Below are 71,558 nucleotides of genomic sequence, written 5' to 3' on the forward strand. Positions count from 1 at the left end.
CCATCACTAAAGCACCCAGTTTATTATTATTATTATTATTATTATTATTATTATTATTATTATTATTATGTTATTTTTTTCTCTGTCGTCCCCCAAGGAGCTATGTGGATTTCTCATGTGTGGAGAAAAGAAGGTGCAAACAGGGACTAGCGTAGACCCTTGAACTCATATCCTATCTGTCATCAACATTCAATGCACTCACACACATATCCTGACCAGCAGCGGCGCTGGAGGAACAGATCTGGAACAACAGTGCCCCCTACTGGTCAGAGAGCTTCACCTCCCTGTTTCCAGCACCCTCCTCCAACCTGGTGCCCTCCAGTAGTTTGGGACTACCGTTCCCATCAACGCCCATCACATACACAACTCACTCAGGCCAGGGATGGTGGAAGTTGCAGTCCAAAATACCTGGGGGGGGCACCAGGTTGGGGGGGGAATTGTGGCAGGTGCCAATCACCCACACAAAACTGAGAAGAGGCTAAAAAGCATCCGAGCTGGTCAGAGCCGGCTCTGCCATTAGGCAAAGCGAGGCGAATGCCTCAGGTGGCCTATGTTGGTTGGGAGGCTGGGGCTGCCAGCAAGGTATTGGGGGACAGCGCAGTGCGCATAATAATAATAATAATAATAATAATAATAATAAAAAATTTTATTTATATCCCGCCCTCCGCAGCCGAAGCTGGGCTCAGGGCGGCTAACAACAATCAAAATAGTCCAACATTCTAAAAATATTCATTATAAAATTAATTAAAATCAAATTAATGGCAACCATCAAGCAAAATTCTGTGCAGATTGCCAGAGGAGGGGGTCAGGCTGCACCCTGACCAAAGGCCTGGTGGAACAGCTCTGTCTTGCAGGCCCTGCGGAAAGATGTCAGGTCCCGCAGGGCCCTAGTCTCTTGTGACAGAGCGTTCCACCAGATTGGAGCCGCGGCCGAGAAAGCCCTGGCTCTAGTTGAGGCCAGCCTAACCTCTCTGTGGCCTGGGATCTTTAGGATGTTTTTATTTGCAGACCGTAAATTTCTCTGTGGGACATACCAGGAGAGGCGGTCCCGTAGGTATGAGGGTCCTAGGCCGTATAGGGCATTAAAGGTTAAAACCAGCACCTTAAACCTGATCCTGTACTCCACCGGGAGCCAGTGCAGCTGGTATAGTACCGGATGAATATGATCTCGCAGCGAAGACCCCATAAGGAGTCTCGCCGCGGCATTCTGCACCCGCTGGAGTTTCTGGGTCAGTCTCAAGGGCAGCCCCACGTAGAGCGAGTTACAATAATCCAGTCTGGGGGTGACCGTCGCGTGGATCACAGTGGCTAGGTCAGGGCGAGAGAGATAAGGGGCCAACTGCTTAGCTTGGCGGAGATGAAAAAATGCCGCCTTTGTTATAGCTGTAATCTGCACCTCCATAGAGAGGAAGGTATCGAAGATTACACCCAAACTCTTAACGGACGGTGCTGGCACTAATTGCACCCCCGCAAGAGATGGGAGTTGCCCCCTCAATCCCATATCGTCCCGTCCCAGCCAGAGGACCTCTGTCTTCGAAGGATTTAACTTCAACCGGCTCCCACGTAACCATCCAGCCACAGCTTCCAGACATCTGGTCAGTGTGTCTGGGGCCAAGTCAGGGGCTGCAACCTCCCTTGTGACCCCAAAGGTAACCTGCTGCCCAATTGCCAGCGTTGGAGTAAGATTCAGCTGCCAGTCTTGGTCGGCTTTTGCCAATGAAAGGAATCTTTCTCCTTCGCCGCATGCAGGAAAATGTCCTGGGCCAGTCTGGGGTTTGCACAGGGTTCCATGTCTCCCATCAGATCACTGGCAGGTGGCTTGGCAGACGGTGTCGCAAGCATCAGGTTCTTCCGCAATGTGGCCAGACTAGTTTGGCCGCTGGAGCTGAGGGGGTCTTCACTGGGGGTCCAGTTGTAGCCTGCGGTGTTCATAGCTATAAATTCCATTGCTAGGAGAGTAATCGTTTCAGCCTTCGGCACAAATAAGTCAGAGGCTAAACTGAGCATGCATGGCCACACTGAAAGCCCAATGGTGGTAAGGTAAAGGACCCCCAGACCCTGGGGGGGGTGTAACATGGGGATTAGCTGCTAATAAAAGTTTGGGGGCTCTTTTGTTTGGGGCTTCCATCTTGTTTCACCTGATGGCAGGTGGGAGTCCTGTCACGACAGTCTTCAGTAAAGACCAAGCCTACTGGCTGCTGTTTTGCTCTGGTATTCCTGGCTGGTGTCCTTGTTTTTTTGTCCAAGGGAGCCCTCAGATTTCTCCGTTAACAAAGGTGACTATGGGGTTGCGCTGCTAATCTCGCTTTCAGGCTGGGAGAGCCAGCGTTTGTCCACAGTTTTTGGTAGTGTGGCCAGCATGACTAAGCCGCTTCTGGCAAACCAGAGCAGTGTACGGAAAGACCGTTTACCTTCCTTCCTGACAACATGTGCAAATGGCTTTAGATACCTATTAAAGGATCCCTCGGCCAATGAAGCGAGATGAGCGCCGCAACCCCAGAGTCGGCCACGACTGGACCTAATGGTCAAGGGTCCCTTTACCTTTACACATAGAATTGTAGAAATGTACAGCTGCAGGGTACCCCAGTGGTCATCTAGTCCAACCCTCTGCAATGCAGGAATCGTAGCTGATACAAGCTATGTTAAGTACCCATTACATACAAGCCCAATGTTTTGCTTTGAAAGAGGAGTTTCAGGGAAGGAGAGTGAGCCAAGAGACAGTTAATGAGGAGGGATGCTTAACCCTTTCCTGCCTGCCTTCTTTGGAACTCCCTTCCTAGCCTGGCTCCCTCCTTGTTGTCCTTCCCCCCCCCCCCCGCAGGTAAAGACCGCCCCCCCAAGTGCTGTGCTGTTTCTAATATCTGTATTTTAATAGATTTTTTTTATCCTCTATTGTTTCAATTCCATTAACGTTCAATTACTTTATAGCAGTTATCCTTATAGGATTTTAGCTCTCTTTTTTTGCATTTTATCCATGTCGTTTTAATTTGTGCAAGGCGCCTGGAGTCCTGATCTGGGGAAAAGGCAGGATATAAATAGTAACAACACAGTAGCTTTCCCTCCCCACGCATAAAGTCCCGTTCTGAACCCCACAAAGGGAGCCTCCACGTGCAATTAACAATGCAGAGGGTGGCGATCTGGAGATCCTGTGATTAAGGGAAAGAGGGAACCGTCTTCGACCCTTCACGTCCCCACCTCCAAGCACACACAAAACCCACGCACCCTTTCCCCCAGAGCGTCCAAATAAATACATTAATTAAAATTCGGGATCCGAGGGTCTGAAGACAAGCACTCGTAGGTTTTCAGAGGCCAACAACGGGCCAAATTATGCAAGAGAATCGAGAGGCCCGTCTCCTTTCGATTCCTAATGTCTCCGCCACACTTCAGCCGAGGCAATATTTTAAAAGATTTGCATCGACTCCATCCCCGGATTGGCGATTTGCGGAGATAACGCACAGCCTCGGGGGATCCGTATGGATTTGTGCGCGCCTTTGCGCCTGGCAGCATGGGCTGAGTGATCACCGCACATCCCACAGGGGCTGCTATAGCAACTGCCTAACCACCCTCCCCCAGGCTCCCCCATTTTTTCCTGTGTACATGAGCAGCCCCCTGCGTGGGGAGGGGAGGGAGACAAAGGAGGGGGCGGCTGCCAGCTGTCACGCGGCAGTGATGCTCCTCCAAACCCCATAGATCATAATTGCACGCGCATTAGCGCAGAGCCCACACCTCCTGCTGCTTCTTGGGGGCGCACGACACCCGCCGCCCCCCTGACTTTCCACCCGCTGCTCAGAACACGCAGCTGACTTGAGATTGCAAAGCGATGAAAAGGGAAAACTGACGGGCTCCGGATGCCAAGATAAAAGAGATGGAGGGAGGCCAATGTTGGGTCTGTAGGTCTGCCTGTCTGCAACTAGTTTCTTTCCGCTGAGAATTTCTGAGAGGAAGTGTGGCGCAGTGGTTAGAGTGCCGGTCTAGAACCTGGGAGATCAGGGTTCGTATCCTCCACTCGGGCATCTAGGGTGGTAACCTTGGCCCGTTGCAGAATTATAGGCTTGCAGAGTTGGAAGGGACCTTTGGTGGTCATTTAGTCCAACCCGCTATGATGCAGGAATCGCTACTACAGGATAAAGTCGCTGTTGAAAGACCTTCGCTGAAATGGAGTCCACCAGAATACGGCAACTAGACTGGTAACTGGGAGCAGCCGCCGAGACCATATAACACCGGTCCTGAAAGACCTACATTGGCTCCCAGTACGTTTCTGAGCACAATTCAAAGTGTTGGTGATGACCTTGAAAACCCTAAATGGCCGAAGGTCCTGTATACCTGAAGGAGCGTCTCCACCCCCATTGTTCAGCCTGGACACTGAGGTCCAGCTCCAAGGGTCTTCTGGTGGTTCCCTCCCTGCGAGAAGTGAGGTTACAGAGAACCAGGCAGAAGGCCTTCTTGGTAGTGGCACCCACCCTGTGGAACGCCCTCCCACCAGATGTCAAGGAAATAAACAACTATCTGACTTTTAGAAGACATCTGAAGGCAGCCCTGCTCAGGGACATTTTGAATATTTGATGAATTATTGCATTTTTATATTTTGCTGGAAGCCACCCAGAGTGGCTGGGGAAACCCAGCCAGATGGGGGGGGGTATAAATTATAAATAATAATAATAATAATAATAATAATAATAATAATAATAATAATTATTATTATTATTATTATTATTATTATTATTATTATTATTACTATTATTACCACCTCCCAAGGGAAACTGTTCCATTGTCAAAGAAGCTCTTTCTGCCATAAAGTTCTTCCTGATGTTTCAGGCAGAATCTCATTTCTTGTAACTTGAATCCGTTGGTTCAAGCCCTAACCTCCAGACCAGGGGCGGGGGAGAGTTGTCTCCATCTTCTATGTGACAGCCCTTGAGATATGTGAAGATGACTCCTCCTTATCATGAGCAGGAAACCCCAGCCTGCTGTTTCAACCCACAAACCAGGGTGGGGAGAGATTCATTCAGAAGCGGATCTCCTGGCAGATGATCTAACCACCTTGCAGGATGGATTAGTGAGCTGGGGGGGGGAAGGCTTACTCACATGTAGACAGAGACACATCCCTCCAGCTTGCTGGGTCAGGTATGCAGAGGAGCTTTCACCTGGGAACATTTGTGTGGGCAAATGTTCCAGCTTGCCCTTTTAAATAGAGAGGTGGAGCAAGTTTCCAAGAGTGGTCCAATGTGATGGCCTGGGACTCGGGCTTGGACTCGGAACCAGAGGAGTCTCAGTCTGCACCGGATCCTTTGCCTCAGGCGGCATCTGGACCAAATCTGGGGCCTGATCCTGAAGAGTCCTAGCCTGCACAGGTTCCCCTGAAACAAACACCCACTGGGCTGAGTCAGGGGCCTGAGCCTGCCCTGGCTCTAGATGCGGGGATGACCTCGTTGCCTCCAGCTGGGCCATCACTTACAGCTGCTCCACTACCAGTTGGGTCAGGAGAGCTGGGCGGCCTCTGGGTCTAGTAACTCACCAACGTCTCCTGAGCTGCAGAGACTTAGGTCTGAGAGAAGAAGAGACCTGAGTACTCGCAGGAGGAGTGCTCGCCTTCGGGTGAGACAGGGAGGTGAGTTGCCGGAGGGTCAGGACTGGCCGTTACCCCGACAGAGATAAAAGGCTGATGGACCCTGCCCCAGGTTGCGGGAGCAACATTGCTGCTTGCTAGAACCTGCCTGAGACCCTGTGCCTGACCTAGCCTGGTTTCCTGCCTCGTGTCCTGCCTTGACCCTGTCAGACTGACTCCTTGTGGAAACCTTGGATTCGGAACCGGACCTGGACCGCGTTGCCCTGGTTAACCCCCGGGCCCAGCACATCCTACTTGAGAGATAGTGGTCAAGCCTGCTCTTTCAAGCAACAAATGCTTTATTTTTTTCCCTCCCCTCTCTTGTTTACTTCCTTCCAAAGCAGCTAGTAGGAGCAGGAGGAACTGGAACCAAGAGGAATTTGCATCTCTCCCCTCCTCCTTTCCTTCCAAAGCTGTTTCTGTTGGAAGTGCAGCAACACAGATCATTCCATTAGTAACCTAAGGGTTAATTCTAACCAACCCAGGGGGCGGTGAAGGTCACCCCTAGCAACCAATCAGAATGGCATGATCCTTGCTGAGGTAACTCATGATAGGCTCTGACTGGCTGTGTAGTTCTGAGGGAATTTACCTCCTGTAAGTGTTGTTGAGTGTCTTCCTGCTTTCTACCAGACCAAGAAAGACATAGCCCCTTTCTCCCCCCCCCCTCACATTACACACTCTTCTTGACCCGTTTACTCATAAAGTTCCCTCAGGGTCTTCTTTGCTCTCTGGCAGGCATAGCCAAACTCAGCCCTCCAGCTGTTTTGAGACTACAACTCCCATCATACCAGTGGTCAGGGATGATGGGAGCTGTAGTCCCAAAACAGCTGGAGGGCCACGTTTGGCCATGCCTGCAGCTCTGGATTTGGTCTGCGTTATTTACTCTGCTAAAACCCATATTTCCAGGATTTACTCATGGGGCGTTAAAGGATGGGAGTGGGAGACTGAGGGGGGGGGGAAGGAAGGAGGGAGAAACAGGAGAGAAAATATTGTGTGTGCGTGTGATTTAGTTTATTTCCAAATAAATAATAAAGAATAATAATAATATTGTTGAAATAGTGGCCAATGGGCCGGGGGAATCAGCGGGGCTTGTTGTTTTCATGCTTTTCCCTTCCGTGCTTTAAGCATAGATTGTGTGAACCTGTTTAGCATTGTTTTATGACTATAGTGGACGCTCGGGTTGCGAACGTAGCGTAGAATCATAGAATCATAGAGTTGGAAGAGACCACAAGGGCCATCGAGTCCAACCCCCTGCCAAGCAGGAAACACCATCAGAGCACTCCTGACATATGGTTGTCAAGCCTCTGCTTAAAGACCTCCAAAGAAGGAGACTCCACCACACTCCTTGGCAGCAAATTCCACTGTCGAACAGCTCTTACTGTCAGGAAGTTCTTCCTAATGTTTAGGTGGAAACTTCTTTCTTGTAGTTTGGATCCATTGCTCTGTGTCCGCTTCTCTGGAGCAGCAGAAAACAACCTTTCTCCCTCATCTATGTGACATCCTTTTATATATTTGAACATGGCTATCATATCACCCCTTAACCTCCTCTTCTCCGTGATCTGTGTGGGAGGGACGTTCGCAACCCGCAGTGTCCACAACCCACAGTGCCACGTCTGCACACGCGCAGGTTGCGACTCGGTGCCTCTGTGCATGCGCAAAGCGTGATTTAGTGCTTCTGCGCATGTGCGGCCGCCGAAACCCGGATGTAACCCATTCCGGTACTTCCGGGTTTCGGCGCATCCGTAACCCGAAAAACGCAACCTGAATCATCTGTAACCTGAGGTACGATTGTACTATTAAATGTACCTTTTAATTACATAATATGGAAGATGGAAAGTTGCCCCTCAAGAGATCTTATGGATATGGGGGGGGTGTAGGGTGGAATTCTGACTCAGGGTTGCCTTGTGGGTGGCACCTCTCTCTCTCTCCTGCCTCTCCCAAAATAAGGCAGGGTGGTAGGATGATCCGTGAGTCAGAAGCTCAGAGGACGGCTGCAAAGCTGAGTGACTCACAGCTTGGCTGCCAGAATCCTACCCTTGTCCCAGGGACCACCTCCTCCTTCAGCGCTTGTCCTTCTGTGTGGCACAGTTCTGGTCTTCCTTCCTTCCCACGCCTCAGCGACGTCAGGACAACTGCTGCATCAGACAGGCATTCTGCGTTTTATTTTCACCATTCGCCACCAATTAAGGAGAACAGAAACGGCATTTTTAAAAGCATCAGAAGAGAGAGAAAATTTAATCAGAATTCTTGTGGGTGTGGTGAAAGCCTTTCCTTTCCCTTTTCGATGCACTTGTCTTCGGTTTTGAGGTAGAATCTTTTTTTAAAAAAATATTTTTTATTAATTTTCAATACATCACACTCATACACATTTTATCTGATTTTAACAAAATTCAAATTTTGGTCTTCCTTCGGCTTCTCTGGTAATCATCCATTTTTACCATTCAATACACATTTCTTTCATTATATTGCCATTTATCTTCTCTCATTTTTTCTATTTCCTTTAAACAATACCTCTTAGAGTTTTACAGTGCTTCTTGAAACCCCACTAGCGTTGTTTGCACCTCACATATATTTTTCAGATATTCTACAAATTTCCCCCAATCTTCGATGAACTTTTGGTTTCGAGTATATCTTATTTTCCCGGTCAGTTTATCAAGTTCCGAGTAGTCCGTTAGTTTCATTCTCCATTCTTGAATTGTCGGTATTTCCTCTTGTTTCCATTTTAGGGCCATTAAAATTCTTGCTGCTGTAATTGCGTCCTGGAAAAGTTTACAGTCTTTTCTTCTTATTTCTTTTCCTGTGATCCCTAAAAGAAAAGCTTCTGGTTTCTTAACAAAGGTGTATCTTAACATCTTTTTCAATTCATTATATATTGCCTCCCAGAAGCTCAGTTTTGAGGTAGAATCTTAGACTTGGAAGGGCCCCATAGTTTAGAGGTCCCGGGCCCTAAGGAAGTCAGACTACCCTCCACCAGGGCCAGGGCCTTCTCAGTGATGGCTCCGACCTGGTGGAATGCTCTGTCCCAGGAGACCAGGGCCCTGCAGGATTTAACCTCCTTCCGTCAGGCCTGTAAGACAGAGCTATTCCGCCTGGACTTTAATTTGAATTCAGCCTGATCTTTTATTTCCCTTCTCTGAGACCCCGCAGCTAATTCTCCCCTGGCCGCCTCACTGGCCCAAGTAGGACCAATTCAGCCAGCTAGCCCTGGGGATTTTCTAATGCTTATTTCCCCTAAATTGATTTCTGAATTTTGAATTTTATTGTTATTCATGTTTTTATACTGTATTTTATGCTGCTTTTACAATTAAGTGTTTTAAATTTGTTGTTAGCCACCCTGAGCCTGGTTTTCGAACTAGGAAGGGCGGGGTATAAATATTATTATTATTATTATTATTATTATTATTATTATTATTATTATTATTATTTTATAGTCCAACTCCTTCCAATGCAGGAATCACGGCTGATTTCAATCCCATGAGACTGAAGGGTGTCCATCAGTGTCCTTTTTTTTTTTGCTTTGTAAATCATCTCCCTACTGGCCTGGGACATATCACGAGATATCCACCCCCATCGTTCAGCCCAGACACTGAGGTCCAGCTCCGAGGTACTCTTCTGGCGGTTCTGGCGGTTCCCTCCCTGCGAGAAGTGTGGCTACAGGGATCCAGGCAGAGGGTCTTCTTGGTGGTGGCACCTGCCCCGTGGAATGCCCTCCCATCATATGTCAAGGAAATAAACAAGAATTGGACTTTTAGAAGACATCTGAAGGCAGCCCTGTTGAGGGAAGTTTTTAATGTTTGGTGTTTTATCATGTTTTTAATATTCCGTTGGGAGGCGCCTAGGGTGGTGGGGTATAAGTAATATATTATTATTATTATTATTATTATTATTATTATTATTATTATTACTCACATGGAGGCTTCTTCAGATCAGAAAGGACAAGAGGTTTGGTTTATATGTAATAGATCAAACGAAGAACCAAAAGGACACAGTGTAAAATACCAACAAGGCAAGACAGAGGCCGAGGTCAGCAGAAGGACAACGCAGAGCAATTATAGTGGGTTAACACGCCCATTTTACAGATGAGGAAAACTGCCTGACTTGTCTCAGGGTCCTCCAAAGAGTTGGTGGCTGAGTTATGAGCTTCCAGGTCAACCTGCAAAACTGGACTTTAAATAATAATTACGCAAAACTGCATTCCTCTAGAGGGGTTTTCCCCAGGCCCGTAGCACACAAATAAACTCTGAAAAATTCCCTGTGAAAGAAATCGCCTGCAACCATCTAGGCCCCAGGAAATGAAGGATTCCTGATGGCAGGGGAGAGAAGGGCCTCTGCCCTCATTCCTTACTCCGAAACCCAATCTCTGAGATGCCAACAGGTGCGAGTGAAAGTGATCTAGGGTGCAAGCTGCCGTCCCACAGCCGGGGAGTTCTGTGCAGTCGGCCTGGCGGGGTGCGGTGAGGAATTTTGTTTTTGCTGTCCAGCGTTCAGTCTCCTCCAGAGGCGATGAGATTGGCTATTGATCAGAAGATCTGGTCCAGCCTGCTCCTGAGCCTTAAACTGAAACTGAGTGCCCAACATTTCAGAGGTGTCATCGCATTCATTGGCTATTGCAGAATGCCAACTTCAAATCAAAAAACATGAACTTCAATGAATTTGTTTAGTCCTTCAAAAAAAAAACACTCCACATATTCCAAGTTAGCAGCTGTCCTCAACAAATCTTGTGGCAGTGAGTTCCATAAGTTAACTACTTTTTATTTGCTCCTGCCGGGGCCAAGCTTTCCGCTTCCATAGTTTATCTATGAGTTTTGTGCAGAAGAGCATTCTGATTGTTCCCAATCAATGCAGACAAGCCTCTGCCGACTTAGTAAATTTTAAATCAGCACACCAAACGCCCAGATTCCTTTGTCTGTCTTGCAGACAAGGAGATGCATCGGATGCTTTTGAGTCGATGGGCCTTGGAGAGTGGGTGTGTTTTTAAATGAAGAAAGTAGATATTTGTATCCAGCAGAGATCGTGGCTTCTTGCTAAAATTAGACCCATTGATCCTTAGGCTCCAACCCAGCCGTAAGCTGATCTCTGAGGAAGTCTGGGAAGAATTTTCCATCCCTCAACAGCATCTGGAGAGTCACAGGGGGTCAAACAGGAATGTCTGCACTCTCTGGTCAGTGGGGTGGGAGTCAGGACAGGATTTGATCATATGAGGCAGGGTTCGTACCCATAGCTCCTTACAATGCCAACCGTGGAGTGGAGGGCAAGTTAACAAACTGTTGTGGTTTTGGTGGGGTAAGTCTAGATGATTCCCTGAGTCAAATGTTATTTTGGTTTTAAACGCATTGTAAGGAGTCTGTATGGGAATATATTGTATTTAAAAATGGGGCATCAGAGTTTTTAGGGGGCTAACCAGGCTGGGATAGCAGCCTTGTTGGGTTTTGAATGCCTTATGTAGATTTTTCAATTTTGTTGTTCTGTATGAGAGTCCCGTGGACTGCAAGAAGATCAAACCTCTCCATTCTGAAGGAAATCAGCCCTGTGTGCTCACTGGAAGGACAGATCCTGAAGCTGAGGCTCCAAGACTTTGGCCACCTCATGAGAAGAGAAGACTCCCTGGAAAAGACCCTGATGTTGGGAAAGATGGAAGGTGCAAGGAGAAGGGGACGACAAAGGTCGAGATGGTGGGACAGTGTTCTCGAAGCTACCAGCATGAGTTTGACCAAACTGCGGGAGGCAGTGGAAGACATGAGGGCTTTAATGTGCAGAAAATGTGTACAAAAATGTGTATACTGGGTGGGCGCAATGAGTATACATATGCATATAGTAGTAGTGGTAGTAGTAATAATAATAATAATGATAATAATTTATTTATACCCCGTCCATCTGGCTGGGTTTCCCCAGCCACTCTGGGCGGCTTCCAACCGAATATTAAAAACAATACAGCATCAGACATTAAAAACTTCCCTAAAGAGGGCCGCCTTCAGTTGTCTTTTAAAAGTAAAATAGCTGTTTATTGTTTATTGACATCTGCTGGGAGGGCGTTCCACAGGGCGGGTGCTACTACCGAGAAGGCCCTCTGTGTGGTTCCCTGTAACCTCACTTCTCGCAGTGAGGGACCCGCCAGAAGGCCCTCAGAGCTGGACCTCAGTGTCCGGGCAGAACGATGGGGGTAGAGATGCTCTTTCAGGCGTACTGGTCAGCACCAATGCTTTGAATATTAGTGAATAATAATATGCAAAACTGTGTTATAGTATGGGAAATTGCTTCTAAAATTTATTGGGCAAAACAACACACAAATAGGTAGGTTTCCCACAGGCTTTTGGTTGGCCACTGTGAGAACAGGATTCTGGACGAGGTGCGCCACTGGCCCGATCTAGAAGAGCTATTTTCTGCACTATTTTTTCCAGAAAAAGAGATTATGGAGTACACTATGAATGCCTCCCTTGTTCTCTTAGACTAGCAATGGCGCCCACCTGAGAGGTGCCAGAACTGAGCTCCGTTGAGTTCCGGCTGAATAAAAAAGCCCTGGTTGTACTTATGTTATGATACATTTGTGAAGAGAATAAAATGCAGGTTACAGTACTTTTTCTGAGTACTTAAAAAAACAACACAACACCTTATGCAGAAAATAGTTCAAGGCTGAATTTAAGATTGAAGAAAATAGTGTAAAGATTGGAAATTAAGAGAGAGAGAAACTAAAATTAACAGATTTATATGTAACTTTCTATTACTCTTGTCCTCCCTGAATCCCTGAATTTGGAGGATATAAAAAGTGGAAGATCCATGATTGCTTTGACCGTGTTTTTTGTTTGTTTGTTAGTTTTTTTAAAAAAACTCCTCTCTGTGTATTGTGGGGATTGTGACACTGGTGTGTGTGTTTAACCCTTTCCTTCCATCCCATTTGCTCAACCAAATTCACACAGAGACACACATCAAACCGCTATCAGCTCTACGGGTGGGTGGGGGTTACATGATACGATCCTGCAATCCCCTGCTGTAGAAGGACTTTGCACCCAGACCGGCTGGGTTTTGCAATGGGTATCTCTGATCTCAGTTTCGCAGAACTCACAGGCTCCCCTTCCCGCCTCCTCAGGAGCTCTTAAGTGATCAGAGGAAGGAAGGAGAACCTGTTTTTAAAGTCCCCAAGTTACGGTAAGAGGAGACTTCAAAGGGAAAGGGAGAGTGATGGGCATCCTTCAACACCCTTTCCTCCCATGGCCAGAGGCAAGAGCTCATTCTTCCCAACGCAACATGTTTTGAACTGATTGCATGACGTGGTTTCTGGACGTCTTCTTGCCGCGTGCCAGAAAGGCTAATTACGTTGTTTGGGTTTATGATGTGGCCTCGTGCAATCAGCGCTTTGAAAGAACAAAGTCATCTGCAAACATTGTCCTAGAAGGAGCGTGGATGAAGGATAAACATTCTTAGGCTATCTGACAGTCTTCGCCAGTGACACCATGTTTCCACCCCATAGCTGGGAAGATGAGTCTGAGTTCCTGGACAGTCTTGACGACAGAGAAGGGATCAAACAAGACAAAATTAATGGACTACGTAGAATTGGACAAAATGACAGGAAGGATTCGAAACCTGCGGGACCAGAGATTTACAGAAGATTGGAAGAAATATACAAATTATTTGAAGAGCAACTGTAGTCAATAAATTACGCTAGCAAGACTGCAAGAAGTTTTGTAAGGACAAATATATGAAATATTGCAAAGAAGAGAGATATTAGTTATGAGATTGAAATGTAATAGTGAAGATAAGAAATGTTAATTAAGTAATTAGATAGGAAAATTTTCAGATGTGATTGATGGAAGTAAAAACAATTGTATAAGATGTAAAACTATGTTTAATTATTGTTGAAAATGATATGTTGAAAAACTAATTTAAAAAATATACAAAAAAGAGAGAAGGGATCAAACAGAAAAATCAAGTGACTAGTCCCCATTGTTGCATCCTTGAACTCTGAGAATGCCTCTGGCTTGCCTGGACAGAGGACAGAGGTGTGTGACGTCACGGCACAAAACACATTTTTTGCTTTGCCTGCTCTTTCCTTTAGCCTTTTCCTGATGCGGCCCCTGGAAATTCCCTTAAAAATGAATGTGGCCCTTCGGTCTGAGAGAGATTCCGCATGGCGTAAGAGATACTTCGGCCTGCCTTGGCCACATCAGTTCACTACCAGAGCTTGGGGACCTTGGGGACCGGTCACTCACTCTCAGTCTAACCTACCTCACTGGGTTGTCGTTCTGACAATAAAACGGGAAGGTGGAGAATGATGTCTGCCATGTTGAGCTCTTTGGTAGGAAAAGGTGGGATGTAAAAGCCATGGAAAGGGATGCGGGTGAGGCTGTGGTCTAAACCACAGAGCCTAGGACTTGCCGATTGAAAGGTTGGCGGTTCGAATCCCCGCGACGGGGTGAGCTCCTGTTGCTCGGTCCCAGCCCTTGCCAACCTAGCAGTTCGAAAGCACACCAAAAAGTGCAAGCAGATAAATACCGTATTTTTCGCTCTATAAGATGCACCAGACCACAAGACGCAACTAGTTTTTGGAGGAGGAAAACAAGGAAAAAAATATTCTGAATCTCAGAAGCCAGAACAGCAAAAGGGATCGCTGTGCAGTGAAAGCAGCAATCCCTCTTGCTGTTCTGGCTTCTGTGATAGCTGCGCAGCCTGCATTCACTCCATAAGAGGCACACACATTTCCCTTATTTTTAAGGAGGGAAAAAGTGAGTCTTATAGAGCAAAAAATATGGTAGGTACTGCTCCGGCGGGAAGGTAATGGATGTTTCTGTGCGCTGCTCTGGTTTGCCAGAAGTGGCTTACTCATGCTGGCCACATGACCCGGAAAAAACTGTGGACAAATGTTGGCTCCCTCAGCCAGTAAAGCGAGATGAGCGCCGCATCCCCAGAGTTGTCCGCGACTGGACTTAACTGTCAGGGGTCCTTTACCTTTTTAAAAGCCATGAATGAATGAATGGATGAATGAATGAATGAAAGAAACGCTTGGGCTGCCCTTTTCCTGAACCTTACATGTTGTACAGAGGTACCACTGTACAACATATTATAGCATGAAGGAAAGATGCTTAAGAGAGCAGTGCAATACTTACCTTGCTCCTAGACCAGGGATACACTGCCACCATACCGGTAGACCAGCCACTCTATTCTAGGTGTTCTCAGCCCAGGAGAGAAGGTAAAAACATATTGTTGTGTGGCACCCCAATCTCTGAGTATTGCAGGATTCCAGGGGTTCCAGGTGCTTACCTGTCGTGACCTGGCAGGACAATGGGGATGAGGATGTAGCCACAACTAGTACACAGCGGGACAAGATGAGGATGGGGACAACGACCCCCAATTTCAAACTTTAAAAATTTGGGGGGAAATATAGTCTTATACACAGAAAAATACAGTACTTTCATCTAGCAGTGCCGCGACACAACAGGAAAGAGGAGGGGTGATGTGAAGGGCCAAGGTACGTCTTCCTTCCGGTTTTTGGTCCTGCGCTCTGGTGTGAGCCAACACCTGTCTTTTGGAACCAAACTCTGGCACGGCCAGAGCATGCTAGCCAAAGCAGGGCATCTGGGATTGGGACCAGTGCCAACCCTGGTTAAACTGGGACACTTGAAGGGTACGTGATAGGGGATAGGGGGACAAACAATGAAGGTTTTAGCAGATTCCGAAACTGCAGCTGCACAGAAACAGCTCTGCTTGCAGCGAATGCTGCCTCCTTACAGTCCGAGCAGCAAGTGATGGAGAGAAGGGAGGGGGAACTGGCCCTTACGATGAGGCCTGGCCCTTGCTTTCCAAAGCTCCCTGCTGGCACCGATCTGCTTGGCAACTGGAGGGGGCAGAGCTCATTCTGCTAAGGATGCGTAGGACGGAGGCAGCTGCTCACCTGATGTGGATCAGTTGCAGGGCAATGACTCCGTTGCAGCTCGCTTTGCTATCTTGAAGCTCACGGCCCGGACTTGCCTCCTGTTCCAGCCTGCCCCTTCTGGCTCGCTGCCAACAGGAGCAAAGAGCAGCAAGCCTCATTCAAACCTCCCCTCCCAGCCCAACGCATTCTCTGAGCCAACTTTGGCTGCAAATATTGAGGATCAATCCTAAGTACAATTCAAAGAGCACAATTCAAAGTGTTGGTGCTGGCATTTAAAGCCCTAGACGGCCTCGGTCCAGTATACCTGAAGGAGCATCTCCACTCCCATCGTTCTACCCGGACACTGAGGTCCAGCGCGAGGGCCTTCTGGCGGTTTCCTCACTGCGAGAAGCCAAGTTACATGGAACCAGGCAGAGGGCCTTCTCGGTAGTGGCACCTGCCCTGTGGAACACCCTCCCACCAGATGTCAAAGAGAAAAACAACTACCAGAAGACATCTGAAGGCAGCCCTGTTTAGGGAAGCTTTTAATGTTTAATAGACAATACAATAATTTTAATATTCAGTTGGAAGCCACCCAGAGTGGCTGGGGAAACCCAGCCAGATGGGTGGGGTATAAATAATAAATTATTATTATTATTATTATTATTAGTAGTAGTAGTAGTAGTAGTAGTAGTAGTAGCAGCAGCAGCAGCAGTAGAGTTGCCTCTTTGGGGTGCACAGACTTCACTCTTCCATCCATCTCTTGATTCCTGAGTTTCTAAAAGCAAAGAAAGGATTGGGAGAACTCTGGGATTTGCCCCCCAGAAAGGATGGAGCAAAACCTTGCTTTGTGTTCATTATAATTTCTAGCAAGCTTGAAGGCGAGTCCCATCAGGGCAAGTGGAGCGCTGGCCTGTTAATCTCAGCCTGCTCTCAACCAGCCTCACCTGCCTGTCAGTCCAGGGGCTGGTGCTGTCAATTGCCAGCTTCCCTCTGCAAAGTTTTGGAGGAGAGGGGAAGTGTGGTGTAGTGGTCAGCGTGTTCGGCTAGGACCTGGGAGACTGGGGTCCGAATCTCCACTCGGCCATGATGCTCACCAACTGACCTGGGGCAAGTCACTGTCTCTCCACCTAGTCTACCTCGCAGGATTGTTGTTTTGATTAAATGAATGGAGTGAACCATGTACATCACATTGAGGTCCTTGGAGACAAGGGTGGGAGGGAAATCCAATCAATCAATCAATCAGTCAGTCAGTCAGTCAGTCAATCAAATGTACAGGCACTGTTCCTCTGATTTTGGGGAGGAGGGGGAAATGGTTTCAAAAACGGGACAAGAAACAGGTGGGGATAGGCTTAAGAACAGGGACCCAAAAGCTGGAAAAGCTTGTTGAAACAAAAGTGTCTTCAGTTATTTCCACAGTGCGGATAAATAGGTGCCTGTCCTGTCATATCTCACAGGGATGGTATTCCACAGAACCAGGACAACCTCCCTAAAAGCCCGGCTCCAAGTTAACACGCAGTGGGCTTCTGAAAAGTTTGAGACTTTAGGAGGCAATCTCCTGCAGAACACAGTTAGTCCTGGGTTTATACAAATTGCCTGGGCTCTGAGATCATCAGGGGAGACCCTTCTCTCGGTCCCACCACTGGCACACTTGGTGGGGATGCAGAATAGGGCCTTCTTGGTGGCTGCTCCCAGACTCTGGGACTCCCTTCCTGGAGAAGCCAGACTGGCTCCCTCCTTTTCCTTCCACCAATGGGCCTTTGGGAACTCTCTTTTTTCAGGGAAGGGCTTCAAATAGTGCTGTTTTACTCTCTGTAGTTTAATAGATTTGTTTTTTTACATTGTTCTGATCCATTATTATTATTATTATTATATTATTATTATAATAATAATAATTTTTACCTTTCCCATCTGACTGGGTTGCCCCAGCCACTCTGGGGTTTTTACACTCTGGGGTAAACCCTTCCCTTTTATACGTCAGCTTTTTTTGTATTTTTATCAGGGTGCTTTTAATTTGTTCAAGCTGCCTCGAGCCCCCATCTGGGACGTAATTGATGCACTGATTAATTACATTTAAGGAACGAGGTGGTCTCTCAAGTAACCCAGCCACCCGGGCTGTATGTTCGTACCAACACCTCAGATTTGGCTTGGTAAGAGATTGGCAGACAATGTACTCAATGAAATCACATTGTGTGTGTGTGTGTGTGTGTATCGCTTCCTGGCCAGATGTTGCATAGATGGGACTTGTGCAGCACTTCTCTGAGGATGGAGGGGGGAGAGGGAAAGCGAGGCTGCAGGAAGCGCTAATGTGTTTCTAGCTCCAAATATCCCCTGAGTGCATTAATACAGGATTTCCCTCGGCTGCCTTTGCAACCACGGCCAAGTCATTCTTGGCAAGTGGTCAGCGAGCACAGCCAACCTTTACGGAGGAGCTCAGGGGACGCAGATTGCTGGCCCAGGCAGGGGCAGAGGAGAAGAGCAAAATTTCAGGGCTGGGTTAAAATGCAGGGCGAGGTCTCGGGAGGGTGCTAAGCTGTGTTGCGGAGCTCCCACGCAGCTCTGACTCACAAGCCAAGTCCCTGCAAGCGCTCCTCCAAAAGTTAGTGTGGTGTAGTGGTTAGAAGATTGGGCTGGGGGGTTCAAATTCCGACTGAGCCATGGTGGAAAGATACCCACTATGGAGGAATGTCTGGTGAAAAGCTGTTGGGCTCAGTTGAGATGGCAAAGTGAACATGCTTAAATAGAGAAAAAAATCATTATTGACATTGAATCAGGATGGGAAAATTCCCATGGGCTTTTTTCATGAACGAGAAAACCTGCAATTTTGGTATTTGAAGATTGAAAAAATACTGGCTTCACAAGAGATAGAATGGTTGGGTTTTAATGAGTTGAATACTATATTTAGCTGCAGGAAAGAGAACCGGAAATCCTTTTATCTTTCTTTAATCTCTTCTTTCTCCTCCTCTTCTTTTGTTTTCTCTGTCTTTCGGTCTCTCCTTTTTTTTCATTTTTCCTTTGTTCTTAAGTAGATTAAATAGTGTAATATAAAAATATGCTTTGCAATGAGCATCATATTTGTACATTTTTGAATAAGAATCAATATTTTTTTAAAAAATAAATAAATCCCAATTTAGCCATGAAGCTCACTGGTCGGCCACTGGCCAGCTGCTCACTCTAAGCCTCACCTCCCTCATTGTAAGTATAAAATGGGTAGGAGGAGAACCACGCCTGCCACCTTGAGCGCCTTGGAGATGTTTTGGACTACAACTCCCATCAGCTTCATGGCCGTGTGGGGAAGGGAACTCTAGTCTCCCAGGTCCTAAACTGACACTCTAATCCAGTGTTTTTCCCCCCAACCTGAGTCTCCAGCTGTTGCCGGACTACAACTCCCATCATCCCTAGCTAGCATGGCCCATGGTTGTGGATGATGGGAGCTGTAGTCCAACAGTCGCTGGAGACCCAAGTTTGAGAAACGCTGCAAAAACACTACACAACCCTGGCTCTGTTTTATTCTTTGTTTTGTGGAGGTGCAGATCCATTTCTGCAGGCCCTCTGGCCACCACTCCTGATCACAGATTGTCCGTTGGTGGAGTTTTTGCCCTCACCTCTCTCTTTCCCTCCCTCTCTGTGCTCCCTCCGGGTCCATTCTCAGAAATGAGATAATAAGGGCCGCTTCTCACAGCCTGACCTTTCCCGCTAATGCCTCTCGAGCAACAGCGAGCCAGGGAAAACCTTTCTCTTTCCCCAAAAGTGGGTTTCTGCCAGAGGCCCGCGGCACGGCGGCAGGCTGGCACAGAAGGGATTAGGTAGAGGGCAAAACAGGCTTTGCTGTTTTTAATGCGCACTTAGCAGATTTCTTGGAGGCGTATTTTGGTCTCCCCTATAAGCTCAGCTCTTGGGACACAAGCGTTTCCCAACCGAACCAAAGAACTGTATTCAAAAGGGACTCCAATGGGCCATCTATTCCAACCCCCTGTATGGAAGAATCACAGCTAAAGGACTGTATGAACAAAGGAGACATCTCTTTTTCCTAGCCTCACTATGTCCTGTCCTGGATTTGGGGGAGTTTATCATTTCACAGGGACGTGGTCCACAGGGACGCGGGTGGCGCTGTGGGTTAAACCACAGAGCCTAGGGCTTGCCGATCAGAAGGTCAGTGGTTTGAATCCCTGCGACGGGGTGAGCTCACGTTGCTTGGTCCCAGCTCCTGCCATCCTAGCAGTTCGAAAGCACACCAGTGCAAGTAGATAAATAGGTACCGCTCTGGTGGAAAGGTAAACGGCATTTCCGTGCGCTGCTCTGATTTGCCAGAAGCGGCTTAGTCCTGCTGGCCACATGACCCGGAAGCTGTACGCTGGCTCTCTTGGCCAAGAAAGCGAGATGAGCACTGCAACCCCAGATTCGTCCGCAACTGGACCTAATTGTCAGGGGTCCCTTTACCCTTTACCTATCATTTCATTCTTTAACTTTCACTGGATCATGCAGAGAGATAGCAAGGAACAACAAGGCCCTTAATTCAGCCAGCCAACAAGTCATGAAATAGTATGCCAGCTTTGGAGTTCTGCAGAAGTCTTTTTCAAAAGGCTAGATGTTAAAAAAAAATGCAAGCGGGCAGCAGAAAGGTAAGGCAAATGTCTGCTGGTGTTGGCCAAGCCATGTGGGGAATAGGTTTTCAAATTGTTTTGTGTTATTAACTGTTGAGATTTTCTTAATAGCAACACCCCCCCCCAATATGGTGCTGGTTTTAACTTTTAAATCCCTGGATGATTTTTGAGACCCGGTTATCTGAAGGATCACCTTCCCTGTTTAGGGAACCTTTTAATGTTTAATAGGTTATTGTATTTTAATATTCTGTTGGAAGCTGCCCAGAGTGGCTGGGGAAACCCAGCCAGATGAGCAGGGTATAAATTTATTATTATTATTATTATTATTATTATTATTATTATTATTATTACCTGTATAAGCCTGCCTGAACTTTTAAGATTAGCATCAGAGGACCTGTTCTGTGTCTCAGTGTCATAAATGGCATATACCCAAAGGGAGGGGCTTTTCAGTTGTGAATTCACACCTCTGGAACTCCCTTCCTAGGGAAATATGCACAGCCGCTTCATAAACATCCTTTAACTTATTTTATTTATTTAATTTTTCTTCTAAATTAATGGATTTGATGGCTATTTTATTCATTGCTATTATTGCTTTGAATTAATTCGCCTTGGATGGGCAACGGGCACTGAAAGGCAGCTTGTAATTCATATTTTTTGAGAGCAGAGAAGAAAAGTGCAGAAACGTGGGGTGTCAAAATAATAATGAAATATTGAAATATCATGTCCTGTTCCATCAAGTTTGTTAGTTAACAAATTTGTTAGTGGAGATTCCTGCATTGCTGGGGGTTGGAGTAGATGACCTTTGGGTCCCTTCCAGCTCTGCAAGTCTATGATTCTAACACAGCAAGAGTCGCTGTGCATTTTGATTCATAATGTGAATTAACACAGCAAAGTTGGGGCGATGGTGCTAGCACCAATTTCTTTGGGCCATTGTGCTTTTTGGGAAAACTTGCAGTGAAGGCCACCAATTTGGATGAGTTTGAAAGAGGGTTTGGCAAATTCACCGTAAATAATAATAGTAATAATTTTTTTTTTATACCCCGCCCTTCCCGGTTCAGAAAACCAGGCCCAGGGCGGCTAACAACAAATTTAAAACATTTAATTGATGCAACAAAAAACAGCATAAAATAAAGTATAAAACGTGAATAACAATATATTCAGAATTCAAAAATCAATTTAGGGGGAAAATCCATCCAATAAACATTAGATGATCACCAGGGCTAGCTGGCTAAATTAGTCCTATTTGGGCCTGCGAGGAGACCAGGGGAGAATTACCAGCTGTGGGATCCCAGAGCAGGTAATCTTCATGAAAAGGGGAGGGGGAGGGAAGGAAGGGGAATAAAAAATCAGGCTAAGTTCAAATTGAAAGCCAGGCAGAATAGCTCTGTCTTACAGGCCCCGTGGAAGGAAGTTAAATCCTGCAGGGCCCTGGTCTCATGGGACAGAGCATTCCACCAGGTTGGAGCCATCACTGAGAAGGCCCTGGCCCTGGTGAGGATAGTCTGACTTCTTTAGGGCCTCTAAGCTACGATTATTCATGGACCTTAAGGTCCTCTGTGGGGCAGACCAGGAGAGGCGGTCCCATAAATATAAGAGCCCTAAGCCACAAAGGGCCTTAAAGGTCAAAACCAGCACCTTAAATCTGACCCGATACTCCACCGGGAGCCAGTGCAATAGCTTTGCCTCTACAGTTGGAGGTAGCAATGTTTTTGAATATCAGTTGCTGGAAACTACAGGAGAGGAGAGGGTTGCGGGTGGCGCTGTGGGTTAAACCACAGAGCCTAGGGCTTGCTGATCAGAAGGTGGCGGTTCGAATCCCCGCGACGGGGTGAGCTCCCGTTGCTCGGTCCCTGCTCCTGCCCACCTAGCAGTTCGAAAGCACCTCAAAGTGCAAGTAGATAAATAGGTACCACTCTGGCAGGAAGGTAAACGGCGTTTCCATGCGCTGCTCTGGTTCGCCAGAAGCGGCTTAGTCATGCTGGCCACATGACCCGGAAGCTGTACGCCGGCTCCCTCGGCCAATAAAGTGAGATGAGCGCCGCAACCCCAGAGTCGTCCGCGACTGGACCTAATGGTCAGGGGTCCCTTTACCCCTTTACCTTTACAGGAGAGGAGAGGGGCTCTTGTGGGTTTCTGGCTGGCCACTGTGAGAACAGGATGCTGGACTAGATGGGCCATTGGCCTGATCCTGCAATCTCTTCTTGCATTCTTAAGAAGCATAGTATATCAACAGCAGGAGGCCTAGAGGCTCGCAGTGATGGATGTACATAGGTGAACAGTCAGGCTTGCACCCCTCCATAACGTAGGGAAGGAGGCCAAAGGATTTTTGCTTTTTTCCTCAGTAGAGGTGGCATCAGAGAGTTGTCGTCTCTCCAAATACTATCCATTCTCCCATTTTCTGTACAGACTTCAATCCCAGCTGTGCAGGCTGGCTCCAGAACCGCCCCCTCCCTCTTGCAAAGAGCTTATTTTTAAACACAAAAGCATCCTTCCCCGACAAGTCCGTTCCAATATACCCTTTTCCTGCTGAGGTTACATGCGTTCAGCCGGGTGTGTCTATCCGACGGGAAGAGAGAAAGAGATAGAGGCAGCAGACCATTCTTTAAAGAACAAGACTTTAATACAAATAAGTTGACAGGGGTTTTTGTTTTTCTCCCCCGCCTTTCCCTTGCTAGCTAAACTTCACAACCGTGGGCACAAAATAATATACAAACTTGGAAAGAACAAATACAAAGAAACATTATATAAATAACAAGTTTGGGCAACTTCAATGCAAACAGGCTCAGAGTTTCGAAATACAAAGAGAAGGAGTTGCACTCATATACAAACACACACACACAATAAAAACATAGCCAAAGTTGGGAAAGGTGACTAGAGTCGGGTGGCTGCATTGCTAAACATCCTGGCCAAATTCTGTTCCTGCTGGACTGTTACAGATCTGTATCCACCAGAGACGAGGGACCTGTGGCTATCAAGGTATTGCTGGACTACAAATCCCATCAGCTCCAGCCAGCATGGCTACTGGGGAAGAATGATAGGGGTTGTAGTCCTGGGAACATCAGGAGAGCGGCAGGTTTGCCTGGTATAAATCCACTACTGGTGGCTATCTTCTGTCTAAGGTCCTGGACAGAAATAATTGCTTGTTTTATTTTTCAGTCTAGATGTCTTCACCCATTTCCCTCCAGCCTTTTCTGCTCCCTGTTTGCCACCTGTACGGGACAGGGCAGCTATTCTTTATTAGACAGGAGACCCACTCTAGCCAAAGTGATGAGCACCAGAATTGACTCCCCTTCCTAACAGGAAATCCTATGGCTGAGCAAGACTCGAGACAACTGGGTGGGGGGCAAATAACACCCTACCAGAAACTGTGGATCCCAACACTTTCCCAGTGCGTTCTTCGGCTCACCTCTCCAAAGGGGAGTTTGCAGCCCCCCATTCATATTGGAGAAGAGGTGAGATAATAACACGTAAAACAACATCCAGTTATGGAAAGGGGGCGGAAGCAGAGGAGAGCTATTATCTGCTTTGAGCTCAAGCCTTCGGAGGAGAATACGGTAGGTGCACAAACACCAGACAGGTGGAAGCACACCTGCAAACGGTTCGCAGTACTGGAGCACAGTCAAAAGAGCTGTGCATTAGCCAGCTGCATCCTTCAAGGAACAGGCAGGACAGTGATCCCCCCAAAACATGGGGAGATTCAGTCCATGCCCCCCTCCAATGTCCCTTTATTGCTCAGTTGGTGACTGGGAGAGAAAGGAGAGCCTGGACAGAAAAGGACCCTTTGTTTTCTGAAAACAATTCAGAGGGGTCCACGGTCTGGTTTAACCACCAAATGAATTTCTCAATTATCTTTCTTTAAAAGGGGTTTTAAGAAGGTGTCTATGACCCAAGTCACCTCCGCAAAGGTTTAGGATGGCGAAAATTAGGCTCAGGATTTTTGGGAAACCTGGTGGCTGATGACAGCCAGTTTATTCCACATTCTCCACCCCGGCAGAGAGCTCTTGCTTGGCAAGCATCAGAAACAATAGGATATGGACGTGGAGGTTGCATCACGGGCGGCGGTTGTTTGATGGAAGACTTGGCGCCACGTGCCCTGAAGCACAAGCTGTTAGAAACAAGGGGTTTTCCCTAAAGCCTGGGGGGAGAGGTCCACACACCTTCCTAACAACACAGACCCCCCCAAACCTGGAAGACACCTCCAATTTACCAAAGGTTTGCAAAAGCAGTTGCTACATCCTCAAGGATGCTATCAGCACCCCATCATTCACTCTCCTTTGTTTTGGACACCTTGGGACCAGACTCTATTGGATTGCCCAGTTTGGGTCTTTGGGGGGGGGGACTTCCAGGGCAGAATGCCACCACAGGTCAATGGGTGCTTGGCTATTTCCTGGGCTTGCAGGCCCAAGCAGGTATTTCCTGGGCGCCTGCAGAAACAGCTTGCATTCTTCCGCCTCTCTCACAATAGACCCGGTGGGGTTTTTTTTTACAGCCCTCTCAGCCGTTAAGATTTCCATTGTTAACAATCCCATTGTTGCTTCTGCAAAAGCTTATCCCTGTCTGCTCTGTGCTGCACAGATTCCCAAGGCTTAGCACACAAACGGGTGCGACCAAGACCTTGGGAACTAAAACAGCAATGTCTGGCTTAAGAATTGACTGCACTTGGTAGCACAGTAATGGACCCCCATATTTCCAGGGCACCAGCACCACCAAACGTGGCCAATGGTCAGTGTGGATGGGAGTTGGAGTCCAGCAACACCTGGAAGTTCTCAAATCCCTCCTCCAATGGGTTGCTTCCTCCTGTTGTAACAATGACCACATATTCAGGGGGCTTGTTCCTTATGCAACCCTTACAGGACTTGGCAAGAATCTAGCAACCTGCTTGCTCTGGGCTTCTCACTCCTGGAACAGACGTTCTAATGAACTCTCTTCCTTTTGGACTTTTTGGAGATTCAGAAAGAGCCCAGATACTTCTCTTCCCCAGGTGGATTTTCTGCAGGGATTTAAATTATGGGACGCCTCATCAGAACCACCCCGCTGCCCCAAGGCAGACCAGACATTTCTCAAAAGGAACACGCACAAAACCCATGCAACAGTTGCCAACGTTTTCCCTCCAACAGTAAATATCAAAAACACACACTGAAACAAACGGTGGGGTGGGGAAAGTTTGCTTGTTTGTTTTCCTCGCTTCCTGTTGGAGCCTGCCAAAAGTCCCGCTATACATTGGATACCTTTTGGGACTCTCTGGCTTGCCGTAGTCCATACAGCCACTTGATGACCCGGGCGTTGCGCTCGATGATGGAGATGCCGTAAGGTATGCGCTCGGCCTGCCTCTCCTCCAAGGTGACGGCGCTGCGGCGAGAGCGGGTCCCCTCCGAGCTGGCCGTGCTGACGCTGTGGAACTTGATGGACACAATGTCCGAACTGGCCCGGGTGAAGCGCTCCACCTCCACGTCCCCCATGTCCTCCGGGTCCAGGCCACAGTAGTTGAAGAAGCGCTCAAGGTCCGCCGTCGCCCGGGAGTACCGGTCACTCAGGTCCGATTTGGAGCGGTGCAGCACGGTCTGGCGCCTGGCGCTGTCTGTCCGCAGCTCGCCGCGGGGGCTGGGGGAGCTCAGGGGCCCGGCGGACAGGATCTTGGCCTGCGCGGGGGAGGAGGGGACCGGCGTCAGCTGGATGCTGGGGACGACCCTCGCCCTCAAGGCCCCGCACGGCCGGACGTCCACCCTGCGCACGGCCACCGTGCTGGGCGGCTTGGAGGAGGCCGAGCTTTGGGACAGCTTGCTCATGCCTTCCGCTGGGTGGCCCTTCTTCCTTGGGGTATCTGGGAGGCTCCCGGGGCTCCAGCCCTGGCCCCCTGCCCCCCACTTGTGCTCTGCGGGGCTCTTCTCCGGCTTGGGGAACGACAACGGGCTATCACAGAAGTTGATCAGGTTGTTGAGGATCTCCAGGTTCAGGGAGGTCTTGGCGGCCCCACGCGCCTCCGCCCGGCGTCCTCCTTGCGGGGTCTTCCGGCTAGGGGTTAGCATCACCCGGCGCACCCCTGGGGTGAAGAGGGGCTGCTTGAGGAACAGAGCCCTCACCGGCTCCTGTCTCGTGCTGGCCACCTGCTGGCTCTTGACATACTTGGCCTTGTCCGCTTCCAGCCTCTCCACCGCGCTGGGCTTCTTGGCAGCAGTGCCGGCCGCCGGCCGACGGAAGTACTCTGGGCCCTTGTTCAGGATTCGGAACGGCATGGCCGAGGTGAAGGGGGCAGCGGCCGGGACGCCTTTCATGGCGTGGCTGGCTTGGAGGGTCTCCACCGGCATGGCACTCACCGCAATGCTTCTAGACCGCTGCCGTGTCCCGTGGCGGGGAAGGGGTTGTCACATGCCACAGAGGGCAGCCCGCCCTGGAAAAACGCTGCTCCGGCTTGCCTCCCCGCTCTCGATCAACAGGAGTCTGCTGCTGGCCTGACACTTAGCTGCGGAGAAGGAAAAGAGGGCAAAATCAGTGGCTGAGACCTGGCAGGCTTCCTTGACCCTGCAGGTCTTTTCCACCCCTCCTGGCACAGCTCGAGTGCTGCTGTCGCTGCTCCAGAGCCGGGATTTCTGTGCTGTCGTCCCCTCAGACAAACAGCACCCGGCAGACAAAGGCAGGAGCTGGTGCTGGGCAGAGGGAGCTGAGCACTGAGCAGCCTATTTCAAGGCAAGGGACCGCCCACCGCTTTCAGACTGGGCTGCCGCCGCTGGCCAATCGGGGAGGAGAGAGGCACTTCAAATGGGGGCCTCAGCCTATCAGGAGGAGCCTGGGGAAAGGGAGGGAGGAGGGAGGCGAACTCATTGAATGAAAATAGCCCTGGAGAAAGAAAAGCAGTTCCCGTCTGGACCTCCTGCCAGCTCCAGCCCCCACTTGGCTATTATTATTATTCCCTACCCTCCTCCTCCTCCCACTTCCTCCTGCCTCCCCCCTTCCCAACATCACCTGTGCTCTTTCCACATACTAGGATCCGACAGCTTTAAGAGAGGGGAAGAACAAGCGGAGGAAGGCAGCGTCATCATTAAAAGATAAAGCCCTGCTTCCTTTCAAATGTTACTAGATTCGCGTAGGTATTATCTGCCAACCTCCCAGTACATCACGCAGAGCAAGGTTCTCCCCAAAGACCAGATGAAGGAACAGATGATCAGCCGCAGCTTTTCCACAGGGGAAAGGAGGGGGGATTTTGCAGGAATTTATGTATAGGTTGGGGGGGGGTTGCCCCTCCAGCAGAAATCATGCACATGCAGCCCACTACCAAAATCAGCACAATCGCTTTTGTGACTTTTGTGATTTGTCCCCACAAAACACTTCATCACAGTTTCTTTCTATCTATTCAAAGGGCCTTTGCTGCATGATACCAAATGTAACAATTCGCTGATCAATGTCTCTATGTACTGGCTCACTGGGAAAACTTCAGAAATTCATATAGACATGTGAGCTCAGCTACTCAGCAGCCCCTCTGCCTGAGTGATAATTCCTGGCATCCTGATACCCGAGTGCCAGACAGGTAGCCATTCCAGAAATAACAAACCCAGATGAAGACAAAAGGGTGTGATTAACTTGGCTGGGAAACAGGGAACTGTAAATATCTCTTTTGTTACACTTGATGGGTGTTTGGTGGAGTGCAAGGGGAACCATGGGGCAGGGTCCAGGATGCTTAGATTACGGCCACCAGACCTCCCCTTTCATAATGTAACTGGGATGTATGAGTGATGTAGTTTGGGGGGGTGTAACATGGGGATTAACAGCTAATAAAAGTTCGGCTTCTCTTTTGTTTGGGGCTTCCATCTTGTTCCACCTTGTGGCAGGTGGGAGTCCTCTTGAGACAGTCTTCAATAAAGACCAAGCCGACTGGCTGCTGTTTTGCTCTGGTATTCCTGGCTGGTATCCTTGTTTTTTGTCCAAGGGAGCCCTCATTCTCCATTAACGGGATAAATAACACCCCACGTGGGGAGTGGGGCAGCATCTCCCAGTCCCTCACGCAGCGATGGCATGCTCCCTACTAAGTACACAAGACAAGCACGACTACAGGAAGAGGCCAGAGGGCCACCGAAAGCCCAGGATCCTGTTCTTGCAGTGGCCAGACAGCTCCTCGCAGTCCAAAATCCCAGGCATCTCCAGGGAGGTCTAGGAGAGACCCTGGTCCTGGAGGGCTGCTGCCGGCCAGTGTGGACAATACTGAGCTACATGGGTGAAAGGTCTTTTCATTATAGGGAAGCTTCCCTGCGTTCCTATGTTCAAAACAGCTGGAGGGCACCAGTTTGGGAAAGCTTGCTTTAGAACAAAGAGGGGAACGTGGAAGAATTGAAAACCACCTATTTTCTGGGTGATGCTAGACCAGGGGTCAGCAAACTTTTTCAGCTGTGGGCTGACCCCCTCAGACCTTGTGGGGGGCCAGACTATATTTTTTGGGAGGAAATGAATGAATTCCTATGCCCCACAAATAACCCAGAGGTGCATTTTAAATAAAATGACACATTCTACTCATGTAAAAACATGCTGATTCCTGGACTGTCCGCGGGCCAGATTGAGAAGGTGATTGGGCTGGATCCGGCCCCCGGGCCTTAGTTTGCCTACCCATGTGCTAGACAATCCTCTCTTGGCTACCCACCCCCCTTCAAATCGGGATTTTGATTTTGTTAGGTGGCTATACAGGTACAGTACAGATCCGTGTCGTTTTCTGTATTCATATTCATGAATATATTCATCCTGAATTGTGGCTGGGGTGGCACGATAGAAATCAATTCACAACATCAATGGCAATTCTTGGGAGCTACAGCTGCCCTCCCAAAAGACACACTCTGTTTAATGCTATAAGAACAATTTTTGCATAAAAAAGCCAGTGTTTGAGAGAAAAGGGGAGAGCAGGGCTGGAGGCAGTCATGGACCAGGAAGAAGAAAGAGAAGATGATTTTCTACCCACAGGGTGGCAGGAAGTCCCAAAGGCTTGTCCTCCCCCCCCCCCCCGTTTCTCTCATATGTGATAGTGAATCACACACACAAAAGCATCGCCCAGACCTGGAGCCTTTTTTAACCCAAAGCGACGACTTCTGCCTTCTCCTCCCTCTCCCCGCCCCTCATCCTCTGAAGGGAGGCTTTTTAAACAGTTTGCAACTGCTCTGTGTACCTCATTAGCCAGAAGGATTAGCAGCAGGGGTTGCTCAAATGTCTGGCAAGGGGGAAGAGAGGCTCATCAAAAGCTCAGGAATTGGCTGGTAGGCAGTAATGGGCTCTCCCCATATGAGGGAGTGGGGTGTCTGCTGATCTGCCCCCCCCCCAGCACGAGCTGACAAAAAAACAAAAGGCAATTAAGAGGGAGCTTCCATAAGGCCAAAAGATATCTGGCCATCGCTGCAAAAGAGGTTGTAGAACACAATGCAGATACCCCCTATGTAACCCCAAAGTATTTGGCTTTTTATTTTTAAGAGAATGGTCACACCGTTTCCACTTTCCCCAACAGTATTATTATTATTATTTTTTAAAAAACGCCTTGTACCCAAGGACAAGTTATTGTATTGCGTGACAATGAGATGCAATACGTCCTATGGTCGCTGGGGTGCCCTCCCAGGGAAAAACAGGAGCTTGCCACCAAAGGTCCGTATAGTAAAAGCTATGGTTTTCCCAGTAGTGATGTATGGAAGTGAGAGCTGGACCATAAAGAAGGCTGATCGCCGAAGAATTGATGCTTTTGAATTCTGGTGCTGGAGGAGACTCTTGAGAGTCCCATGGACTGCAAGAAGATCCAACCGATCCATTCTGAAGGAAATCAGCCCTGAGTGCTCACTGGAAGGACAGATCCTGAAGCTGAGGCTCCAAGACTTTGGCCACCTCATGAGAAGAGGAGACTCCCTGGAAAAGACCCTGATGCTGGGAAAAATGGAGGGCAGAAGGAGAAGGGGACGACAGAGGACGAGATGGTGGGACAGTGTTCTCGAAGCTACCAGCATGAGTTTGACAAAGCTGCAGGAGGCAGTGGAAGACAGGAGTGCCTGGTGTGCTCTGGTCCATGGGGTCACGAAGAGTCGGACACGACTAAATGGCTAAACAACAACAACAACCCTTACAGGAACAATCAAACCTATAAGAACTACACTTTCAGATCAGTCCAAGAATCCAACGTTTGGCTTCCCACAGTGGCCACGAGAAGATGCTACCAAGGAGAGCACAAGGAGTGCAGGGAGAGAACCACTTTCCCCCTGTTATTTGCCCCCTAGCTATTGATATCCAGATAGACTGCTTATGAACCAGGACGTTCTATTCCATTGTGATGTTTCCATTCACTTGTGTTTCTACCCTGCCCTTTCCCCAACATGCTCCCTGTAAAGTAGGCCAGTCGAAGGAGAGAGTGAACGGCCAAACACCACCCAGTGAGCTTCATATCTCAAGGAGGATTTGAACTCGGGCCTGGTCTGAAAGCCGGCTATTTCCAAAGTGGATGGCGCTACCCCCTTGTGAGTGGCAGGGTTACATAAGGGGTACGAAGAGGCCAATGGGGTGCTGGAGGTGTAAATGATTTCAGACTTTGAGAAGCTAGTATCACCGGATCAGGTTCATAAGAGAAGCATAGAATTTTGAGCTGGAAGGGACCCCGAAGGTCATCCAGACCAACCCTCTGCAATGTAAGAATTTCAGCTAAAGCATCCATGACAGATGGCCACCCAACCTTTCAAGCCCTAAACTGCCTCGGTCCAGTATACCTGAAGGAGCGTCTCCACCCCCATCGTTCTGCCCGGACACTGAGGTCCAGCGCTGAGGGCCTTCTGGCGGTTCCCTCACTGCAAGAAGCCAAGTTACAGGGAACCAGGCAGAGGGCCTTCTCGGTGGTGGCACCTGCCCTGTGGAACTCCCTCCCACCAGATGTCAAAGAGAAAAACAACTACCAGACTTTTAGAAGACATCTGAAGGCAGCCCTGTTTAGGGAAGTTTTTAATGTTTGAAGTTTTATTGTGCTTTTAGTGTTCTGTTGGAAGCCGCCCAGAGTGGCTGGGTTTCCCCAGCCAGATGGGTGGAGTACAAATATTATTATTACAGTGGACGCTCTGGTTGCGAACGTGATCCTGCGGGATGCACGTTTGCAACCCACAGTATCCACAACCCACGCCTGCACTTCTGCACACGCACAGGTTGCGATTCGGCGCTTCTGTGCATGCACGACCGCCGAAACTCGGAAGTAACCCGTTCCGGTGGTCCACAATCTGAAGCGTCTGTAACCTGAGGTATGACTGAATTATTATTATTATTACCTCTGCTTAAAAACCTTCAAGGAAGGAGAACCCATCACCTCCCGAGGGAGTCTGTTCCACTGTCAAACAGCTCTTCCTGTTTGGTTAAATTGATTAAACTAAATCGTTTTAACTGGATTTTGAATAAATGCACAATTGATGTGCAACTGCTCCGAATTTTATTGTGTCATTGTCTTCTTTAGTAGGTCATGCCATCAGCTCTTTGGAATAACGCTTTTTAGGTAGGACAGGGGACAGTGGGAAGAGTTTACGGAACAAACCAAAGTACCAGTGGCCTGAAACAGTTAGCGAACCACCAGTCTAAGCGCCATATTGCACTGGCTCCCGTAAGGGCTGTTACAGCAAAAATCTGGGTGCGAGGCTGCTCTGCCACCCAGCTCATCGGACTCAGTCCGTGGGTCCCTGCGGAGGAAAATGAGCTCAGCCGGAGACAGGAGCAAACTGCAGAAGATCCAAGTTTATTGGCCAACAGGTTCAAGACGAGATTGAACAGTGAGAAAGGGGTGACATGAGTTTTTGAAACTTCCCTCCATGTCCCAGAATACAGTGCAAAACACGTCATGAATACATTAAAGAGAGGTTTGGTTACACAGATTACATCATGAATATATTAAAGGGAGGTTGGGTTACACAGATTAACATATGGAGGAGGGAGGGGGGAATATGCAGAGCTACACCGGATTAACATAAGGAGGAGGGAGGGGGGAATATGCAGAGCTGGAGATATGCACAGATAAACACTTCCTGGGGATGAGAAAACAATGGTCTCAAATATGCATAGTCTGGCACCTGACATTGCCTGGAGGAAAGGCTGATCAGAGCAAACTGGCACGTTGATTTTCTATGAATTTTATAGATTTTAGTCCCTTTTGACATTGACAATTGGAAATAAATTGATATATTGTAGCGAAGAAGAAGGTGAAGAAGACATGCCCCCCCCCTTCCGTAACAGTCCCCCATTCGGAGATAGATTTGCATTAAAGTTCTGTAAGAACTTGCAAATCCTTTCTCCGCACCCTAAATCTCGGTGAAGGTAGGGTAGGGGTGCCGTGTGAGTGGGAATAGGCCCTAATGGAAAAGGAGGTGGGTTGAGCAGGGCAGCAAAGGAGGGAGCAACACGGATCAATGCAATGTATGTTTATGTTATATAGGTATGCACTAAATAATAACTTTGTATCTACCGTACTAGATGTGTGGGTTTGTGCAAACCTGAAGAGGACTTGCAAATCATGCCTCTTAAGGCCATTTGCAAATATAGTAGTGCAGATAGCTGGGTATAGGATATCGCATAAAGGAACACCTGTTGTATTATGTTCAGTAGTGGTCTATGCTTTACATTTAGCAGGAAGGTCCACTATTGACTGGAAAAAAAATGCAGTTCGCTTTGCCCCCCGCCATTTTGTGTTCTCAGGTGTCAAGGTAGCTCTTCTGTGGTCTCACGTGTCACAGTAGTGGCAATCCCTGGTGAATCCACTTAGGGCTTTCATATTAGCCATGTTGCCTGGCACCCATCACAGCTGGCACAGGTTTGGACACATCCTGAGGGAAATATCTTTACCTTGGCCTTTCTATGGGGTTTTATTTTAGAGGCTCTGGTCAACAGTCATGGGAAGTTGCTCACTTGCACTTAAAAGGACCAAAAGCTAATTGCAGCCTGGATACACATGCCCAATTCACACTGGGTCCAATTTGAATTTATCTTGCCCCATGGTTCTTTGCCCCCCCCCCTTCCGTAACAGGGCGAATAGCAGACAGTCCGTCAAACTGCCTGCCGTGCATCTAGCTCAGGGGTCAGCAAACTTTTTCAGCAGGGGGCCGGTCCACTGTCCCTCAGACCTTGTGGGGGGCTGTACTATATTCTGAAGGGGAAAAAAATAAACGAATTCCTATGCCCCACAAATAACCCAGTGATGCATTTTGAATAAAAGGACACATTCTACCCATGTAAAAACACACTGATTCCTGGACCGTCCGCGGGCAGGATTGAGAAGGCGATTGGGCCGGATCTGGCCCCCAGGCCTTAGTTTGCCTACCCATGATCTAGCTGATTTTGCTAACATCTCCACCCAAAGGCATTTGGGAGAGGGAGCCCCAAAGCAAACTAGGTAGTCACTGGGAGAGCCAGGATGTTGCGCTGCTGTTAAGCCTGATTTAAGTCTGATTTAGCAAGCCTCTTTGGAGAAGATATCAGGCCTTCAACAACAAGCTTTCTTCCCCCACTCCACCAGGAGCCGCATCTTATCTGATGTCCAGGAAAGGATCTGTGCAACTCTATCGGTGAGTAACACTTTGGGAAATTCTGACAGCGCCCGTCACGGTGGAGTGGGGGTGATGGCACACTGTGAATTTTCAGCTTTCCATAGAAGGAAGGATCATAAAACTGTAGAGTTGGAAGGGAACCAGAAAGTCATCCCTGCAATAAGAATCCAAAGAAAAGAGAAGGGATTCAAGACACACAGACACCCTACTGCCCCCTTTTGAGGCTCACCTGTCTATTCAACAAACAGGAAAAGTTAAGGACTTTGAATGGGGCACAGCCTGCAGCAGGAATCCATGAACATGAGAGATTAGGGAATGTGTGGCCTTGGGTTATCGATCCTTAGGCGGGACGTTTTCAGCTATATGATGGAGCATCTCCACCCCCATCGTTCTGCCCGGATACTGAGGTCCAGCGCCGAGGGCCTTCTAGTGGTTCCCTCCCTGCAAGAAGCCAAGTTACAGGAAACCAGGCAGAGGGCCTTCTCGGTGGTGGCGCCCGCCCTGTGGAACGCCCTCCCACCAGATGTCAAAGAGAAGAACTACCACCAGACATTTAGAAGACATCTGAAGGCAGCCCTGTTTAGGGAAGCTTTTAATGTTTACAGTATTTTAATATTTTGTTGGAAGCCGCCTAGAGTGGCTGGGGTAGCCCAGCCAGATGGGTAGGGTATAAATAATAATAATTATTTTTCCCTGTTTTCCAGGGACAGTTCCAGTTTTACAGAAGCAGTCCTGGTTTCTCCTGTTTTTCCTTGGGGCATCCCTATTTTCATCAGAGAAATATTGGAGGGTATGGAGTTATCTGATCCCAGAGCCATCTGAAGGCAGCCCTGTACAGAGAAGTTATTAAATGTCTAATGTTTCATTATGTTTTTTATATATGTTGGAATCCACCCAGAGTGGCTGGGGCAACCCACTCAGATGGGTGGGGTATAAATAATAAGATGTTGTTGTGGTTGGTGATAATGGAATAGGATGTAACTATTTTCATTGGAGAAATGTTGGAGGGTATGAACTATTATTATTTTGTTTGATGCAAAGACAAATGAAGAGCCAGTGGCACATCTAGTTGGTCAGACAGTGGCCAGCCAGATGCCCATTATGGGAAACCCACAAGCAAAATTCGAACACAAGACCGCTGTCCCTGCCCTCCTGCGGTTTCCAGAGACTGGTTGTCAGAAGCATTACTGATTCTGAGCGTGGAGGCAGAACATAACCATTGAGGCTGGAGCCCACTGATATATTTCAGCAAGATGCCTTGGGAGGGTTTGTGGGCCCCCCAAGCCAGCCTAAAAGTGTGTAAGTAAAGAAAATAAAAAGGAGGCAATGTATGGCCTCGGTCCAGTAGACCTGAAGGAGCGTCTCCATCCCCATCGTTCTGCCCGGACACTGAGGTCCAGCGCCGAGGGCCTTCTGGCAGTTCCCTCGCTGCAAGAAGTGAGGTTACAGGGAACCAGGCAGAGGGCCTTCTCGGTGGTGGCACCCGCCCTGTGGAACGCCCTCCCACCAGATGTCAAGGCAATAAACAACTATTTTACTTTTAAAAGGCAACTGAAGGGAAGTTTTAAATGTCTGGTGCTGTATTGTTTTTAATATTCGGTTGGAATCCGCCCAGAGTGGCTGGGGAAACCCAGCCAGATGGGCGGGGTATAAATTACTATTATTATTATTATTATTATTATTATTATTATTATTATTAATTAAGCCAGACTTTTCCAGACAACAATTCCCTCATTTAATATGGCACTTGTGCCTGGCCTTTTTGTAGCAATACTCTCAGACTGAAGATTCGCCACTGCAACATCCGGTTTCCCACAGCCGTCAGTCACATGCTGCTGGGAACCCCACATGAAGAATGTGAGAACATCAGAACAGCTCCTCTGGATCAGGCCAAAGGTCCGTTCTGAGTCAGCATCCTGTTCTCACAGTGGCCCCGACCAGAGGCCTGTGGGAAAACCGCAAGCAGGACATTGCGGGGTTGTTAAAAAATCACAAAGTTTTTAAACCTTCAAAGCTGCTTACAAATAGCTAAAGTAATAAAAATCAAGAAAAATCTGCAACCCTGCTTTAAAACACGCAAAAGTTAAAATACTAAAATGTATTAAAACCACCTCCCCTTTCTCAACATCTGGGTAGGCATGTCTAAACAAGAATGTTTTTAGCAGGCACTGAAAAGAGTACAGTTGTACCTTGGATCTCAAACGCCTTGGCTCCCAAACAAATCGGCTCCCGAATGATCAAAACCCGGAAGTGAGTGTTCCAGTTTTCGAATGATTTTCAGAAGCCGAATGTCCTGTTCCGGGAGTCGAACGGACTCCTAGAACGCATTCCGTTCGAGAACCAAGGTACAACTGTACAGTGAAGTGTACAGCTTGCTTCTCAATAGGCAGGGATTTTGTAGGCGCTGCCGCCTGAAGGAGAACTACTTGGAAATGATTTACAGATGGTATTTAACTCGGAGTAGGCTTACTAAGATGAATAAGACTGAATCAGATAAGTGCTGGAGATGCAATGAGATTGAGGATACGTTCTTTCATACGTGATGGACCTGTAAAAGGGTAAAAAGAGTACTGGGAAATAATTTATAATGAATTGAAAAAAATGTTTTAAAGCACCTTTCCAAAAAAAGCTTTTTGCTGGGGAGAATTCAGACTGAAATTCTCAGGTGTCAAAAAGGTTGTTTATGTATGCCACTACGGCAGCCCGTGTTTTGTTAGTCCAAAAATGGAAAATGAGTGAGGTCTCAACCAAAGAAGAATGGCAACTTAAACTGATGGAACATGTGCAGCTTGCAGAACTAACTTATAGATTAAGAGAACAAGGAGAACATTCGTTTAAAGAAGATTGGAAAATGTTTAGTGAATATATGGGGCAGAATTGTGTATACTTGAAAACATTGGCAGCATTAAGATAAATTCAACAGTGTGAATAAGTTTTGCTGGAAGTAATATATGCAAGGATTTATGCTACGTAAAATGAACCATGGAAAGAGAAGAAGGGAAGTCACTGATATTTTAAGGTTGTCTAAATTATAAAGAAGGCTGATCACCGAAGAATGGATGCTTTTGAATTGGGGTGCTGGAGGAGATTCTTGAGAGTCCCATGGACTGCAAGAAGATCAAACCTCTCCACTCTGAAGGAAATCAGCCCTGAGTGCTCACTGGAAAGACAGATCCTGAAGCTGAGGCTCCAAGACTTTGGCCACCTCATGAGAAGAGAAGACTCCCTGGAAAAGACCCTGATGATGAGAAAGATGGAGGGCACAAGGAGAAGGGGACGACAGAGGACAAGATGGTGGGACAGTGTTCTCGAAGCTACCAGCATGAGTTTGACGAAGCTGCAGGAGGCAGTGGAAGACAGGAGTGCCTGGCGTGCTCTGGTCCAGGGGGTCATGAAGAGTCGGACATGACTAAACGACTAAACAGCAACAACAAATGAATATTCTAAATTGTAAAACAGAATAAAAATTACACACATACGCACACACAAAGTGTAGGCACTGCCACACCGAATGGTCAAGTCCTTACAAATGTAGAATGGGCATTATGTGGCACCTATAGTATTGCCAATTCCACCAATCAGAGCATTAGCAAGAAACCAGTCTTTTAGTGGGCAGCGTCTCCACTTTGGAACTCCCTGCCTTTGACATGACGCAGGTGCCCTCCCTTTCCTATTTTCAATACCTGCTTAAAACATTTTTGTTTAGGCAGGCCTATCCGGACATGCAAAAGATGGCATGCGTTTGAGTCTCTTTTTAACCTGCTTTTAATTATATTTGGGGTGTTTTTATTGCACTTGTTTTCAACTGCCTTTCATTGATAAATTTAATGGGTGTGTTTTTGCAAACTGCCCGGAGGTTTTATTGCAACATTTCCAAACGTGAAATGAAATAAACAAATCTGCCGCCGAAGGCAGTTGCCTCACTCTGCCTAATAGTGCAACCGGATGGCCCTGCTCAGGCGGATATTCTTCCTGCACATGGGACTGTATTATAACTAATAGCCATGGATAGCTACTAATTTGTCAAATCCCCTGTGGAAAAGAGCAGTGGAGAACAGGCTGTAAGCAAAACGAAAAGGTGAAGAGAGGAAGAAGAGGAAGGAAATGAACTGAAGTTTGTAGCAGCTGCTTCTGCGAACCAGAGCATTTCAGATGAAGAAGATTTGGGGATGCAATCCCAATCCTGTTTGGCTGGGAGCAACTGCAACCGAATGCAAGAGGAGTTATTTCTGGGTAGACATTGTTAGGATGGTGCTGTTCAGGGCCGGATTTAGGTTTGATGAGGCCCTAAGCTACTGAAGGTAATGGGGCCCTTTATATGTCCAGCTGTCCTTTACCAACAACAAATTGTCGCTGTTTTATGTGTTGAATATATGCTATATGGTAATTTATGGACCTAATAGGTATCTAAAGCCATTTGCACATAACCAATAGGAGCCTACACAACACACAACACTGTTGCTGTGTGTAGGTTTTATTTTGTTTTTTAGCTTATATTTTGGAAACATACATCCATTTTTTTCCCTTAATTTTTTTGGGGGCCCCCAAGAGAGTGTGGCCCTAAGCTATATAGTGGTACCTCTGGTTGCGAATGGGATCCGTTCCAGAGGCCCATTCGCAACATGAACAGAACGCAACCCATGTCTGCGAGTGCACAGGTCACGATTCGGCGCTTCTGTGCATGCGTGTGACATCATTTTGCGCGTCTGCGCATGCGCGAGTGGTGTAACCTGGAGGTAACCGCAGGACGCAACCTGAAAACGCGCAACCTGAAGCAAACATAACATGAGGTATGACTGTAGCTTGTTTAACTTATACAGTGGTACCTCGAGATGCAAATGGGATCCGTTCCGGAGCCCCGTTCGCATCCAAAAGCAAACGTAACTAGTGACGGCACATCTGCGCACATTGCTTTTTGCTGCTTCTGCGCATACGCGGGACATCCTTTTGAGCGTCTGCGCATGCGCAAGCGGCGAAACCCAGAAGTAACTCGTTCTGTTACTTCTAGGTTGCTGCATGAAGCATATTCACCCCAAGGTATGACTGTACGTAAATCCGGCACTGGTGCTGTTAGACTGGAAAACATAGAGCGTGCTTTATACTGAGTCAGGCAGTATTGTCTTCACTGACTGGCAGCAGCTGGAGATGCTCTACAATGGAGGGGCCTTACTCGGGTCTAATAAGGTTAGCCTCAGGCTGTTTCCCCCACCCCACTGCCATAAAGATCACTTATCTTGGGCCCATCATTCCCTTCCTCTCCACCTAACCCGCCTCAAAGGGTTGTTGTGAGGAACCCAGCCTTGAGTGCCTGCCAACCCCGGAGTCCCTTGGAGGAAAGCGGAGATAAACACGTGATCAAATAATAGTAGTGCACGAAGTATAATAACTACATGGCTCAGGTGTGCAGGACTGAGCAGCATGGGTTGGCTTGTCATTGTAATAGCCTTGGAGGTGGTGACACCAATTCTTTGCGCTGTTCTCTGCATTGTTTATGAATCAGCGCCTGGGCAATAGAATAGAACCACACTGCAGGTGTGTTGCTAGGAGTGGTAATAAGGAGCATGGGCCTCAAATCTTTTTCAAAGTCACCCGGGTTTTGGTGAGTAATTAATTCAGAGCTTAGGACTTGCCGATCAGAAGGTCGGCGGTTCGAATCCCCGCAACGGGGTGAGCTCCCGTTGCTCGGTCCCTGCTCCTGCCAACCTAGCAGTTTGAAAGCACATCGAAGTGCAAGTAGATAAATAGGTACCTCTCCGGCGGGAAGGTAAACGGCGTTTCCGTGTGCTGCTCTGGTTCGCCAGAAGCGGCTTAGTCATGCTGGCCACATGACCCGGAAGCTGTACGCCGGCTCCCTTGGCCAATAAAGCGAGATGAGCGCCGCAACCCCAGAGTCAGCCACGACTGGACCTAATGGTCAGGGGTCCCTTTACCTTTACCTAATTCAGGGGAAAATGAACTGGGGGGTGGTTAGTGGGTAAGACATTGATTTAGGGGGGAGGTGGGATAAATTAATTTTAGCTGGTTTTATCTACAGATGATTAGGGGGAAATGAACGGGGAGAACTGAAGGAGAATTTAATTTACTTCAAAGAGGAGCTCCTAGGGAAATTCATTGGGGTATATATGCTGAAGGGGAACGGATTTTGGGCAATCTGGAGTGGGGCACAAATTAACTGAGGAATTTCCCCGGGGAGATCTGGATGGGAAATTAGCAGGCTTTCTGTGATTCATTTAAAGATATGTGATCCTAACCTCAACAACCTGGGAGCAAGTCCCCCTGAATTCAACAGGACTTACTTCAGAGTAGATATAACTGGGATTGGACGAGAAGCTAACACTTGCAAACTATATGCAAATCTGTTCCTATTGCCCAACGGCCCCAAATCTTTTAAGTATCTGGCAACACCCCCGTGGTATAGCCCCATCCTAACCTGTTGCTTGGAAAGGGTGGTGGAGCAAAGGTGTTCCTTGAGTCCAAAAGCAAGGATTTCCTCGGAACCCATCAATTAATTGCAGTATTGCACAAAAACAACAACACGCCAAGCCCTGCAGTTTAGAAAGAGGTTAAATATACTTCTCCTGCCAGCCTGGGATATAGTCTAAGATTGCAACAGGAGAAGAATGTCTACGTGTCATCACAAGGGTGTTTGCAACGTGGGAGGCTGAAACTATCCTGCCCTTGGGGTTTGGGAAGAAACATGTCGGCAGGTCAGGATCCTCAGGACTCAACCATCAAACTGACAACAGAGGCATTTGCAAGGTCATGCCATGCCACCAGCAATTCGCACAACCATCTGTTTAATAATAATAATAATAATAATAATAATAATAATAATAATAATAATAATATTTTATAACAGTGGTACCTCAGGTTACATACACTTCAGGTTACAGACTCCGCTAACCCAGAAATAGTGCTTCAGGTTAAGAACTTTGCTTCAGGATGAGAACAGAAATCGCGCAGCGGCAGTGCAGCTACAGCGGGAGGCCCCATTAGCTAAAGTGGTGCTTCAGGTTAAGAACAGTTTCAGGTTAAGTACAGACCTCCGGAACAAATGAAGTACTTAACCCAAGGTACCACTGTATTTATACCACTCCAGCCACTCTGGGCAGCTTCCAACAAAGTATTAAAATACAGTAGTCTGTTAAACATTAAAAGCTTTCCTAAAGAGGGCTGCCTTCAGATGTCTTCTAAAAGTCTGGTAGTTGTTTTTCTCTTTGACATCTGGTGGGAGGGCGTTCCACAGGGCAGGCCCCACTACCGAGAAGGTCCTCTGCCTAGTTCCCTGTAACTTGGCTTCTCGCAATGAGGGAACCGCCAGAAGGCCCTCGGAGCTGGACCTCAGTGTCCGGGCAGAACGATGGGGATGGAGACGCTCCTTCAGGTATACAGGACCGAGGTTGTTTAGGGCTTTAAAGGTCAGCACCAACACTTTGAATTGTGCTCGGAAACATACTGGAAGCCAATGTAGGTCTTTCAAGACCAGTTTTATGCGGTCTCGGATGAATGAGCCTGACCTCCGGGAAGCTGCTTTATACTGAGTCAGACCAACAGTCCACCAAGCTCAGTATTGTCTACACTGACCGGCAGAGGCTCTCTAGGGTTTCAGGCAGAGTACAAAACCAGCCCTAATCTGGAGCGGCCATTGGGGCTTGAACCCGAGACCTTCTGCCTGCAAAGCAGATGCATCTGACTTATGCTGAGTCAGGCCCACCTAGATCAATACTGTCTGCACTGACTGGTAGCAGATCTCCACAGTTTCCAGACAAGGGACTTTTCCAGTTTCAAACCTTCTCACAATAATCCATTATAAACTGGTCACCCCTGGCTGCTGGGAGAGGTCTTAGTCAGGCTCAGCCAGCCTGTGGTTTCTGACAGCTCACTAGGCATGGGCTTTCTATTTCCACACCCAGGACTAGCAACTTGAAAGAGAGGAGGAAAAACTGCTATTCCCAGGAAAGTGAATTCAAGGCCCAAAACCACATGTGGGTTAGACGCAGTTCGGTGTCTTTGTTTCTCATTTTGACCCTTTTCCCATGGGCCTGTATGTAATAATAATAATAATAATAATAATAATAATAATAATAATAATAATAATTTTATTTATACCCTGCTCTCCCCGGCCACAGTGGGGCTCAGGGCGGCTAACATCAATAAAATCATAGTAAAAACATAATAAAAGGTAAAGGGACCCCTGACCATTAGGTCCAGTCGTGGACGACTCTGGGGTTGCGGCGCTCATCTCGCTTTACTGGCCAAGGGAGCTGGCGTACAGCTTCTGGGTCATGTGGCCAGCATGACTAAGCCGCTTCTGGCGAACCAGAGCAGCACACGGAAATGCCCTTTACCTTCCTGCCGGAGTGGTACCTATTTATCTACTTGCACTTTGACATGCTTTCGAACTGTTAGGTGGGCAGGAGCAGGGACTGAGCAACGGGAGCTCACCCCATTGCAGGGATTCGAACCGCCGACCTTCTGATCGGCAAGTCCTAGGCTCTGTGGTTTAACCCACAGCGCCACCCTTGTCCCAAAAACATAATGGGGGGGGATTTAAAATACAGGTTAAAATGCAGCCTCATTTTAAAAGTAGCTGATATATCAAGACCATAAGGGGAGGGAAACATAAGGGTCAGACTCAGTCCAAACCAAAGGCCAGGCAGAACAGCTCTGTCTTGCAGGCCCTGCGGAAAGATGTCAAGTCCCGCAGGGCCCTAGTCTCTTGAGACAGAGCATTCCACCAAGTTGGGGCCAGTGCTGAAAAGGCCCTGGCCCCAGTGGAGACCAACCTAAGCACCTTGCAGCTTTGGACCTCCAAAATGTTGTCATTTGTGGACCTTAAAGTCCTCCGCGAGGCATACCAGGAGAGGCGGTCCCGTAGGTACGTGGGTCCTATGTATTGCAACATAGAAAGCTGCCTATTGTATGAAGCTACTGGCTGTGTGTTCTGATTCTTTGGGTGGTTCCTGATGGGGTGAAACTGAATTAAATTGGGGTGGGGGTTAAATATGGCTTTGCATTTTGATGACAAATATATTGTGTGGGTGAGAGGGGTGGGTGAGAGGGACGCGGCTGGTGCTGTGGGTTAAACCACAGAGCCTAGGACTTGCTGATCAGAAGGTTGGCGGTTCGAATCCCCGCAATGGGGTGAGCTCCCGTTGCTCGGTCCCTGCTCCTGCCAACCTAGCAGTTCAAAAGCACATCAAAGTGCAAGTAGATAAACAGGTACCGCTCTGGCGGGAAGGTAAATGGCGTTTCCGTGCGCTGCTCTGGTTCGCCAGAAGCGGCTTAGTCATGCTGGCCACATGACCCGGAAGCTGTACGCTGGCTCCCTTGGCCAATAAAGCGAGATGAGCGCCGCAACCCCAGAGTCGGTCATGACTGGACCTAATGGTCAGGGGTCCCTTTCCCTTTATATTGCGTGGACAGACATTGCTAAAAACAATGAAGGGTTGAGAAGTCCTGATCCCACAATAAACACCCACCTCAAAGAACCCTCTGTGTTCTACTAGCGTGGTGGGGTTTGGATGATGAGGTCGAGGTTCAAATGTTCGCTTAGCCATGAAGGTCAGGCAGATGCACCACTGCTCAGCCAACTCTACCTCGCAGGATCAGTGTTGGGATGAAAGGAGAAGCTGACGGAACAGTTCTGCAGAACAGCAAATCCTTCGTCACAGTCCAACGACAGCTTGCCAGAGTTCCTGAGGAGGAGCCACGCCACCTCTGGGGTTTAGGCATGTCCTAGGATGACTCAAGAACCTAACCTGCACGGCGCCTGGCAAACCAAATATGGAAGAGGAAGTCCCAAAAGTGGTGAGAAAAGGGAAACCACAGCAGCTCAGATCCAAGCACAGGCTGTTCAGGAAAAGATTGAGCAACCGGCAACGTAGTGGAGAAGTCAGGACAAGAAATAATAATAAATAATAATAATAATAATAATAATTTATTTATACCCTGCCCATCTGGCTGAGTTTCCCCAGCCACTCTGGGCGGCTTCCAACAAAACACTAAAAGACAATAACCTATTAAACATTAAAAGCTTCCCTAGCTGCCGCATTCTGGATTAATTGCAGTTTCGGGATCACCTTCAAAGGTAGCCCCACGTAGAGTGCATTGCAGTAGTCCAAGCTTGAAAAGTACCGCTTCTGCTTCCTGTTCATTTACTCAAGCACCCTGTCCCAGAGGCTCGAGGTGAACAGCAAAACACCTATTATGAAAACAGAAATTAAACCCATCCTGTACCCTAGGAGGCTGCTCTAGGCTCCTTTGGAAAGAATTATCATTAATGTTATGGGACGAATGATGAAAGTGGGACCTGCAGTAAAGTTTGGTGGACTTTGGGCTCTCCAATTCCAGCAGCGCTCTGTGGGACACGAAAATGTGGCACCTCCCGCCTTTTGCACTCCATTCCACAGCATTGTTGGGGTGCCCCTGGCAGTGTGGCCCCTGAAACCGCCTCTGCAAAGTGCTCCCGATCAGGGTTCCAGCCAGCCACATCAGGAAGCTCCATTCCATACTTCCACCCTCCTGGTTTTCCACCTCCCCTGCCTTCCCAACAATGAGACCCATTTGGCTAAGTCTGCTCGCTTATGTGTTTGCACAAAGTTTTGGGGAGGTTAGACACAGGTTTTTATTTGTTTGCAGGGAGGTTATATGACAGGGCATCAAGCAAGCCTTATCCCAAACTTTGTATTTCCTTTTCACTTTCCTTAACGGCAGAAATGGATTTGTTGAGCAAAGGCACAGAATCAACTCTTAATTACGCAACCTGAGTTTGTCAGTATGTGATTGTATCACACCAGAAAATGCACACAGACACAAACACAACCCTTTTAGCGGGTTCTATCTATCATCTTGAGTGCTCACTGGAAAGACAGATTGTGAAGCTGAGGCTCCAGTACTTTGGCCACCTCATGAGAAGAGAAGACTCCCTGGAGAAGCCCCTGATGTTGGGAAAGATGGAGGGCACAAGGAGAAGGGGGCGACAGAGGACGAGATGGCTGAACAGTGTTCTCGAAGCTACCAGCATGAGTTTGACCAAACTGCGGGAGGCAGTGGAGGACAGAGGTGCCTGGCCTTCTCTGGTCCATGGGGTCACAAAGAGTCGGACACGACTAAACGACTAAACAACAACAACAATCTATCATCTATCTATCATCATCATCTATCTTTCCTTTCTTCCTTTATTTCTTCTGCAAATACTGGCTTTCCTGAGGCTGCTGATTCCTCTCTCTTGCTGCAGAAGCGGCGATGGCGAGGCTTACGAGTGACACACATTATTTCCTTTCTGCTTTTCTGAAACCAAAACACTTCAAAAGCAAAACAGCAACTCCTAGTCTCCACCCAAAAAACCAGACAGGAGGAATTTCAAACCAAACAAACTTTTGTTATGCAGATTAAAAAATGCCGATGAAATTAATCACCTCTGTTTCAATCTGGGAACCGAAAAGCCTTCTGACCATAAGAGCTAATCACCAAATCATTTATTGGGTATGGAAATTCCAGTGTTGGTGTTTTACAGCTCCTATTTTGGAAATGTGATGTTTGTTGGGTTTTTTGCCAATTATTATTTTTTAAATAAAAGCACAGAAGTCAGATGACCATCTGTCAGGAATTTTAAAGCTGTGTTTCCTAAATCACAGTGGATTGGACTTGAATGTGTGGAGAAAAGAATCGGGGAGGCGGGTTCATTCACAAAGAGACCCCACATGTGTGGCGTTATCGTGCTTCACCCCAACAATATTGATATCCCCCATACTCTTCCATCATAAAAAAACCCAAGTACCTAGTCCTCATGGTTGAAACATTTCTGTTGAGAAACACTAGTGAAATAGACTGCCTCCCTTCGGTCCCAGGCAGGACTTGTGCAAGTTAATTATCACTTTCTTGAGCACGTTTGTTCTTCCCACCCATGGCATGAGCTCTTCCTGGGCTTCCCTGATAACAAGTTTAACTGGTTGAGAGGCCTTGAGGTGGAGGCTATTCTGGGCAGAGGACACACAAGAGAATTGGTTGTGGGGTGTTTGTCGCTAAGGTACTAAACCTTCCCGGGTTGTGCAGGAGAAGGAGAAAGGCGTGGTGAATTTTTTTCCCCATTAATGGAATGCATTATTACTACGTCTACATGGCACTTTTTGGAGCGACATAGGCAGGATTTCTTAAAAAAGGAGACGGAAAAATCAGCAGGCGCTTCCAGTCTGAGAGCTGGGATGACAGCTGAGGACAGAGAGAAAAGCAAAGATAGCAACTATTCTGAGCAGATACGGTGGCGAGGTCTGAATATTCATTTCAGCTGGAGACAGAAGGGGCGGGGGCCCTTTGGGACTGGTGGGGAGGAAGGCAGGGAGTCCATAGAGTGGGCGGAGCCAGAGCCAATGAGATAGTTTCGGCCTCGGTCCTTGACCCTGCCAAGTTCTACAAGCATGGCCTGTCCGCTCGTGAGACAAAGGGAGGCAGTTGCCTCAGACGGCAGCAAGAGCTGCTCAACGGATGAACAGTCTCCCTTGGAAGGTGAAGGGCTCTCCTTCCATGGAGGTTTTTAAGCAGAGATTGGATGGCCATCTGTCATGGATGCTTTAGCTGAGATTCCTGCATTGCAGGCGTTGGACGAGACAACCCCTTCCAACTCAATATCTCTATCCATTTCTTGCTCATCATCTGGGGTTTGGGCTGGGTGTTCATCAGTACGCAGATGACGCCCAGCTCCACCTCTCTCTTAAATCAGAACCAGTGAAGGCGGTGAAGGTCCTGTGTGAGTGCCTGGAGGTGGTTGGAGGATGGATGGTGGCTAACAGATTGGGGTTGAATCCTGACAAGACAGAAGTACTGATTTGGGGGGACAGGGGGCGGGTGGGTGTGGAGGACTCCCTGGTCTTGAATGGGGTAACTGTGCCCCTGAAGGACCAGGTGCGCAGCCTGGGAGTCATTTTGGACTCACAGTTGTCCATGGAGGTTGCAGCTCAATTCTGTGTCCAAGGCAGTTTATCAGCTCCATCTGGTACGCAGGATGAGACCCTACCTGTCCCAAAACTGTCTTGCCAGAGTGGTGTATGCTCTAGTTATCTCCCGCTTGGACTACTGCAATGTGCTCTACCTGGGGCTACCTTTGAAGGTGACCTGGAAACTGCAATTAATCCAGAATGTGGCAGTTAGACTGGTGACTGGGAGAGGCCACTGGGACCACATAACATACTGGCTACCAGTACGTTTCCGAGCACAATTCAAAGTGTTGGTGCTGGCCTTTAAAGCCCTAGACGGCCCAGTATCCCTGAAGGAGCGTCTCCATCCCCATCGTTCAGCCCGGACACTGAGGTCCAGCTCCGAGGGCCTTCTGGCAGTTCCCTCATTGCGAGAAGTGAGGTTACAGGGACCCAGACAGAGAGCCTTCTCGGTAGTGGTGCCTGCCCTGTGGAACACCCTCCCTTCAGATGTGAAGGAAATAAGCAGCTATCTTATCTTTAAAAGACATCTGAAGGCAGCCCTGTTTAGGGAAGCTTTTAATATTTAATGCTGTATTGTTTTTAACACTTGATTGGAAGCCGCCCAGAGTGGCTGGTGAAACTCAGCCAGGTGGGCGGGGTATAAATAATAAATTATTATTATTATTATTATTATTATTATTATTATTATTATTCAAGTGACTGGCCCTCATGATCATCGGTAGAGGCTTCCCATCTTCTCCCCAACTCCCCCCTGCCTTCAAGGCGCATCTCTTGCAATGTGTTTGCAGAGGCTCAGAGCAGAGCGACAGGAACTGGGCGGGAAGATCTAATCTACAGAGGAGGCAGAGCAGAAGTTTCTGATGAGCCATTCCAGAGACACCTCTAAACTTTCCGCACCCTCAGCGCCTTTTGGGTGCAGCTTGCGTTTCCGTGCCTCCCACGTCTTTTCCTTATTTTGCAAACACCGTGTCTTCAAAAAGGGTGAGCCAAGGTGCTAAATAAATCCTGAAATTATAAGATGATTAAAAACAGCACGCACCGTTTAAATATAGACGCGGGGTTTGCAAAATAAGACGTCTGTGCAAATGTGGTCCCTGTGCTGAATCAAGGATTAAACTCCTAGTTCTCGTTGGCGCAGTGGGGATTCTGCCAAACGATGTGTTCTAAAGACCAGTCCTTGCACCCAGAATGGGCCCCCTTGCCAACCTGGTGCCCTCTAGATGTTTTGAACTACAACACCCAGTACTGGCTTGGGCTCATGGGAGTTGTAGTCCAAACCATCTGGAGGGCACGAGGTTGGCAAAGGTGCCCGTCCTAGGTGCCAGGCATGAAGATACTCCAAGGAAGACGATTTGCCCAGAAAACAGAGTCCCAAGCTACCACAACATCCAACTGCCGAAAGCAGGTCCTTTGGCCTTCATTGTGTTTGACTACTCTGTGCTGGGCCTCATTATCTGACTGTCCGAGAGAGTCCTGATTCCTGTTCTTTTTCATGCAAACAGAGGGGGATCATTCAAACTTGGTGCCAGGGAAATCGCAGACTGCTGCCTTCCAAACAAAGGCTGTTAATCAATAACACTGATTCTTTTTTTGTTTGTCTCAGCATCCATTTCCTAGGTTTGAAAGCTCTCTTCTGATCTTGACTTGCATTTGTTTGAATTTTTGAAGTTCGGATGTCCTGGGAAGAAGACCAATGTTCTGGATGGAGAAAACTCGAGCAAATGGACCGACAGCTTTGATTATTAAATTCATGGGGAACAAATTCAGAGGTCTACCGATACCTTTTAGCTATGAAAGTTCAAGACTTATTACACTGACTGTGTAAAGGCATTTTATTATTAAGTTGTCAAAAACTCTTGTTAATTTCTTAAGGAAACTCCATGTGCAGAAGCAGTCTACCACTGAAGGGTGTTGCCTTCATTTCCCTGCTTGTAAAAGTAAAGGGACCCCTGACCATTAGGTCCAGTCGTGGCCGACTCTGGGGTTGCGGCACTCATCTCGCTTTACTGGCTGAGGGAGCCGGCGTACAGGTCATGTGGCCAGCATGACTAAGCCGCTTCTGGCGAACCAGAGCAGCGCACGGAAACGCCATTTACCTTCCCGCCGGAGCGGTACCTGTTTATCTACTTGCACTTTGACATGCTTTCGAACTGCTAGGTTGGCAGAAGCAGGGACCGAGCAACGGGAGCTCACCCGGGATTCAAACCGCCGACCTTCTGATCAGCAAGTCCTGATCAGCGTGTCCCTTCCCTGCTTGTGTCCTTCCCTAAATACTTGGGAGTAGGGGTTAAGTTAGATCCCTGGAGTCCTCACAATGCATTCATTGAGCATTCACCCTGCTTTGCTTGTAGGGAGGTTAGATGACGCTGTGTCAAAGCCAGTATTATCCAGCACTTTCCAGTATATCATTTTCCCTCGCTGCTAAAAAGCCTGATCCTCTGGGGGAATCGGGTTTGTTGTGCAAGCGCGCCAAACCAGCCACAATTGCGCAAACCTGAATTTCCCAGTGTGCCAGGGGATCTCACCCAAAAATAGCAAGAAAGTCTGGAAGCTCCAGGGGGGCAGATTGGGGGCTGTTTCAGGATGGAGGGAGGGAAGAGGCCTCCACACACCCAACTTTGATATCAGATAGAAGAATGTTGGAACTAAAAAGAGAGAGAGGTCATCAACTATTACATCAGGGAGGTTTTGGCTTCAAGGAGTATCTGAGAATGTTTGACCACAGGCAAATAATGCGTGAGGAACGGGTCATATTTCGTCAGCCAACTGTCTGGAATTACTGCAAATAACAGAAAGACATTGGGACGCAGGCAACTCAGTTTTTGTTAGATTCACTAATTACAATGGGCCTAAGTGAGTCATGCCTGTTAATTTCAATGAGCCTACTCTGAGTATGAGTAATGCTGGATGCAACCCATTAGCTCTAATTCTCCTTGCCGCCTGCTTAGGCTCCTTCTCATGGTTTTTAGGAGAAGGAACAAGATCTCAAAGGAAAGGATCACAAAATTGTAGAGTTGGAAGGGAACCCACGAGTCATCTAGCCCAACCCTTTGCAATGCAGGAATAAATCAGATTCAGGGGTGGTAGCACGGTTCACCAGCCTATTTTCACAGCTCTTTTTTTCTATTTTCTTGGCGCCCCGGATGTCAGAACATAAGCGCCTGCAGGATCAGGCCAATTGCATCCTGTTCACACAGGAGCCGCCAACCAGATGCCTATACGAAACATGCAAGCAGGATTTGAACACAAGACCGCGCAGTACCAGCAACCAGAAACATTTCTGCCTCCAACTGTGTAGGCAGGGCCTAGCCATGGTGGCTAGTGGCCACTGATAGCCCTCTCCTCCATTAATTTGTCCAATCCAGCCAACTAGGCTGGTGGTTATCATTGCCTGCTGTGGGAGGGAGTTCCACAGGTTAACTAGACACTGCGTGAAAAAGTCCTTTCTTTTATCTGCCCTGAACCTCCCAACTTTCAGCTTCCTTGCATGTCCAGGAATTCTAGTGTTGCGAGAGACGGAGAAAAGCGTTTCTGACCACTTTCTCCAAGACATCCTGCTTCACCCGGAAGCACAAGGCACAAACAGACTGTCCCCTTACCCGGTGCCATAGCTACAGGAGAGGGCCAGCTGGGGTTTTTGCCCTGGGTGAAAAAAGGCGCCATTGAGGATCCCAGCCTGTGTGTGCGCATAATAATAATAATAATAATAATAATAATAATAATAATAATAATAATAATTTATACTCCACCCATCTGGCTGGGTTTCCCCAGCCACTCTGGGTGGCTTCCAACAGAATATTAAAATACAATAAGCTATTAAACATTAAAAGCTTCCCTAAACAAGGCTGCCTTCAGGTGTCTTCTAAAAGTCTGATAGTTGTCTTTCTCTTTGACATCTGGTGGGAGGGCATTCCACAGGGCGAGTGCCACTACCGAGAAGGCCCTCCGCCTGGTTCCCTGTAACTTGGCTTCTCGCAATGACGGAACCGCCAGAAGGCCCTCGGCGCTGGACCTCTGTGTCCGGGTAGAACGATGGGGGTGGAGACACTCCTTCAGGTATACTGGACTGAGGCCGTTTAGGGCTTTAAAGCTCAGCACCAAATGTATGTGAGGGTTGCCCCTGCCCTGACTCACCAGGTGCCATCCTATGCCATTGAGACACTACTAGGCTCCACCCCGGTCTCAGTTGGCCCCACCCCTAAGCTCCCAGGCTCCGCCCACTGCATCTCAGGCAAACTGGCAACCATACGTCTGCTCTTTGTGGGTTGACCATATTGTACTTCCTATTATATATGCAATGTATGATTCTCTCCTAGATCAACCCCACCCCAGCAGGGTGTTCTGCATGTTGCCCTCTTTGAGAAAATCCCTTTGCAGGCTCCCTGCTGCTGCTGCTCCAACTCCACAAAGTACCTGCCGGCAGTGCAATTCCATGCATGCTTACTCGGAAGTCGTTTTCACTGTTCTCAATAGGCCTACACCCTGTAAGTTTATGCTTGCAGCTTTGGTGTAATCATGCAGCATCCAGTTCAACTATGGAACTCCTTGCCACAGGAGCCAGTGACGGCCAGTGAGATTAGGATGCTGAACTAGATACGCCATTGGCCTGATCCGGCCGTCTTGTCTTATGCTCTTATATGGATTTGATAATAACAGTGTTGCTCAGCAATTATTCCTCTGTCCCACATCTGCCCGGCTTATCCTAATTATAGTGTGGCTCAAGAAAAGCACCTCTGAGGTGCATCATGCCAGAACTGCTGACTTGGGTTAAAACAACAACAACCACCACCTTTATAAAGCAACGTAGGTGATTTTAAACAGTGAGCCAAGTTACACAGCCAAAACAAGCTAAGAAGCAAATGTTCCCTCCCTCAGGAGGTTCCTCTTTTAGGAACCTACAAGATCTATGGTGTGAAAGAGGAAACAACACACTTCTGGAATCAGTAATGCTCAATTAATAAGCAAAACCTGCAGAGCCTCTCATATTTTTTGGCCAAAGAAAGGAAACAAGCCCTCGTTTTTGGGATCCGTTGGCCAGCACCCCTCTAGCTAATTAACGCTGCAAATTTGCGGCACTGCAGAATATATTTCCTTATCTATTGGGGAAAGTCCGTTTTTTAACTTTTTAATAGGTTTTATTGCAGTAAACCGCTGTGATTTAAAAAATAAACAAATATTTTTATGCACAATAAATAAAACTCTGCTCACACATTCAAACACCACAGCATTTTAAGCTTCAGAGTGTGTGCCTCTACACAACATGCACTAGTAATAATGTCTTCAGGGTTTCAATAATCAGTAAAGCAGAATTTTTAGATCCGGTACCAAAGGGAAGACGGTGGTATTTCACCAATTATATCGACTCAGAGGTGGTGACAGAGAGGGACTCCTTTGCAGGTCAAAAAGGACACACTCTGGTGCCACAACGCACAACCTCGCCTCGTGGGAAATAACCCTGGGAAATGTCTAGTCCTTTCTTCCAATATCCACCTTTGAGGCTTCCCCAGTCCACCATACATATCCGGCTGTTGTCCCTAAGTTAACCAAGCTGCGTGCCTTTGCTTTGGGAAATGAAAGCAATTAAAACAGAACAAAATAAGGCTAAAAGTCTACAGCTGTCCTAAACGATACGGAGCCAGTTCCTTGCTTGGTCTCTTTTTCTCACCAGGGTCTCTTGGCCAGAGAGATCTTTCCCAGCCTGTTCACTGGAGGGCGATGAATATCGACCCTGGGAACGACCTCCTCCCGGCGGAGCGCACTCCACCACTAAAGAAAGCGCCTGCGCTATATCTGTTGAATTTCTGCCTGCCGCGCCGCAGCTGAAGCCCTGCGAGAAATGCATTTTTTGGGGGGGGGAGGCGTGGATTTAGGAAGCAGGAGCCTTGCGCTACTCAAAAGAACCATCTGGCTTCGAGCCTCTTGGGACAGCTGCCCTTCCGGTCTCCTTCCCCTCCCCAGATTATAGCTCGTTTTCAAAAATGATCAATCAGAGAAAGAGAAAGAGAGTCCTCCGAGGGCTGGCATTTTACCTGTCCCAGGTGAGGCTCTTGGATTCCAGAGAACCGACCGACCAGCCAGCCAGGAGCTTCCCAGTAATAAACTGCTCTCTTCGGTGCAGGCGCGCGTTAAACTTAGCCAGCTGACCTAAGGGCTCAGGTAACCTCATTGCACAACTTCCTGTTTACACTCACCTGGGGAATTTCCCTTCCTGTTCTCTCTCTCTCTCTCTCTCTCTCGCTCTCTCTCTCTCTCGCTCTCTCGCTCTCTCGCTCTCTCTCCCGCCCGGGAGCAGCAAGAAATCCGCGCATGGGGGACCAACTGGCCGCCCCGTTCCCACGAGACAGTGCGCAAGAGGCGGCCCCACGGCGTAGCCAAGCTCACCTGGGCTCAGCTCCCCTGGAAAGCCTCCTGCGCCCTGCGGGGATGCGCGCCCCCCTGGGGTCAAAGAGGCTGGACTTTGGAGGAGGTTTCCTGGGATGGGGGGAGGTCCCCGCCAGCTGATCTGCCGGGCGCGCCCGCCTCGTTCTCCAGCTGATGCGTTCAGACAAGCTGAACATTAAAAGACAGACGGCCTGACCCCCCGCCTCTCCCCACCTCCGCCTCCTGCTCCCTCTTTGCCCTGGGCGGATTGCGAAGCGTGACCTAGAAAGAGAGAGGAGGAAGGCAGATCCCGGGCGCAGCAAGGAATGGCACCTCCGACATCCATCCCCGGGGATCTGGGGACAGACAGGCGTCCGGAAAGCCGGGCGGGCTAAATGGGAAGCGCGCGTGGCCTTTGCGCGCAGCGGAGCGAAAGGCAAGCTGGTTGCAGCGCCCAGAAAAGGGGCGCCTACTCAGCTCAGCCCCTTCATGGATCACTGCCTTGCCGTGGCGAAGGGGCTTGAAGAACTCAGAGAAGCTATGAACTATGCCGAGCAGGGCACCCAAGATGAACAGGTCATAGTGGAGAGTTTTGACCAAACGTGATCCACCTGGAGGAGGAACCGGCAAGCCACTCCAGTATCCCTGCCAAGAAAACTCCATGGACAAAGACAACAGGCATATAAAAGATATGACGCTGGAAGATGAGCCCCTCAGGTCGGAAGGCGTCCAACATGCTACTGGGGAAGAGCGGAGGGCAAGTACAAGTAGATCCAGAGCTGATGAAGCGGCTGGGCCAAAGCCGAAAGGACGCTCAGTTGCGGATATGCCTGGAAGCGAAAGATCATGGCCACTGGTCCCATCACCTCCTGGCAAATAGAAGGGGAAGAAATGGAGGTAGTGAGAGATTTTACTTTCTTGGGCTCAATGATCACTGCAGATGGTGACAGCAGCCACGAAATTAAAAGATGCCTGCTTCTTGGGAGAAGGGCAATGACAGGCCTAGACAGCATCTTGAGAAGTAGAGACATCACCTTGCCAACAAAGGTTCGTATAGTTAAAGCTATGGTTTTCCCAGTAGTGATGTATGGAAGTGAGAGCTGGACCATAAAGAAGGCTGATCGCCGAAGAATTGATGCTTTTGAATTATGGTGCTGGAGGAGACTCTTGAGAGTCCCATGGACTGCAAGAAGATCAAACCTCTCCATACTGAAGGAAATCAACCCTGAGTGCTCACTGGAAGGACAGATTGTGAAGCTGAGGCTCCAGTACTTTGGCCACCTCATGAGAAGAGAAGACTCCCTGGAGAAGACCCTGATGTTGGGAAAGATGGAGGGCACAAGGAGAAGGGGACGGCAGAGGACGAGATGGTTGGATAGTGTTTTCGAGGTTACCAGCATGAGTTTGACCAAACTGTGGGAGGCAGTGGAGGACAGAGGTGCCTGGCGTTCTCTGGTCCATGGGGTCACGAAGAGTCGGACACGACTAAACGACTAAACAACAACAACAACTCAGCTCAGCCGATGAGTGCTGCTGCTATTATTGTTGTTGTTGTTGTTGTTGTTGTTGTTGTTGTTGTATTTAGTACTATTTATTAAATTTGTCAGTCGCTTTCTCTTACCCAGAGCAACCCAAAGCAACTTCCAGCCAACCACAGAGACATTAAAATTAAGGAGGGTAAAAAAAATGAAATAAAAAAAAAATCACACCAACTTCTAACAGGTTTAGTCGAGTCTGCCTCTTCGTGACCCCCTGGACCAGAGCACACCAGGCACTCCTGTCTTCCACTGCCTCCCGCAGTTTGGTCAAACTCATGCTGGTCGCTTCGAGAACACTGTCCAACCACCTCATTCTCTGTCGTCCCCTTCTTCTTGTGCCCTCCATCTTTCCCAACATCAGGGTCTTTTCCAGGGAGTCTTCTCTTCTCAGGAGGTGGCCAAAGTATTAGAGCCTCAGCTTCAGGATCTGTCCTTCCAGTGAGCACTCAGGGCTGATTTCCTTCAGAATGGAGAGGTTGGATCTTCTTGCACTCCGTGGGACTCTCAAGAGTCTCCTCCAGCACCAGAATTCAAAATTATTATAGTATAGATCTGAGTTATTTGCTGCATTTATAGCTTGCCTTTCCTCCAAGGAGTTCAAGGTGGCATATCTAGTGGTTATTATTTCGCTTATTTTGTTTATATCCTGCCTGTTCCCTGGACTGGGGCTCAAGGCAGCTTGCACAGATTAAAAATGAGATGAATAATATGCAGTAAAAGATCATCATTAGAGAATAAGTAAACAGTTACAGAATTAAGATAAAAGCAAACCAGTTGAATTACAGATAATAAAAGCCCTAATTAAAAGTCCTTTTCTTGCAAGAGCCCCCAAAGCCTGCAGGAATAATTCTTCACCTCCCGGCAGAAGAAGCCAGTCTAGCTCCTCCAGGAAGGAGGTTCCAAGGGCTAAAGACCATGAATTGGCATGGCCAGGAAAGCCTTCTGCAGGAGGCTCAAAAGAGTCACTGAGGGTTAGTGCAAACAATACAAGGGTTGACGGGCTGAGGGCTGGGCTAGATGACCTTTGGTGGTCCCTTCCAACTCTACAATTCTAATAATATATTAGAATTCTAATAATATATTACAATAATAATAACATCATGGTTTTATGTTGCCAACTGCCCTGTGATCACTTGGGAAGACAAGAGAACTAATGCCAGAGTACCGGAAGAAGCAAAGATCACCAGCGTCGAAGCAATGATTCTTCAACAACAACTTTGTTGGACTGGTCATGTTGTTCGGATGCCTGATGATCATCTTCCAAAGCAACTACTCTATTCCGAATTTAAAAATGGAAAGCGTAATGCTGGTGGTCAACAAAAGAGGTTTAAAGAGTCCCTCAAGGCAAATCTTAAAAAATGTAGTATAAACACCGACAACTGGGAAACACTGGCCTGCGAGCTCTCCAGTTGGAGAACAGCCTCTACCAAAAGTGTCATGGGCTTTGAAGACACTCGAACTCAGGACGCAAGGGAGAAATGAGCTAAGACTTGGCAAATCCACACCGTGATCAGCTCCTGGAAGGATGCGTGGATCCAGAATTGGCCTCCACAATCATTTATGGACTCATTGTTAAAACCGTGTTTATGGAAGACAATCTTACTCAGCTATGGTCTTGATAGACCTACATCGGCTCCCAGTACGTTTCCAAGCACAATTCAAAGTGTTTGTATTAACCTTTAAAGCCCCAAATGGCCTCGGCCCTGTATACCCCCATCGTTCTGCCCAGACGCTGAGGTCCAGTGCCGAGGGCCTTCTGGTGGTTCCCTCTCTGCGAGAAGCAAAGCTACAGGGAACCAGGCAGAGGGCCTTCTCGGTGGTGGCACCCGCCCTGTGGAACGCCCTCCCATCAGATGTCAAAGAAATAAACAACTCTCTGACTTTTAGAAGACATCTGAAGGCAGCCCTGTTTAGGGAAGCTTTTAATGTGTGACATTATAATGTATTTTTAATCTTTGTTGGAAGCTGCCCAGAGTGGCTGGGGAGACCCAGCCAGATGGGCGGGGTACAAATAAATTATTATTATTATTATTAGGGATTGCCAGAGAAGAAGAAGATAATCTTTGGATGAAAGGCGGGATATAAATTTAATAAATAACACCACTAACAACATTGGAAGCTGTCTTCATGGAATCATAGAATTCTAGAGCTGGAAGGGACTCCAAAGGTCATCTAGTTCAAACCCCCCTAAGACAGGCTCGGACCCACAAGTCTGAGCCAGACCATTGGTCCATAGGTGTCAACTTACAGATTTGAAAATAAGGGACCAGCAGCCTCGAAAATAAGGGATCAGCAGCCAAAACAAGGGATGTTGCTATTGGAAAGAGTTATGTACATACATTGATAGGATTGACAGATGCTGTCAATCCAGCATGAGGCGGTTGCAGCATCGCGGCGGCCGAGGAAGCGCCGCCCTTCTGCGTCCCTCCCCATCCTCCTCCCTCAGGCCGCCTTCTCGACCGCCACCACTGCTGCCGCCTCTGGGCTCGCGGGCAGCATGGGCGAGAGTCTCCCTCCCTCTCCCCCCTCAGGCAGGGAAGGGCCGATGGAACTCCTCGCGCCAGGATGATGGCGCCAGCGCTCTCTCTCTCTCGTGGTGGAGGATCCTGAGCTGCTGCTTCCCTCTCAAGCCAGGCGAGCATGAAATCCGAGAAATTTAAGGGACATCATCAGTAAGGGACAGCAGCGGGACACGGTGCTGGGATAAGGGAGTTTCCTGCCAAATAAGGGACAGTTGACAGCTATGCATTGGTCCATCTTCTGCAGTATTACCCACACAGGCTGGCAGCAGCGCTCCAAAGTTTCCGGCAAGGAGTCTGTCCTACCTGGAGATCCTGTGCAGGATTGAACCTGAGAGTCTTTACGTGCAAAGCATGTGTGCTACCAGTGAGCCACAGCCCTTCCTCAACTTCTGGCTGGCAGTGAATGGTGCTTTTCAAAAGGGTTTCCCACCTGGCCTTGCTGGGAACATTTGTGTGTGTCACAGGGAGGGGGGATGGTTTCAGCAAGGAGGGGAAAAAGACTCTCCATTTCTTGCAGAAGCTTCGCAGTCCATGTGGAAGACCCGCGGCACACACACAAAACACACACACACACACACACACACTGTTCCACATTCTTGCTGCGCTGGCAGGCATCCAGCCCTGGCACCAACTGCCAAGCCCACAGCCCAGTGCTCAGTCCAACAAAGAGTCCTACAAATAAGTCCTTTGTTCGGGGAATCAAATACAACACAGCCGTTATCGCGCCGAATGCTTGGAGGGGGCGTATTTGCTGTCATGGGTGGGGGAAGCTAGGCTGAGGGGGGAAATGAATAGGGACACTCTATTTTGCACTTTGCTAGCGTGTGAAATGATTGCAATTGTGTGGTAGTTGGAGCATTCTTTGGCACTGCTCTTCTTTGGGATTGGGATGTAGACTGATCTTCTCCAATCCTCTGGCCACTGCTGAGTTTTCCAAACTTGCTGGCATATTGAGTGTAGCAACTATTTTAAATAGTTCAGCTGGAATACCATCACTTCCACTGGCCTTGTTATTTGCAGTGCTTTCTAAGGCCCATTTGACTTCACTCTCCAGGATGTCTGGCTGAAGCTCCAATACTTTGGCCACCTCATGAGAAGAGAAGACTCCCTGGAAAAGCCCCTGATGTTGGGAAAGATGGAGGGCACAAGGAGAAGGGGACGACAGAGGACGAGATGGTGGGACAGTGTTCTCGAAGCTACGAACATGAGTCTGACCAAATTGCGGGAGGCAGTGGAAGACAGAAGTGCCTGGCGTGCTCTGGTCCAGGGGGTCACGAAGAGGCGGACACGACTAAACGACTAAACAACAACAACAACAATTTTGCACTTTGAAATGTATCTCAGGAGGGGTTCTGCTCAGCTGACTGTCTCGCCAGAGTGGTGCATGCTCTAGTTATCTCCCGCTTGGACTACTGCAATGCGCTCTACTTGGGGCTACCCGGCTGGTGAGGCTCGCTGACCTCCCAGAAAAACAAAAAATCAACCTTTTCCTGTTAGCCAAAGATCATAAGGCGACCCGAATGGTCACCAGATTCTGTGTACAGATCTGTAGGCGCAGACCATCCCCCAACCCAAACTAGTTCATTAAGAAAATCTGCAAACTTGGTTCCATGGGTGACTCTGAGTCATCTCTCTGCGGTCAACCGTCCCTTATTTGGCGGGAAAGTTTTAAGTGTCTATACGCTTATCGCATTTATAAATTTTAAACTTATTGTTGTACATTGTTTTAAATGTTTTCCTTCTGGGATTGTACCCCCAAGTGTGTTTTATAAGCTGGTTTCTGACCGTAATAAATTATCTATCTATCTATCTTCCTGCGGCTACCTTTTAAGGTGACCCGGAAACTGCAACTAATCCAGAATGCGACAGCAAGACTGGTGACTGGGAGCAGCCACCAAGACCACATAACACCGGCCTTGAAAGACCTCCATTGGCTCCTAGTATGTTTCTGAGCACAATTCAAAGTGTTGGTGTTGACCTTTAAAGCCCTAAATGGCCTCAGCCCATTATACCCGAAGGAGCGTCTCCACCCCCATCGTTCAGCCCGGACACTGAGGTCCAGCTCCGAGGACCTTCTGGTGGTTCCCTCTCTGCAAGAAGTGAGGTTACAGGGAACCAGGGAGGGGGCCTTCTCGGTAGTGGCGCCCGCCTTATGGAACGTCTACCCATCAGATGTCAAGGAAATAGACACCTGACTTTTGGAAGACATCTGAAGGCAATGTTTGATGTTTTATTGTGTTTTTAATATTCTGGTGGGGGCTGGGGAAACGCAGTCAGGTGGGCAGGGTATAAAGAAATTACTATTATTACTATTATTATTATTGTTAGGGTAGTTGCTGGTAGCTACTGGAAATTGTGAAATTGGCTTGCAAATGGTTAACAGCAGTGCGCGCTGCTTGTGCCTCAAATTCTGTCCTTCCTGTGTTGCCGCTCTTCGCTTTCCACTACAAATTGGCCATGGAAGGCCCAGATCTCCTGCTCAAACTCTTTCCCAATCAAACAAACCTTGGTGCCCGTCAGAAACGCTGCTTCGGTTTGAGTGTTAAAACTTCAAAGCTGGAAAAGGTTCTTGGGTGAATGATAACCATTGAGCAACAGCAAGCAAAAGGAAGAGAAGGGAAGCTCTGTTGGTTTTGCAGGGGTGGGTCTTATCTTTATAGCCAGTCCCACTCTTCTTACACACAGCTCGGTCATCCTTCCTCCGTCATAATCTCTTCAGATCATCTCCTTTGCTGACAAAATGATAAGCTATGCAAAGGTTGGCAGACAACTGCTTTCATAGGGTGCAACATGTTTTCTGCGCCTCCACAGCACTCCTCTGCAAGCGCAGAATCCATTACCTGGAGCACCATCCTGCTTTTGTTACATTTCAATGGCTTGTGCAAGTTCCTAGACCTCATGGCCGCTACACACAGGAATGTCAAGGATCGGGACACTGTGATTACGATTATGGGCTGTTGCCACGTCCGCCGCCCTTTTCTTGAGGAGTGGCCATTTGTTAGAACGTAGGAAGCCTTATGCTGAGCCATACCGTTGTTCCATCTAGCTCATACCGCCTACACTGACCGGCAGCAGCTCCCAAAGGTTTCAGACAAGCCTATCCAAACTTGTGGAATATTGACATTAACCAGGCTTTTAGCTAATCATTGATTTTAAGTATTTTATACAGTGGTACCTTGGTTCTCAAACTTAATCCATTCCAGAAGTCCGTTCCAAAACCAAAGCATTCCAAAACCAAGGCGCGCTTTCCCATAGAAAGCAATGCAAAATGGATTAATCCATTCCAGACTTTTAAAAACAACCCCTAAAACATCAATTCAACAAGAATTTTACCATCTAATGAGACCATTGATCCATTAAATGAAAACAATAAACAATGTACTGCAGTCACACAATCAATCAATCAATCAATCAATCAGTAGCTGAACTGGGTTCCACATAGTCACAAAAACAAAAGAGCTGCAAAACAAAAACAAAAATGCAAAATAAACAGCAAAAACAGACAAACCTCAGTGTAACACTCAAAATGGAGCACGTTCGGCTTCCGAAAAAAGTTCGCAAACTGTAACACTTACTTCTGGGTTTGCCATGTTTGGGTACCAAGTTGTTTGAGTACCAAGGTGTTTGAGAACTAAGGTATCACTGTACTCTGCACTGACTGGCAGGATTCCAGGCTAGGATCTCTCCCAGTCCCAGCCCACCCTGGAGATACTGGGGACTAAGCTTGGGGACTTCTGCATGCAGCGCAGATATTCTGCCTTGCCAGTGGCCCATTTGCAATACGGTATGTGATACAGGGCTCCTGCATTGCAGGACTAGATGACCCTTGGGGGGGGGGTACTCCCAACTACACAATTCTATGATTCTGTGTGATACGGAAAGGGGGGGGCATGTCTTCTTCACCTTCTTCTTCGCTACAATATATCCATTTATTTCCAATTGTCAATGTCAAAAGGGACTAAAATCTATAAAATTCATAGAAAATCAACGTGCCAATGTGCTCAATTTCTCTAGGATTCCATGACACCTCCCCTGTCCTCCATAATCCCTCAAGCAAGGTGTCAAGACCCTAATCCTGTCAAATCACTCTGCCAAGCCTTTCCTCCAGGCAATGCCAGTACATGGACCATTGCCTTCTCATCACAGGTACTCAGGATGTGCTTATCTGCGCATATCTCCAGCTCTGCATATCCCTCCCTCCTCCATATGTTAATCCTGTATAACCCAACCTCTTCTTAATGTTACAGATAGGTAGCCCTGTTGGTCTGCCATAGTCAAAACAAAACAAAATTCCTTCCAGTAGCACCTTAAAGACCAACTAAGTTAGTTCTTGGTATGAGCTTTCGTGTGCATGCACACTTCTTCAGATACACAGTGTACCATTGAACCTGTTGCGCAATAAACTTGGATCTTCTGCAGCTTGCTCCTGTCTCCGGCTGAGCTCATTTTCCTCCGCAGGGACCCGCGGACTTAGTCCGACGAGCTGAGTGGCAGAGCAGCCTCGCACCCAGATTTTACCGTAACACTGTGTTTGCAAAGTAAGACACCCCCCCCCCGCTTCAAATCCCTCTGGACGTAATGGGCTTAAGGGGTTTTGTTCTAGCTAGCCTTCCTTCTAATTGCTATTAAAGGTCCTCAAATGACAACATTTTGGAGGTCCCAAGTCACAAGGTGGTTAGATTGGTCTCAACTAGGGCCAGGGCCTTTTCAGTACTGGCCCCGACTTGGTGGAACGCTCTGTCACAAGAGACTAGGGCCCGGCAGGACTTGACATCTTTCCACAGGGCCTGCAAGACAGAGCTGTTCCGCCTGGCCCTTGGTTTGGACTCAGTCTAACCCTTATGTTGCCCTCCCCTTATGGTCTTGATCTATCGGCTACTTTTAAAATGAGGCTGCATTTTAAATTGGGTGGGCTGGCCCTGGTCCCCATTGTAAGCAGGTTGATTAAAGCAGGGGTCAGCAAACTTTTTCAGCAGGGGGCCAGTCCACTGTTCCTCAGACCTTGTGGGGGGGCAGACTACCATATTTTTCACTCTATAAGACGCACCAGACCACAAGACGCACCTAGTTTTTGGAGGAGGAAAACAAGAAGAAAAAAAATCTGAATCCCAGAAGCCAGAACAGCAAGAGGGATCACTGCGCAGCAAAAGCAGCGATCCCTCTTGCTGTTCTGTCTCCTGCGATAGCTGCGCGGCCTGCATTCGCTCCATAAGACGCACACACATTTCCTTTTTAGGAGGGAAAAAGTGAGTCTTACAGAGCAAAAAATACGGTATATTTTTTTAAAAAAATGAACACATTCCTATGCCCCACAAATAACCCAGAGATGCATTTTAACTAAAAGGACAAATTCTACTCATGTAAAAACACGCTGATTCCTGGACTGTCCGTGGGCCAGATCCGGCCCCCGGGCCTTAGTTTGCTGATCCATGGATATAAGCATTCAGAGCAAAATCTTTCTTCTTCAACATATTTTCAGGCTTTGCACAGGAGTGAATTATTATACACCAGTGATTCCCAAACTGGGAAGTTCCCCACCCCCAAAGGGATGGGGGGATGAGATTTTGTGGGGTGGGGGCGCTAAGAGGCAAGGGGGTGGCAGGAGGGTTCTGGCCATGCAAATGGCTATTAGACTTTGAGAAGCTTGTGTCACTAGATGAAGTTCATCAGTTTTCTTGTGTGACTTAAGTTTGAACTGGATTTTGCTTAATTCCTACTGGTTTGAATTTTACTGCGTTGTGGGGGAGACACCCCTAAACCCAAGAAGTTAATGAGTGTCAGAATCAAGGTAATATTGGGGAGAGGAGAGGGAAATTCAAGCTACAGAACTGTGCCAGGCAAGGAATTCCTAATGCAAACCACCCTGGCAAGCTATTATAAAACAATGGCCATGCATTTACACATCAAAGGGGCTCAGGTCTGTGCAAAACAGGGGTTGCCAAGGTGACAGAGGGAAGTGTGAGGTGACAGGAAAAGTGTCCTTTTACTGCAGGTGTGCTGGGAACAAGAGGAAGGACAAAGGCCATGTTTCCCAGCACAATTCAAGGTGTTGCTGCTGGCCTTTAAAGCCCTAAACAGTCTCTGTCCAGTATCCCTGAAGGAGCGTCTCCACCCCCATCGTTCAGCCCGGACACTGAGGTCCAGCGCTGAGGGCCTTCTGGTGGTTCCCTCACTGCGGGAAGCCAAGTTACAGGGAACCAGACAGAGGGCCTTATTGGTGGTGGTGCCCGCCCTGTGGAACACCCTCCAACCAGATGTCAAAGAGAAAAATAACTACCAGACTTTAGAAGACATCTGAAGGCAGCGTTGTTTAGGGAAGCTTTTAATGTTTGATGCATTACTGTATTTTAATATTGTGTTGGAAGCCGCCCAGAGTGGCTGGGGAAGCCCATCCAGATGGGCAGGGTATAAATAAATTTTATTTGTTTGTTTGTTTGTTTGTTTGTTTGTTGTTGTTGTTCTTGTTGTTATCCATGAGCTGCTGGAGGATGCACTAAGAGACCAGGAGCCCTGACTGGCTGCTGCTTTGGAGCCAAGCTTGCTGTAACTATGGGAGGAGCAGTAGAATTCACAGAATTCACGGACTCAGAGAGTTGGAAGGGACCACGAGGGTCATCTAGTCCAACCCCCTGCAAGAAGGGAAACTTTTGCTCCATGTGGGACTCGAACCCACAACCCTGTTATAATAATTTTAAGGTTTCAAATACAGAATAAATATTCATAAATGCACACATATATGAACCATGATGTGCCTGAAATGGTATGGGGGAAGAATCCTGAAGCCATTTGAACTCTCCCAATGACCTCAAATATTCCTCTGCAGTAAGGGAGGCAAATGGGGAAAGCCATCCCATTGTCCTTTTGCTTGCAAATCCTGTCTTAAGGGCGTATTTGTGTATGAATAGGGTGAGCCTGTGAACTAAAGTTTTAACCATCAGGAAAAAATGGCCAGGCTGCCCAGGTAATGCAATCGGTGACCATTATCAGATACCCTGGCAGACAGGATTTCTGCTGTAAACCGCTTCCTCTGCTATAGACCGCCTCCTTCTGTGATGTATGTATGATGTGTGTTTTTTTGTGGGGGGGGGGGTGTCTTGGGCTACAGGGTGGGCAATTTCAAAAGTCTGTATCAGGGCTTGCGCACCATTGTTCAGGGTTCTCCCTCCTGCGTGTGGAGAGTGGGGACCTTGTTGCAACAGTTCCTTTAACAAAGATCAGGCTTACTAGCCACTTTGCTTCTCAGTGTACTGTGGTTGCCTGTTGTCTTTGTCCATGGAGTTTTCTTGGCAGGGATACTGGAGTGGCTTGCTGGTTCCTGCTCCAGGTGGATCACGTTTGGTCAAAACTCTCCACTATGACCTGTCCATCTTGGGTGGCCCTGCACGGCATAGCTCATAGCTTCTCTGAGTTATTCAAGCCCCATCGCCATGGCAAGGCAGTGATTCATGGAGTTAAAGCTATGGTTTTCCCAGTAATGATGTATGGAAGTGAGAGCTGGACCATAAAGAAGGCTGATTGCCGAAGAATTGATGCTTTTGAATTCTGGTGCTGGAGGAGACTCTTGAGAGTCCCATGGACTGCAAGAAGATCAAACCTCTCCATTCTGAAGGAAATCAGCCCTGAGTGTTCACTGGAAGGACAGATCCTGAAGCTGAGGCTCTAATACTTTGGCCACCTCATGAGAAGAGAACTCCCTGGAAAAGACCCTGATGTTGGGAAAGATGGAGGGCGCAAGGAGAAGGGGACGGCAGAGGACGAGATGGTGGGACAGTGTTCTCGAAGCTACCAGCATGAGTTTGACCAATCTGCGGGAGGCAGTGGAAGACAGGAGTGCCTGGCGTGCTCTGGTCCAGGGGGTCACGAAGAGGCGGATACGACTAAACAACAAGCCCTCTCCTCCACAAATTTGCCTAATCTTTCAAAGCCTCCTGTGGCATAGAGTTCCCTATGCACTGCGTGAAGAAGTCTTGTCTTCTCTCTCTCCAGAGCGAAATATGAAAGCTATGCTCAGCCAGGCAGAAAATCATGCCTGGATCTGTTTGCTCCAAAATAGCCTGACCTGGTTTTGCTCCTGGCTGCAGATTTCCACCTGTTGGGGTGAGCTTGGTCCGGAAGAAGCCGGCTGGCGGAAGGTGCAGCTGTCCTCACTCTCCACGGGGCTCCGGCCTGTCTGCCACTCACTTCCTGAGGGATCTGCCCTGACACGCTTCTCCTGGATCCGAACTGTCCTCTTTTGAGCTCTGGAAAGCCTGTCAGTCATGCGGCAGTGCTGCCCAAACAGCCTCACCCAGCCTAGGAATAACCCAGGGACAATTGAGAGCGGCCAAACCCTGCACAGGAACTTTCAGATGCACACAATAGTAAACACATGCAAACACACACAGACTGACAACGTCCTTGAGAGCAGGACTGGAGCCGCTCTGAGATCTGGGACAAATGCAGCTAAGGCAGGCCTGAACGAGATGTGATGATTGGGTTTTATTTACTTTTTTAAAAAATGAAGATTGCATCACCCGGGTGGACTGAATTAACAGGATCAGTGCAGGCACCGGGGGGGGGGAGGTATGGAGGACCCCACCTGCATTATACATTTGTGTGTGTGTTTTTTTAAAAAAATCATTTTATAACACAAATAAACAACACAAACAGAAAAACAAACAATACAAACATTGTCCTTATTTTTTCTAAACATTGTTAGGCGGGCTTCCCCAAGTCCCTCCATCTGATTTTCATTTTACCTCATCTTTAGCAGTTTACATGTATCATAATGTCTAACCATTTTTTTAAAAAAAAATCACGCTTACTTTAACCATAAAAATCTTCACATTTTGTCACTTACAAATAATACTGTTTTAAAATAAACTATCTTCTACCTCTAACCCTACCAGCCTATATCCACTTCCAAAGCTATTCTAAGATTTAAATATTAACTTATTTTTCCAAATATTCCTTAAATTTCTTCCAATCTGCATTATACATTTGGGACAAGGTATTTCCACTTTACTCCCCAGCTGCAGTCCAGATGAGCTGTCATTAGGGAAGATGGATCCAGTTTGTTCTCTCCTGCTCCAGAGTGGAGAACCCAAACCAAGGGATTCAAAAGACGAGAAAGGAGATTTTGACTAAACACCAGGAAGAACATTCCGGTGGCAAGAGCTGTTCAAAAATGAATCAGATTTCCCCAAAAGGTGGACTCTCTCCTTCACTGGAGGTTTTTAAGCAGCGGTTAGATGGATAGCTGTGATTCCTGCATTGCAGGGGGTTAGACTAGATGACTCTAGGGGTCCCTTCTGTAATAAACAAAAATCTGCCCTTATTCCCTTATGGGGGACACAAGAGCCCTTATAGAGTCCTTTGTAGGTTCTCCATCGGTCGGAGAAAAGAACAGAGGCCAACCAGAGAATATTGAGAAGCAAAGCAGCTTGTAAGCTTGATCTTTATTGATCTGTTGCAACAGGGTGCTCCCCTCACACGCAGGAAAGGAGGAGGACACAGAACAAAGGTGTGCCTGCCCTTATATAGACACTTTAAATTGCCCACCCTGGAGTCCAAGACCACCCCCAGACACATCATACATACATCACAGAAGGGGTGTAACCCAAGACCACCCCCCAGATACATCATACCTACATCGCAGAAAGGGTGGTCTACAACAGAAATCTGAGTGTGTTGTTTATCTCCTGTCTGGCAGGTTACCTGTTAATGGTCACTTGATTGGATTACCTGGGGAGCCTGGCCAGTCTTTTATAATGATAAATACTGAGGAACTGAGCCAGGTCACAGGCTCGCCCTATTCATACACAGACATACCCTTAAGACAGGATTTGTGAAGGAAAAGACAATGGGGAGGCTTTTCCATTTTCCTTTGACCTTGCAGAGAAATATTTGAGGTCAATTTGGGAGGGACAAAATGGTTTTGGGACTTTTTCTGTGGGGTTTCAGACATGTGGTTTATACATGCAGTTATGAACATTTATCTTTTATATACAGTGGTACCTCGGGTTACATACGCTTCAGGTTACATACGCTTCAGGTTACAGACTCCACTAACCCAGAAATAATACCTTGGGTTAAGAAGTTTGCTTCAGGATGAGAACAGAAATCGTGCTCTGGCGGCGTGGTGGCAGCAGGAGGCCCCATTAGCTAAAGTGGTGCTTCAGGTTAAGAAGTTTCAGGTTAAGAACGGACCTCCAGAACGAATTAAGTACTTAACCCGAGGTACCACTGTACATATATCTAAGACCTTAATTTTTTATTTCACTTCCAACTCTACAGTTCTATGAAAATCTCTTCTCTACCAATCCCATACAGCAGAGGTTTTCAACCTTTTTGGGTCCACGGCTCCCTTGACCAACTACATTCTTCCTGCATCACCCCTGTGGGGCTCAGGAGCCCAGTTATGTCACCCCTTGCCTGCAGAGCTGGCAGCCCTTTTCGAACACTCTCCCTTGTGGAGGGTTCCCTCAGCCTCCTCCCCTCGACTTGGGGGTCCTCTGGGCAGCAGCTGCTGTCGCCCGTGGTCTCTGAGCTATCCTCCCCTGTCCCAAAGAGAGGTGACTCCTCACACTGCCCCACAGGCGCCTGGGAAGAACCCCCTGTTCAGCCCCAGAGTTTATCACTGAGATGTGTAAGCTGCTCTGGGGAGTTTTGCTTTTGTTTTCCCCCCCTGGAGAATGGGATAAAAATGCTTTTACTGTCATTGAGTTTAAGACTGCAGTCAAAGCTTGCACTTTGCTTTGAGCGGGGAATCCCCCATTGCTATCAACGGAGACTTTCTTCCTAATACAAGCGTCAGAGGAGGGATTTTCCTCAGGGCTGAGAGAGGATTGCCAACTTTTTTTTTTAACTGGACCTTGTTCCTGTGCATCTGGAACAGCAGAATGAGCTGATGAACATGCTATCTCCATGCCAGGAAAAGTTTCACCTGCTGAAAAGGATCTAGGAGTCTTGGTTGACCACAAACTTGACATGAGCCAACAGTGTGATGCCGCAGCTAAAAAAGCCAATGCAATTCTGGGCTGCATCAATAGGAGTATAGCATCTAGATCAAGGGAAGTAATAGTGCCACTGTATTCTGCTCTGGTCAGACCTCACCTGGAGTACTGTGTCCAGTTCTGGGCACCACAGTTCAAGAAGTACACTGACAAACTGGAACGTGTCCAGAGGAGGGCAACCAAAATGGTCAAAGGCCTGGAAACGATGCCTTATGAGGAACGGCTAAGGGAGCTGGGCATGTTTAGCCTGGAGAAGAGGAGGTTAAGGGGTGATATGATAGCCATGTTCAAATATATAAAAGGATGTCACATAGAGGAGGGAGAAAGGTTGTTTTCTGCTGCTCCAGAGAAGCGGACACGGAGCAATGGATCCAAACTACAAGAAAGAAGATTCCACCTAAACATTAGGAAGAACTTCCTGACAGTAAGAGCTGTTCGACAGTGGAATTTGCTGCCAAGGAGTGTGGTGGAGTCTCCTTCTTTGGAGGTCTTTAAGCAGAGGCTTGACAACCATATGTCAGGAGTGCTCTGATGGTGTTTCCTGCTTGGCAGGGGGTTGGACTCGATGGCCCTTGTGGTCTCTTCCAACTCTATGATTCTATGATTCTATGATTTCTAAGGAGCGAGTAGCTGTTAGAGGCATAGACGCAGAGCAGCTTGTTTTCTTTCCTGATCAGTTGGCATTATAATATGTAGGCCCAGGAGCAAATGAAGCCAATATTTTCAGGTCAGTTGGCAGTCCTAGGCAGAGATAGGAGACAGTAGGAGCACTTATGTGGAATTGGAAGAAGGGATTGCTGTGGTGGGGAAAATGCTCTCTGTACATGATCAGAGGCATTTTCCTTTCTATTATGACTGGACATGTGCCAAGGACCAAGTCCCAACAATGATAAAGTTACAAGCTTGGTAGATCAGGGGAACGCTTGGAATGTACTGTATCTTGATTTCAGGAAGGATTTTGACAAAGGCTCCCATGATATTCTTGCAGAGAAGCTGGTAAAATTTGGGCTGGATGAAATAACAGTTAGGTGGATTTCATGACTGACCAAACCCAAAGAGTGCCCATGAATGGTTCTTCATCATCCTGGGGGGGAAAGTGACAAGTGAGGTGCTGCAGGGTTCTGTCCTGGGCCTGTTGTTGTTCAATGTGTTTACAGTGGTACCTCGGGTTGTAGAGAGCCAGTGTGGTGTAGTGGTTAAGAGCAGTGGACTCATAATCTGGGGAACCGGGTTCAATTCCCTGCTCCTCCAATTGCAGCTGCTGGGTGACCTTGGGCTAGTCACACTTCTCTGAAGTCTCTCAGCCCCACTCACCCCACAGAGTGTTTGTTGTGGGGGAGGAAGGGAAAGGAGAATGTTAGCTGCTTTGAGACTCCTTCGGGTAGTGATAAAGCGGGATATCAAATCCAAACTCATCCAAACTCATCTTCATTCTGGAGATCCGTTCTTAACCTGAAACTGTTCTTAACCTGAGGTACCACTTTAGCTAATGGGGCCTCCCACTGCCGCCGTGCAATTTCTGTTCTCATCCTGAAGCAAAGTTCTTAACCCAAGGTACTATTTCTGGGTTAGCGGAGTCTGTAACCTGAAGCATCTGTAACCTGAAGCGTCTGTAACCCGAGGTAAAGGTAAAGGGACCCCTGACCATTAGGTCCAGTCGTGGCCGACTCTAGGGTTGTGGCGCTCATCTCGCTTTACTGGCCAAGGGAGCCGGCATACAGCTTCCAGGTCGTGTGCCCAGCATGACTAAGCCGCTTCTGGCAAACCAGAGCAGTGCATGGAAACACCGTTTACCTTCCCTCCAGAGTGGTACCTATTTATCTACTTGCACTTTGACATGCTTTCGAACTGCTAGGTTGGCAGGAGCAGGGACCGAGCAACAGGAGCGCACCCTGTCACAGGGATTCGAACTACCAACCTTCTGATCGGCAAGCCCTAGGCTCTGTGGTTTAACCCACAGTGCCACCTGCGTCCCTGTAACCCAAGATAACATTGTATAAACGACTTGGACAAAGGAATTGAGGGGATGCTCAGCAAATATGCAGATGACACCAAACTGAGAGGGGTAGCTAATGCCGCAGAAGATCGAATCAGGAGTCAAAGTGACCGTAACAGGTTGGAGAACTGCCCCCCTTCAATTCCAGTAGGAACAAATGTAAGGTTTGACACTTAGGCAGAAAGAAGCAGCTGCACAAATATAAGATGGGGGACAACTGGCTTGCCAGTGGGACATCTGAAAAGGATCTAGGGGTCTCAGTGGACAAGCTTAACATGAGTCAACAGTGTGATGCACCAGCAAACAATGGCGACAACAACAACAACAAATGCTATTCTAGGCTGCATCAAGAGAAGTCTAGTGTCCAAGTCAAGGAAAATGATAGTCCCGCTCTATTCTGCTTTGGTCAGGCCACACCTAGACTATTGTGTTCAGTTCTGGGCACAACAATTTAAGAAGGATATTGACATTGCAGGGGGTTAGACTAAATGACTCTCGGGTTCCTTTCCAATTCTATGATTCTATGAAAACAGATTGAGAGTCAAAATCCTAGGATTTAGACCTAGTGAGTCATGATGACTCAGATTAATCCTTGAGAATGAGAGAGGGTTATATGGGTGGGAGAGAGAGAGAGAGAGAGATTTAAAATAAGGACTAGAATCTTGCAAATGCTCCAAGCTTATGGTAACTACTTGTAACAGGCCACTCTGCCACAAACCTGTGATGCCTTGACTGAAGTGTTCTTAAGTTATGGTTGCCAGATGTCCCCGTTTCCCAGGGACAGTCCCCGGACAAAATCCATCCCTGGATTTCATTTAATGTCCCCGGATTTATATTTTAAGTGTTGCAGATTTATTAGCAGGGGATGAATGTTGCGTGATTGGTTCAACGGCCACAAGACACATCATATGGGGACTTCCGGCGAGGCAAAATGGCGGGCGTCATGGCAGCGAGCAGCTCCTGAAGCCAGCCAGAGCCAACTGCGCTAGCAGGCTGGCTCTGGGATGCTGCCACTACCACTGCTGCCCCCGCTGCTGAAGGGGAACCGGGGATGCCCGGCGAGTCAACTGGGGGAATCTCTGATTACCCCCCCCCCCATGACCCAAATTGAGCCAGGAGCGAGAGCACCTAGCCACCCAGCGACCCGCCGCACTGCCCAGTGGCGCTTCAGGGCCAGGAAAACCCCGGAGCCAACACAGGGAGAAGGAGGAGAGGAGAAGGAGAAGGAAGAGAAGAAGAAGAGTTTGGATTTGATATCCCGCTTTATCACTCCCCTTCAGGAGTCTCAAAGTGGCTAACATTCTCCTTTCCCTTCCTCCCCCACAACAAACACTCTGTGAGGTGAGTGGGGCTGAGAGACTTCAGAGAAGTGTGACTGGCCCAAGGTCACCCAGCAGCTGCAGGTGGAGGAGCGGGGAAGCGAACCCGGTTCCCCAGATTACGAGACCCAGATCCTCTTAACCACTACAGAGGAAAGAGGAAGGAGAAAAAAAGAGGTGAGCCTCGACCTTGCCTCGCAATCTACCGTCTTCGCATGCACCATTGTTTACATCTCTGCCACATCCCTGCTGCCTAACTTGCTGTTTTCGTCTAAGCTAATTCAGCCAGCTAGCCCTGGGGATTATCTAATTGATTTTTTA

General features: G+C 48.0%; 1 protein-coding gene across 5 annotated transcripts; it reads right to left on the minus strand.

The window, feature by feature from the left end:
- Positions 1-22,651: 22,651 nt before the first annotated feature.
- Positions 22,652-55,810, minus strand: FAM110A (family with sequence similarity 110 member A). 5 transcript variants are annotated; one of them, XM_081917188.1, is made up of 3 exons: positions 55,504-55,810; positions 52,538-52,669; positions 22,652-26,513 (listed from the first exon to the last, which is right to left on the minus strand). In XM_081917188.1, the coding sequence occupies exon 3, from the start codon at positions 26,356-26,358 to the stop codon at positions 25,267-25,269; it is 1,092 nt and encodes a 363-aa protein (XP_081773314.1). In that variant the 5' UTR covers positions 26,359-26,513; positions 52,538-52,669; positions 55,504-55,810; the 3' UTR covers positions 22,652-25,266. The 5 variants fall into 5 exon arrangements, with proteins under 5 accessions (XP_081773314.1, XP_081773315.1, XP_081773318.1 ...); XM_081917189.1 differs by lacking the exons at positions 52,538-52,669; positions 55,504-55,810 and adding exons at positions 27,014-27,045; positions 30,133-30,648; XM_081917192.1 differs by lacking the exons at positions 52,538-52,669; positions 55,504-55,810 and adding an exon at positions 30,160-30,648.
- Positions 55,811-71,558: the final 15,748 nt, after the last annotated feature.

This window comes from Podarcis melisellensis (genome assembly GCF_964234715.1).
Source record: "Podarcis melisellensis genome assembly, chromosome: 6".
In the NCBI taxonomy this organism is placed as follows: Eukaryota; Metazoa; Chordata; class Lepidosauria; order Squamata; family Lacertidae; genus Podarcis; species Podarcis melisellensis.

Bases quoted from the DNA above. Each gene is read 5' to 3' on its own strand.
- FAM110A (XM_081917188.1), bottom strand. From the start codon at position 26,358: ATGCCGGTGGAGACCCTCCAAGCCAGCCACGCCATGAAAGGCGTCCCG.